This window comes from Rhinopithecus roxellana, chromosome 6 (assembly GCF_007565055.1).
Source record: "Rhinopithecus roxellana isolate Shanxi Qingling chromosome 6, ASM756505v1, whole genome shotgun sequence".
Taxonomy (NCBI): Eukaryota; Metazoa; Chordata; class Mammalia; order Primates; family Cercopithecidae; genus Rhinopithecus; species Rhinopithecus roxellana.
Window position 1 is genome coordinate 61,481,908 of NC_044554.1, and position 72,089 is coordinate 61,553,996.

The window sequence follows — 72,089 nt, forward strand, 5'->3', positions numbered from 1 at the left end:
AACTTCTTCCCCAGGTGACCACAAAAATATTTTGAGACCCAATGCATGTTTGTGCAATTCTTCTAGCTCCCACCTAAATGTTCTCTATTTATTCTCAGGATTTCAAAGGACAAAATAACCAAGGCATATTTTCAGGCAATATGTTTCTAGCGTTCCCCAAGTCCTTTGACCTGCTGACTCCAATTGCCACCATCAATAGACACCCATAATAAAGTGACTGCTCAAGAATCTACACCACATTAACCATAGCTGTGTTCATCTAATAAGATTCTGTGCCAGCACACTGTGATTTATATGGGTGTTTAACTTCCATATTTTGTTGTCTTTCTTCTGAGTTATCTTCTCATATCTCTTATTCTACCTTTGATTTTTTTTTCCTTGGATTTTTCTGCTCTCTTCTAATTAAATATGTGTATAAGCATATGTGCAATAACTGTGATAGATATAGATTGGACTCCACCTCTGCTGCCAAAAGGCATAAAGGCATAAAACTACATCTTGAATGTATAGCCCGGGGGCACACAGCTGTTTAGCTTGTCTCTTTTTGTTTTACCACTCTCCAGTTACATTCCCTCCTGCCTAAAGTGATACCATCCTGCCTAAAGGTGAAGAGCCAGTCACCGTTCTTCATTCCTTTTCACATCTTGAATCCGTCATTACAAATGGACTCACTGCAGAGGCTTCTGCATAGTCCCCACAGCCATTTTTCTTGGTTGTTTTTGTTTTTGATTTGAGACAGTTTCACTCTTGTTGCCCCGGCTGGAGTGCAGTGGCACGATCTCGGCTCACCGCAACCTCCACCCCCTGGGTTCAAGCGATTCTCTTGCCTCAGCCTCCCAAGTAGCTAGGATTACAGGCATGCACTACCACGCCTGGCTAATTTTGTATTTTTTAGTAAGGATAGGGTGTCTCCATGTTGGTCAGGCTGGTCTCGAACTCCCAACCTCTGGTGATAGGCCCTTCCTCGGCCTCCCAAAGTGCTGGGATTACAGATAGGAGCCACTGCACCCGGCCGATTCTTCCTGTTTTACACAGCAATAGGAGCCCATGATAGCCCAAGTGAAACCCATATTTTCCAGCATTTTTGAGACAGGGTCTTGCTCTGTCACCCAAGCTGGAGTGCAGTAGTACAATCACAGCTCACTGCAGCCTCAATCTCCAGGCTCAATTGATCCTCCCACCTCAACCTCCCTACAGGCGTGTGCCACCACGCCCAGCTAATTTTTGTATTTTTTGTAGAGACAGGGTTTTGCCATATTGCCCAGGCTGCTCTCAAACTCTTAAGCTCAAGCAATCTGCCTACCTCGGCCTCCCAAAGTGCTAGGATTACAGGTGTGAGCCACCGCACCCAGCTTATATTTCTCAGCTTTCTTGCAGATAGGTCTTGCCTTAGATGAAGGCATCTATGTAGCCATTCTTCCTTCTTCCAACCCTCACTGGCTGGAAATAAAATGTGATTATGAGAGCTAAAGCACCACCTCAGATCATGAGATGGACAGTGAGGGCGTTGTAAGGATGACAGAGGACATACAGGAAGGATCCTGGGTCTCTGCTGATAGTTGAACTACCGCAGAAGACCTGGACTGCTTACCTGGCTTTTTTTTTTTTTTTTTTTTTTTTTTTTTTTTTTTTTGAGACGGAGTCTCACTCAGTTGCCCAGGCTGGAGTGCAGTGGTGCAATCTCAGCTCACTGCAAGCTCCACCTCCCAGGCTCACGCTATTCTCCTGCCTCAGCCTCCCCAGCAGCTGAGACTACAGGCGCCCGCCACCATGCCCGGCTAATTTTTTTGTATTTTTAGTAGAGATGGGGTTTCACCGTGTTAGCCAGGATGGTCTCGATCTCCTGACCTCATGATCTGCCCACCTCAGCCTCCCAAAGTGCTGGGATTACAGGTGTGAGCCACCGCGCCCAGCCTTACCTAGCATTTCAAATGGCAAAAATAAGCTTCTCCTTCTGTATGCCATTAATGTTATATATTAGCCTAGCCAGTACATATATGTTCCAGGGGCCAGCAAACATTTTCTGTAGGAAATATTTTAGGCTTTTCAAGCCAAGATATTTCTGTTGCAGCTATTCACCTCTGCCCTCCTAGCACAAAGGTAGCCATAGACAATATGTAAACAAATGAGTGTGGCTGTATTAAAACTGTATGTACAAAAAGAGACATTTGTTGGGTTGGATTTGGCCCATAGCATACAGTTTGCCACCCCTCATACAGAGGATATGGGGTTTGTTTTTGTTTGTTTGTTTTTTGGTGGTGGTGTTTGAGATGCAGTCTCGCTCAATCGCTAGGCTGGAGTGCAATGGCACGATCTCGGCTCACTGCAAACTCCACCCCCAGGTTCAAGCGATTCTCCTCCCTCAGCCTCCTGAGTAGCTGGGACTACAAGTGCGCACCACGCCCAGCTAATTTTTGTATTTTTAGTAGAGATGGGGTTTCACCATGTTGGCCAGGATGGTCTTGATCTCTTGACCTCGTGATCCACCTACTTCAGCCTCCCAAAGTGCTGGGATTACAAGTTTAAGCCACCGTGCCCAGCCAGGATATGTTTTTAAACTTTATGTCAATCCTATCATCACATTGTATGTATCCTTCTGCTACTTGCTTTCTTCATTCAGCATTGTGGGTTGGTTTTTTTCATTTTGTTTTGTTTTTGCTCTTCTCTATTTATGCATAATAGATGTACATAGTTTCAGGGTGCATCTGATAATTTGATACATTCATATAATTTGTAAAGATCAAATCGTGGTGTACTTGAGAGATCACCTTAATCAATATCATGTTCTTGAGATCTATCCATGTTACACATGCCAATTTTATTCAATCATTTCAGTTACTAGAAACTATAGTATTTGAATAAATGCTTCACTATTTATTCATTCATTCTCTGGTCGATGATCTTTCAGGTAGAAATAATTAGGTTTGTGGTCTTTCAGATTGTTTCTAATTATTCATTTTCACAAACAGTGTTACAGCCCACACTCACAGGAATGCCTCCCAAGGCCTGTGTGACTTTCTGTAGAATTCACTCCTGGGAATGAAATTACTTATTCACACAGTATGTGCATTTCCAGCTTACTAGCAATTTCCAAACTTTCTCTCCACGACGGTACCAATTAAACCCTCCATCAGTATATGATGGCTCCCCTGGCTCCACGTTGTTACCCATACTTGCTATTTTCAGACTTCCTAAATTGTGTCAATCTGATCGGTCAGAAAACTATCTCACTGTGATTTTAATTTGCATTGCCTGTTTACTAAGGAGGTTGAGCACTTTCTCATGTATTCACGGGTCATTTAGGTTCCTCTTTATAAAATTCATTGGTAGGCTGGGCACAGTGGCTCACACCTGTAATCCCAGTACTTCGAGAGGCCAAGGCGGGCAGATCACCTGAGGTCGGGAGTTCGAGACTAGCCTGACCAACATGGAGAAACTCCATCTCTACTAAAAATACAAAATTAACCGGGCATGGTGGTGCATGCCTGTAATTCCAGCTACTTAGGAGGCTGAGGCAGGAGAATCGCTTGAACCCGGGAGGCAGAGGTTGCAGTGAGCCAAGATCGTGCCATTGCACTCCAGCCTGGGCAACAAGAGTGAAACTCCGTCTCAAAAAAAAAAAAAAACCAAAAGAAAAGAAAAAGAAAAAAAAAACCTCACTGGTAGTATCTTTTAGATTATTTGTAGTTTTCATGTTGATTTGTAAGTGATTGTCTTGTATTCTGGATACTAATTATTTATCTTTTGTAAGCTTTACAAATATCTTTATCAACTCTGTAACTTGATTCTTAATTCATACTTCAATTGATGAATTTTTTAATTTTAATATAGTCAAACCTATCTAATTTCTCGTTTTAGTTACTGCTTCTGACATCTTAATAAGCCTCTCCTATTTCTAAGGTTATGAAGACATTCTCTTAGACTTTCCTCCAATGCTTTGAAGTTTTCCTTTGCACATTTAGGTCGTTTAATGTCCTAAAATCGATCTTAGTATAGGTTTCAAATAGAATTTTTTCCATTATAGATTACCAAGTTTTCCAGTGATGTTTGTTAAATAGCCCATGCATTCCTAACAGATTTGCAATGTACCTTGTCACATATCAAATGCCCATATATTCATGGTTTTATATCTGATACTGCTTTTCTATTCTTTTGATCTCTTTTTCATTTCCTGTGCCAATACCACACTGTCCTAATCATGATAGCTTTATAATAAGCCTTGATTTCTGGTAGATCAATTCCCTTGATTTTTGTTATTTTTCTTCAAAATTGACGACTTGGATATTCCTGTTCCTTTCTTTGCTCTCCGTAAAATATTTTAGAATCTGCCCACCAGGTTCTATGAAAAAAGTTGTTAGGATTTTGCCTGTCATTGCATTCAATTTACATATTCATCTAGAGATAATGACACCTTTGCAGTACTGACTCTTCCTAATCACTCTGTCTCTTGCACTTCCACGGCATCAGAGGACAATAATTTGAGGCAAATTTATGGCCAGTTGAACTGCTGTAATCAAAGGTTGTTAATGGTTCTGTGTCAATTCAGAGAAAAGTTCCCACTGCCTGGCTACAGGATTCTGCCCTTGACCTTGTCCTTTTGAAAATACCTGTCAATCAATCAGTCAGATTACAGCAACCTGATAGGGAGAGCACGTGCCACAGATGACATAATCAAAATTCACAATGATCTCAATAGTCTAGGCTGCTTGGCTGAAGCCCAGAAAATAACATTTAACAAGTATAAATGCAGAGCCCAGCAGCAATTTCTGAAATTCACTTGCACAAATGCCAAGAGGTTGCAGAGGGAGTACTGATTTGGCAGCAATTTATGTGAAAAGGATTTTGTGGCACAAGGGAGGTAGGTAGGTAGTCATTGATCACAAACCTAATATGAGGCAATAATATGATTTGGCCATTTAAAGAGCTAAGGCAAACTTATTAAAGTCAATATCCAGTTCGTGTGAATTACAGGCTCCCTGTACTCTGGTGTTATCTGATCATATCCACAGCACATGCTTCATCTTTGGATGCCACACCAACATATCTCAGAGCATCTAAAGAAGGGTGGACAACGTGGTGAGAGATTGTGAAAAGCTTTCAATCTAAGGTCCGGATAAAGAGGCATCCATGTTGTTATTGCTTCCATGGCAAAGCAACAAAGTAAACCACTGTCCAGTCTGTATAAGGGAATATTCTCTAACTTACGTTGAAGATGTCTCCAACAATGGAATGGTCAGGTGCATAGTAGTTAGTGAATTTCTGCTGTTAGAACCATTCCAGCAGGGGCTAAGAGAACATGTCCCAAATGTGTGGCATGAATAGGATGCCTGCTTTGGGTGGACTCCTTGGTAAGTGACCGTGGCTTTAAGATCATACATTTTTTTCTGCCTGGTCCAGCACAAACTTCTTCAACCATAAATATAAAGAAATAATACACAGGTAGGCAAAGGCAGGAACACACAGTGAATACAAAACGAGGAAGGATTTTGTCCAGATTAGGCCAGATTAGGAAGGATTTTGTCACCTTTTTTATTTTTAAAAAAATGCATTTGTGAAATATTTCAAATATACAAAAAGCACAGAGAAAAACAAATATCTATGTCTCCATCAACAAGATTTAACCATTGCTATATTGTGCCATATTTGTTTAAGATTTTTTAAAAGAAATAAAACATTACAGGTATGGTTAAAGTTACAGTACCTAGTCTAACCCATTTCCCATGAGAGACGATTCTCCTGAAGTTGGTATATATCCTTCTTACCCGCGTATTTGAGTCTTACTACACATTTCTGTTAAAGTATATAGTATTAAGTGTTTTTAAATTTTATAGGAATGGTTTTAGGCTATTTATAATATTCTACAACTTGCTTTCTTAGAAGACCATTATAAATAAGGCTGCAACAATCATCTTTGTACACATCTCCTTGTTTATACATGACTGTCTCAGAGTATATATACCTAGAAGTGAAATTGCTGAGTCAGAGTCACAGGTCTGAAATGTTACTAAATACTGCCTAATTGGTTGTACCCAGGAGTACTATAAAACAGTTTCCATTATCTCATATTCTAGCTGATACAGCAAACTTTCAAATTTTTGATAAACTGATTGGCATGAAATGGCATTTCATTGTGATTTGAGAGTTTCTAGCATTTCTGAATGCTAGGAAGATTGAATATTTTTCATATACTTATGGATTTGTGGAATTGTTCATATATTCTGGACATTTATCCTTGATTGATTATATACAGGTCAATATCTTTTTTTTTTTTTTTTTTTTTTTTTTTTTTGAGATGGAGTCTTGTTCTGTTGCCCAGGCTGAGTGCAGTGGCGTGATCTCAGCTCAGTGCAACCTCCACCTCCCAGGTTCAAGCAATTCTCCTGTCTCAGCTTCCCGAGTAGCTGGGACTACAGGTGCACACCATCATGTCTGGCTAGTTTTTGTATTTCTTTAGTAGAGACGAGGTTTCATCATATTGGTCAAGCTCATCTCAACTCCTGACCTCAGGTGATCCACCCGTCTCAGCCTCCCAAAGTGCTGGATTACAGGCATGAGCCACCATGCTCGGCCCAGGTTCTTCTACCTGTGACTTCGTTTTCTTACTGGCTCCACTCTGATTCTCTTCTTATTCCCCACTGAGCACAAGTCACCTGCAATCTAGTATCTGCTGTCACTTATAAGGCATGATTTCACCAAGTAAGTCTTCGGGTGGTTGGTTGCTTGTTTTCATCTTTGGCATGAAACTTGCAGTTCCAGGAACTTCCATGGGCAGTGCTTTTGTTTTTGGTGTGGGAGTTAGTTAGATGAAGTTGAGTTTATAATTGGGTCAGTTTTCACCTATTTAGTTGTTTAGATAAAACATTACATTACTTGTTTCATAATAAAGAATAGTTATCTAACAAATTAGAAGCAAAGTTTAAAGAAATGGGACACCAAGCACAAGTCATAGGCATTAATGACAACCCTGAGAAAAGCTATCGTTTATTCTACCTCTGGTTCTATTTTGTATGGGGATTAACCTTGAGTCATGCCAGCCTTCCCTGTTCAGCTTGATCACCAGAATTCTGACCTAAGGCTGCAGTCAGCACTGGCTGCACTAAGATTTCAGGTCAGCTGGGCTTACGGCAGGAAGGGCGAAAGGAGTCAAAGCCAAGAATTATTAGCTTCTTTCAATCGTCTTAGAACTTCTCTCCGTTCTTGCTTGGGGATCACTCTCCATTCCTTTTTTGCCCATCAGAGAGAGGTTACTACTGGCAACCAAGCTGCAAACTCATTCACTCATCCTGGTTCTAGGTAGCCTTCAATACGTGGGTTTGTTTTCTAACTTCTACAACCAAGCATTTGAACACCTGGTTCAGACTTCAAACACCACTTTTATCACACATTTTTCTTAAAGTAAATGTTTCTTAAGCATTCACTCTCTGAACATTTAAACTTACAATGTGAATGCAAAAATATATATATTATTTTATGGCCAAGAAGAATGATATCCCTTCTGCTCCCTGTCCCTATTCACAGATCAGAGTTGGCCACTAAGCAACACAGAGTCCTGCAAAGAAGCTGTCGCCTGATCTCAGCTCCCACCAGACCAGTTCTCCTCTTAATTTCTCCTTTCACCTTCCATCTTAACGCTTAGCTTCCTTGTTGATTTCATAGTCCCGAAGACCCAGAGAAGGAGGGAGTCAAAGTAATACTTATATCTGATAACAAATTACAATGGATTAGGGACATTGCATGATAAATACCAAATAGATACAATCAACTGGGGCCACACAATGGGTCACCTGATTTTAACTATAACAAACAAAGCACTAAACACTTAGATCTACCCCAGCTGCAGATGAATTCTGAATGTCTGTCTCAAAGGTGTGCTGTAATCTTGAGAAATGAGCAAGAACATGGGACAAATTTCCATCACTGGGCATACAACCCAAAGAATCAACCCAATTCACGCAGTAGGGAAACACAGTAGGTGTTGACTAAACACTTGGAATTTGGGGCCACTGTGCCCCTCTCTTTGGATTTCTCCATTGGGCCAAATGAGAGAGGCCTTCTGCCTCCACCCACAGAAGAGGGTGCTAATCTGCTGGGTCAGAGTCTGGGATCACCATCGAGCCATGTTCCCTGGAGGCCGGGTGACCTAACTGAAAGGTAATGGGAATGTACAGATATGCCCTCCTCTCCACCCAGACCAGATAAAGCTGGGTGGGCCAACCTTATCCATACAACTGCTTGGCTAAGCCCATGAAGCTCTAAGTGTTTTACAGGCGTTACTTTCACCTGCAAAACAGAAATAAACCATTGTTTCTCAAATGCAGGATGGTCCAGGAAACTATACCACCAGCCTCTGCTCTCCAGCTCCTGAGCCCTCCTCAGCCACTGCAGTGTCTGCTCCCTTGTCCCTCTCTTCTCAACTCCTACTGCTCCTCCCTCCTGGAGACCCAAGAACAAGTTCAAATTGTCCACCATTCTGGTACAATTTGTTTGGGAATTGCTGTCCTAAACGACAGGGTTCTGATGAACAGAACTATTTAGCCTGACCCAGAAGCCATTGCTTAGGAACGAATGTTGAGTCCTAAGATAGCAGAGCAAGCCCCAGGGTGAGCAGGGGACCTCCTGAAAACCAGCAGAGCAGGGAGATCTTCTTCTCTCTTCTACTGTATTGATTTGCATTGGGTGCATTGTGTCACAGGCTACTTTGTAATGTATCATGTGCTATTTTTTATGTTATCCGACATTTTTTAAAGTCCATGTCCTTGGACTATATCCTTGTGATATTATTCAGCCTTAAATGGGAAGGAAATTCTGACATATGCTACAACCTGGATGAACTTTAAGGACATTATGTTGGGGAAATAGGGAAATAGTCGAAAGGTACAAAGGTTCAGTTACACAGGATAAATAAGTTCTAGAGCATCAAATCCATGGAAACAGAGAGTGAAATGGTGGTTGCCAGGGGATGGGGGAGAAGGAAGTGAGGAGCTATTGGATGGGTACAGAGTTTCAGTTTTGCAAGATGAAAAAGTTCTGGAGATTGGTTACACAACAATGTGAATATACTTAACACTACAGAATTATACACATAAAATTAAATTTTCTTATATGTGTTTCACCATAATTTTTAAAAAGAAAGTCCATGTCTTCTCTTTCCTTTGTAGATTCCCTAGTAATGCCTTCCACCATGCATACAAATGCACTGTCTTCATCAAAACATTTTTATCAGTCATTACAGGCATTTCCACCCCATTATCTTATTTAATGTAATGTAATCGTTACAGTAACCTTGATAGAGAAATATTGTAGCCCAATTAATAGATAAGGAAACTGAGGCTTGGTAACATTTATGTGACTTGCCCTCAGCTAATTGGAAACAAAACTGGGGGAACACGGCTCTGCAGTTCCAGATAAGCATGATTCCCAGTTGTTTTATTAACCTGGAGATCTGGAATTGAATTCTTTGGGGTTAGACTCAGAGGAAGTGTTTCAAAAGCTTCTCCAACATCAACAGCTGAGAATACAGATTCATATGTGACCAGGGTTCAAGAAGTGTGTGTGCATGCATGTGTGTGTGTGTGTGTGACTATTGCCAGAAAAAAAATTACCACTGTATGTATAGGGAGGAAAAACCCACAAACTCTGAAGTCCCAAAGAAAGTACAATAGTTTTTCCTCGTACTTTGTTGGTGGGAATGTGAATTGATACGACCATTATGGAAAACAGCACAGAGGTTCCTCAAAAAACTAAAAATGGAATTACCATAAGAGCCAGCAACCCTACCTCTAGTCATATACTCAAAAGAAATAAAATAATTTCAAAGATAAATCTGCACTCCCCTGTTCATTTTTCAGCATCACTCACAATGGCCAAGATATAAAAACAACCTAAGTGTCCGTCAAAGGATGTGTGGATAAAGAAAATGGGGTGATAGTCACAATGGAATATTATTATTCAGCCTTAAAATGGAAGAAGGCTGGGCACAGTGGCTCCCACCTGTAATCCCAGCACTTTGGGAGGCCAAGGTGGGCGACTACTTGAGGTCAGGAGTTTGAGACCAGCCTGGCCAACATGGTGAAACTCCATCTCTATTAAAAATAAAAATTAGCAGGGCGTGGTGGCACACACCTGTCATCCCAGCTACTCAGGAGGCTGAGGCAGGAAAATTGCTTGAACCTGGAAGGCAGAGGTTTCAATGAGCCAAGATCATGCCATTGCACTCCAGCCTGGGAGACCGGCTAATCTCAATCAGCCTGGGAGACAAGCTGGTCTCAAAAAAAAAGGAAAAAAAAAAAAAAAAAGAAGGAAACCCTGCCATTTATGACAACATAGATGAACCTGGAAGACATTATACCAAGTGAAATAAGACAGGCACAGGAAGACAAACACTGCATGATCTCACATACGTGTGTGTGGAATCTTAAACAGTCAAACTCCTAGAAGCAAAGGGTAGAGTAGTGGTTGCTAGGGGCCAGGTGGTTGGAGAAATGGGGAAATAGTCAAAGGGCACAAAGGTTCAGTTACACAGGATGAATAAGTTCTGGAGATCTGGTGGACAGCATGGTGACTGTAGTTAACAATATTCCATCGTATACTTAAAATTCGCTATGACGGTAGATTTTAAGTGTTCTCACCACACGCACACAAAAGTGGTAATGATGTGAAGTGATAGCTACGTAATTATCTTGATTGTGGTAATTATTTAAGAATATATACAGATATTAAAACATCACAACATATGCCTTAAGTATATACAATCTTTGTCTGTCAAGGATACTTCAATAAAGCAGAAAACAAAAGAACAAAAAAATATAGTAGTTCTCAAACACAGACAAGCCAGAGGCAGAACCAGCCTCAGAATTGGTTGTCATGGGCAACATAACACCATTTAGTCTCCACATCCTTGACTTGCATGTGGCTTGCTGTCCTCGGGCCTCGCAGCTGGAGGTATCTGAGCAAGGACCATGGCCAGAGAGGAGAGTCTGTCCTCAGGAAACGCATCCACCCCGAGGATAGAGACAACTCTGATGAGAAAGATCTGGGGCAGAGCTCCTCTCTGAAAAAAGCAAAGGGCAGAGAAGGGAAGGCGAAGGGAAGTGGTGTGTGCGGGCCAGCAGATCATACTAGAAAGGACAGGAGTGTGTGTGGCTTTGAAACCTGTATTCTTCTGAGGCCAACAGTTCTGACAAAAAACGTGAGGCCACTGTTGCTGACAAGAGAGAGAAGGCAGCCCAGTCATGTCTCAGGGTCTCTGCTCATGTCATCACCCTGCATCCTTCCTCTACTATTTAAAGACAGGTGGTAGCATACAGGAAATTCTTTTTTTTTTTTTTTCATTAATGGTCTTTCCTTTAATATCTTAGTTTTCTCTAAACAAACAACATAACCCTCTGGCCCTCCTCTTTCTCCTGGGGTCTTTTCTCCCCACTTTCCCTTACTCTTATCCCTATTTTTGGTCTGCTCTCCTGATCTCCTGGACCCTGGGAGGAAACCATGTGGTTGGGCTGGAGAGGAGCAAGGAGATGGACGTCCCCACAGAATGAGAGAGGAATGGGGTTCAAGCTGTGCTGCATCCCTCCAGATCTTCTCCAGAGCCTTCCTGAGATGGGAAGAGGGAAAGCTTTTCCACTTCCAGCTAAACCCATTGCCTTCACATCCCAAAAGATGTCTTCTTGTCTCTCACTCAACAGCTAAACATACAAAATTCGGAAAAGTTGAGAGAATAGTAAAGCTGGAACATTTCAATCAACAAGCAAATATCTTTGCAATCCCTACCAAACCCATCCATAAGTCCTCACACTCAGCTTGGGTAGGTAAGACTGATGCACAGGAAATATATATTGTTCTGCTAAACATATTATCAATAAGTCGTATTAGCTAGGATCCAACTGGTGACCTTAGGCAAGTCACTAAACCTCTCTGATCCTCAGTTTCCCCATATGTGAAATTAGAGAAAGGGATGGAAGAGAAGGAGAATACCTCTCCTACCTTCCAGGGTCACATGAGATCACAGGTCTCTACAAAAGCTGTTGGAAAGGCCAAGTGAGAAACCCATCTCTTGCTTCTGAGCCACATTTCACCTCCATCCCACCATCAACCACCTCTTGAGCATATGTAAGTAACATTTCCCAGAGCCCTGTTTGTATGGGTAAGGGTTAGACACAGGGTAGAGGGGAGATAGGTTAGAAGGAGCCAAACACAAATCATTTCTGCAAATGTATGAGCATATTCAGCGTTTATAATGAATGCCTGGGAGGTGTGATGCGTGTGCCTGTGCACTGCTGCTGGATCTCAGCTCTCCTCTTCCTGCCTGCATTCAGTGCCTGTCCCCTTCACTTCCTGTCATGCTCAGCTGACAGTAATAACCACCTTTCAAGAAGGTTAGAAGAGGCCTGAGTGGGCAGCTTTGAAGCCAGGGCACCAAGACAGGTGGCTCTGACAAGGGCGAGCAGAAGCCTGGCTGGGGAGACCCTGGAGGCCAGGAGCCCTCTGAAACCCCATCTGCAATCCTTTGTGTTTCAGGTAGGAGCAGTGTAGGAAGCCCTGCCCCATGGCAGGTCACATGGCAGCTATAACTTGTCCTTCTGTTTCTTTGCACTTTATGAAGGAGACCTCAACTGAACCCACAAAAATGACTTTTTCACAGCTATTGTTCCAACCAGCAGCCCTAGGGGGCTGATGCGGTGGGCAGAGGTCTTGTGCTGCCTCATAAAAAACCACCTCAAGCCATAACAGGATGCCTGCAACCCATGTTGGAGGCTGGTCAACCAAGGGATCATTGTCATTCAGGTCAACCAGTTGGTCATTCTGTTTACCTGTCAAATAAGGTTCCTAAACAAGTTCAGTTACAGTGTTAGACCCTTTTTTGCAAACTAAGAAGTATCAGGATCCCTCATCCCCACCCCCAGGAAGGAGGATATCCCTGTGTTGTTGAACCACCCTTACTCCTCTATGATTAGAATGGTTGGAGAACTGTAGGCCTCAGCTATGTACTTGATGGCATATTTGGCAGGGACCTAAAAGAAAAACAGGAATACCCCTGTATTCGTTTGTTCTCACACTGCTATAAAGAACTACCTGAGACTGGATAACTTATGAAGAGGTTTAATTGACTCACAGGTCCGCAGGCTGTACAGGAAACATGGCTGGGAGTCCTCAGGAAACTTACAATCACGGCAGAAGGCGAAAGGGAAGCAAGTCACATGTCACATGTCAGAGCAGGAGAGAGCGAGGGGGAAGTGCCACACACTTTTAAATCATCAGATCTCCTGAAAGCTCACTCTCACAAGGACAGCAAGGGGGAAATCTGCCCCCATGATCTGATCAGCTCCCACCAGGTCCCTCCCCCAACAATGGGAATTACAATTTGACATGAGATTTGGGTGTGGACACGGAGCCAAATCATATCAACCCCTCCCCGAGAAAAGATACTAGCTTTTTACTTTACCTGGTATTTAATTTACTTTAAATGCAGCATTTACTTTGTGCCTTGCTTTCTTGAGTGCTTTGCTTTTCATATATTAAGTACTTAATCCCCACTTAAGACCTCACCTCATCTTAGAGGTATCATATGAGTAGGAAGATCATGAGACATAGAGAAATGGCATCCCAAGCTTCTCGCCCAGTGGCAAGGCTGATGTATCTGAGGAGTGATGGATGAGAATGCCTGGATGAGACTATCCCTGAGCCCCCATGGATGATGCGTTGGCAGGAGCTGGCTCTGCCAATCTTGCCCACCCTTGGGGTACTATGATGGCAGTAGTTACAGGTTTGAGGACATGGATTTAGGGACATGTTGTGCCTTGTGGTGGATACAGCCTACATTGCCCCAGACTAAAGGCTGACTACCTATGAAGAACCTGCTCCTAGCTCTGCACAAGATCCACGGGAGCCTAATTCTTCCTCAAGTTGAACTGAAACTCAACTCCTTAGGTGTCTATTGTTTTATGCTCCATTGGATTCCCATCTGCGGCAGGCAGCATATTGCACACTCGCGGAGGAGCATGCCTGTGCCTGACCTGCTGGGTCAGCCCTAAGCACCCTGAGCCAGGCGGTGTGGTGGCTGTGGAGGACTGGCAGTTGCTGCAAATCCAAAGCGTGGAAGAAGAGTTATACTTCTAGTCTCAGGGTTCAAGATGTATGGACAGGTCCATGTCAAGGACAAGGTGATTAATAGAGCCCTGCTCTCGGCAGCCTGTGGGCACAGCAGGAGGGTCGGCTGACAGCAGCCCGAGGTTTTCTGCTACTGGTTTCTTTGTTTGAAGCTACAGCATCAAAGGTCTGCTGCCCAGACTCTGTCTGCCTGGCCAGCTGGTTGGCTGGTCCTGTGGATTGAGAGATCCTTACTGGAATAAGACCAGGTGCCATCATGATCAAATCCCTTGAGAACACAGGTTCTTAAACTTGCAGGACATTACAAAATCGCTCCTGGGGTTTGTTTAAATGTGCACTGCCCAGCTCCATCCTCGGTGATTTGAATTCAGTGAGTCTGGAGCAGTGCCCAGGAATTTGCGTCTTAATAGACATCCCAGGTAGTTGCGATGCAGGACCGTATTTTGAGAATGAAGCTGAGTTCCTTTGCTCTTCCAAATAGTCTGTGCACAAGCAACATCTGCAACATTAACTCAAAAGCTCAGGCCTCAGCCCTGATCTACTGAATCCCTACCAACAGTTTAGCAAGAGCCCCAGGTGACTGATTCCTATGCACACTGCAATTTGAGAAGCACAGCTCTGGAGTAGGTTCTCAAACCAGCATGAATCTGTATCACCTGAAGGTCCTGTTAAAACCACAGATTGCTGGACCCCACTCCCAAAACTTCTGCTTCAGAAGGTCTGGTGTGGGGCAGATGCATTTATATCTCTAACGAGTTCCCAGGGTACACTGATGCTGCTGGTTCTGAGACCACACTTTGAGAACTACTGCTCTAGTCTAGCAGATTTTTTTTCCAGCCCTGCTTCATCGTGTCATCACCTGGGGAACTTTAAAAACAACTGCTCCCTGAGTCGTACATCCCAGAGGCTCTAATTTTATTAGTTTCCAGGCCCAGCCTGGACATCTGGATTTAGCAGTTCCCCCGGGTGATCTTATTGTGTAGATAAGATTGAGAACCATTGTTCTGGAGTCAGACAGCCTGGAGACAAATGCCAGCTGGTGGCCTGAGAAAAGTTACTTAACCTCCTTGAGCTTCAATTCCTTCCAGTAAAATATGGATGATAATTCTTACCTTTCAGAATTCATATGGAAATTCATGATATAATGAAAGTAAAGTATCAGGCATATAATAGGTGTTCGATTCATGTAACTTTATCCTCCCGTGACACTGTCTTCAGTGGGAGCCCCCATATCTCAGCACCTGACCCCCAAATTCCCTCTATTCAGCATACATTTACTGAGTTGTGCCTGCTGTGTAACAAACACTCTTCCAGGTGCTAGGGATACAAAGGTGAAAAGACAGTCCTTATTCAGGACCTTAAATTAAGTGATGAGCTTAAACTCAGGTGGGGGAGATAGGAAAAAAAATTTTTTTAAATTAAACTTTAAAATGTGAAAGTTTATATGAACAAACAAGAGGCCAGAATCTGAGGAGAAAAAAAAAAAGCATCTGGTTATGTAGGCAGTCACGGGTCAGGGAAAGCCTCTCTGAGAAGGTGCCATTTTTGCTGACCCCCAAGGGAAATAAAAGAGTCCTATCACAGTAGACCCCTCTGATTCTGGCATGAGAGTTGTCTGAACCAGCAATCCTGACATTGCTAGTGAAAGACACAGGTCTTACCCCAGACTCTGTCTCCTCTCAGCTGGCTGCAGCCAATGTCCCCTGATGGTGGCCATGGAAGAGGCCAATGCCAGTAGCACACATAAGTCCAGGCATTCTGACCCTTTCTAAGGCTGCCAAGCAGAACCAGACCAGAAGGACCATGGCTCCGTGGCCAGAGTCACCAAAGCCAGGGTCTTGTGGTTCTTCAACTACCACCTCAGTGCAACCCGTTACAATACAGGGATAAAAGTATGGCCAGGATGTGCATGAAGTGCAAGGCCCACTTGAAGCAGTAGGATGGGTAGGTGGCTGAGAAGATGGGAGGGCAACGGAAAGGCAGGTGTGTTCATCCATTTTGTGTTGCTATAACAGAAGAACACAGACTGAATAATTTACAAAGAAAATAAATGTATTTCTCACATTTCTGGAGGCTGGGAAGTCCAAGGTCACATTGCCTGCATCTGTCAAGAGCCTTCTTCTTGTATCTTCCATGGCAGGAGGCAAAAGAGCAAGACAGGGCTGAACTCACTTTCTAGTAAACTTGCTCCCACAATGACACTAACCCATTCATGAGAGCAGAACCCTCACAACCCAATCACCTAAGAGTCTCACCTCCTAATACTGTCACAATGGCAATTAAATTTTATCACGAGTTTTGGAGAGGCCATTTGGACCACAGCAGCAGGCCAAAGCCTGCTCCTCCAACATGACAGCCAACCACCCCACGGCCAGCTCAATCCTGACATTTGGATTCAGCCTTCAGTTTGTCCACTCAAGATCATTTATCCAAAGCCTCAAGCCCAGTCATGGTCTTGGCAGGTACTGAGAAGCAAAGAAGCCCTAGCACTCATTCAGAAGGCATGGATACAATCTACAGAGATGCTTAGAAACACAAGAGCTCAGACTAATGGCAAAGATAGATAGCAACATCTGGCAATAAACCAAGAAAACAGAGCATGAAAAAACGTTGCATCCTGCCCACCCTGAAACCTCCACATACCTGGATGGCATCAAATATGTCTTTTCACCTTGTAGTCTACAGTCTTCCATGGGGGAAGACCCATTTAAAATGGGTCATTCAAATCCAGGTTGCAGTTGGTGCTCATTTTCCTATTAGCTCTGGAAGGTTTCCAGTACCTACACACCCCATTCACTGTCTGCCTGGAGAAGGACCTCATTCACCTGTCCATAAACCTAGCAGATGGAGATAGCATGGAAACTTAATTTATATACTTTATGGCGCCTCAAATATGTCAGCAAGCAATTCTTTCTCTATGTCTGTGGTTCACAAATATCTGTTGCTATCTCCCAAGTGCCTTAAGTACATCATCTCATTTAATTTAGTGTTTACAACAACTCTATATGATCGATATAATGATGTTCATTTTCCTGGTGAGTAAATTGAGACTCAGAGAGGTCAAGTGACTTGCCCAAGCTAACACATCTAGAGGTGGAAAGTCAGAAATTGAATTTTGTATGGTCAGACAACCATACTCTTGCGCTGTATGGTCAGAATTTGAATTTTGAAAAGAGTATCGTCAGACAACCATACTCTTGCACTGTCTCCATTGACCGACATGCCACATTGCCTCGCCTTCCCAGTGGGACTGCCTCTCCTCCACCTGGTATCTTCTGCAACATAGAGGGTTTAGGGAGGCAGAGGTCACCCCAAGAGCATATCCTCCACTCCAATGTAAACCTGATCTTTGAGCACCCTCGATCCTGCTTGAGACATGAGTTGGTTCATCCTCATCACCAACCTAGGGATATAGCCACAGATGCAAATAAAGTTACATTTTCCGACAGATACAAATGGATTTGTGTAAAGGCATCAGAACAAAGCTGCTCTGCTAAGCCCTCCACGAAGGTGCAAATTGCTAATCTGATTTAAATGTATCACTGGTTTGCTTAGGTCCCATCAAAAGGTTTGGATACAAGAGTCAAGGAATAATAAAAGTTTCTCATATGAGCTCTACTCATATTTGAGCTTGAAATGAATTCTTAGTTGTTTGTTGTGGGAGCCAATTTCTGTATTTTAAAATGGGGTTGGCAAGCAAGACAAGGACAGGATAGAAAGGAACCAATAAAATCAAGAGCAGGGATTAATTAAAGTCCTGGAGATGGCAACAAAGGAAGGAGGGTAATCACGCTTCTTCTAAGAAAGACAAGTTGGGGGGTTTTATGTGTATATATATATATATATATATATATATATACACACACACACACACACACACACATAAGTTTCTGGAAAAATAATTTAATTTTAACACCATCTCCACAAATCGACTGAGCTTATCTGTCTCCCATGGAAAGTAAAGATTGCCCTTTTTCTGGCCGGGGGGAATCTCATTTCCCCTCTCCTTATCATTTATTAGAAATCAAAATATTGTTTCAAATAGATGTGTTTAATATTTCAGACTACATAATGTGACCAGCACAAAAGGGCAGCATCAGTAGGCAGGCTACAGAAGTTAGAGAGGAGATGAAAAATGACCCTGAATCACATGACCAAAGATTTCTCTCCGATCTATCCTTCCTCGTTCTGGGAGACTTGGCTTGTTGGCCATCGTTCATTCTTGAACTTCCTCCACTCTGAAAACGGGGAAAGTAACTTGAAGATTTCCCTCCCCTACCCTGTGGTATAGAGGTATTCCAACAACATTGATTGCAATAGCCACTGTCTAAAGCAAATTTCCCTTTCCAAATGATTTTGGTCATAGAGAAACTAAGATGTTTTCCCACTAAAAACACCACTCTATATAAGGCTGAAAATTCTGGCAAGAAAAAAACCTTAAGACTTAGGTCATATCTATTAGCCATGTGGTCCAAATTAGTGGCTTATTTTTCCTTTGTGGCATTTTTTATATCTTAGTCATTGGCAGCCACCTTCTCTCAACTCCTCTCACATCTAAAGATCTGGTGTCACATCACATCCTAGACTTCCACTACCTCCCGTTTTCTTTATATTTAAAATGCCTGATGGAAGCTGGGTGTGGTGGTACACACCTGTATTCCCAGCACTTTGGGAGGCCAAGGTGGGAGGATCGTTTGAGGCCAGGAGTTCAAGACCAGCCTGGGCAACGTGGCAAAATCCCATCTCTACAAAAAATGTAAAAATTAACCAAGCATGGTGGTGCACATCTGTAATCCCAGCTACTTTTGACGCTGAGGTGAGAGGATCACCTGAGCCCGGGGAAGTCGAGGCCTCAGGAGCCACGATTGCATGACTGTCCTCCAACCTGGGTGACAGAGTGAGACCTTGTATCAAAAATTAATAATAAAAATAAAAATAAAAGGTCTGATGGAGCTAATTCATAGTATTGTGCATCACACGTGGCTATCTCCATTGAATACCTGATGAACCCCAGTCTCCAAACACCTTACATTCTAGACTCTCAAACAGGCAAAATGCAATCCCTCCACTTTATCAATTTGGCAGGTTTGAAATTCAGTGTGTCAGGTTTACCCATAATGAGGAACACCTCAACTCACCCAGATGATGGCATCAGTGTGAGGGATAGTGGCGATGCAGCTAACCCAATTACCAATTGTTCTGGATGTGCGAAGCGCCGTGCGAATGCTAAGTCATAATGTTATGGCTTCATCTGAAAGATGTGCATATCACCCAGGAGCATCAGTAAGTCAGTAACATAATTTGCAATAAGTCATCATTAATTAACGCTAAATTACCAGGTCCTTCCTCGGGAAGCAGCATATTAAACTGACATTGGTATGTGAAGAGTTCATTATGGTTAATGCTATGAGAACACAAACTGAAGGACTTAATAGTGGATTAGAAGGTGTTTATGTCCAAACACCTCATGTAGGCCCGCAGCTGCCACACTCCAGCAAAGACATTAGCTCGTTGCTAAGGACAAACATGGGAGATGGGGAAATTTACATGAAGAGGTTCTCCCAGCATGGAGTAATGAGGTATTTGGAAGCGTTGAGAAAATATGAAAGAGCATGCTCACCCAGCCCTTCCCCTCATCCTTTCCCTCTTTCACACCATTTCCATGAGACAGAAGCAAGGAGCAAAGAGATATCAGCAGCAATGGGCCCCTAGGGCAGAGGGAGGGATCAGATTCACCTGGGGAATGGGAAGGCATGGATGTGGGGGAGGGTGGAATAGGATGGTGGGAAAACTCCTCTGGTGATTTCGTTGACCACCCCACATCCCCCTTCCCCACCTCACCAACTGTTATGGAGTGATTTTTGCCACGTTTAATGTTATTGCTTCAAATTGTAATGTGAAATGATCCTAAACAACATAAATTTGTGAGGCACATGGTTGTAAATCAACATTGCCATAGCTAATATAATCGCTAACCTATGTAGACATTATCATAAAAACAAAATGAAAGGGTGCACAGGGTACAATGCTGATGGTCCAACACCAGCACTTCTGTGGCTGTTAAACTCATTGCAAGAAAGGGATGCGAATCCCTGAACCACAGGAATTGGAATGCAGTGGCTACAGCCTTGGTGCACCTCCTTCATTCCCCAGAGCGAAGGCACCTAGTGGCAAGCACACTTTAGTACAAGTTTCCGTACTCAGTTGTAATAAGTCCTCATTCAAAAAGAGGCCCATAGTCCCAGCTACTCAGGAGGCTGAGGTGGGAGGATCAATTGAGCCCAGGAGTTCGAAGCTGCAGTGAGTTATGATTGCACCACTGCACTCCAGCCTTGGCTACAGAATGAGACTCTATCTCTTAGAAAAAAAAAAAAAAAAGACAGAAAAGAAAAGAAAGAAAATAATAAAAATAAAAAGGAGGACATTTCTTCTGCTACTAACAAAATATTAGCATAAAAACAAAGAAGTGTGAAGTCTTTGGAGAGATATATTGTTTTTCATGCATTCGTTCACTCAACAAATATTTACTGAGCATTCTGATAACATTCAAGATACAAAAAAAGAGAGAGACCAAAAGGCTTATCCTCAAGGCACTCTCCTGCTAGCATGAAAGGGAATACAGTGCACAAATAGGCAATTAGTTATGAAATGGTGGAGGAGTAGAACGATTCACAAGTTGTGCAGAGCAGATGGGGGTGGGGGAAGGAAAGTGACAGGGATGCCTCTCAGAAAAAAATATATATGGGCTGAGGATAATCTGGGAGGGGAGGCTAGGGCCATTCAAGGCAAAAGGAACCGTCTAAGCCCAGTCACAATCCTAGAGAAGAAAGCCCTTCCTACCACCAGCCCCATCCCTCCCAGCTAGAACAGACTGGACTATGATAGACACCAGATCCACACACTAAGCCAATTGGTTTCCTCTTATAGGATGACCAGACTAAATGAGTTACCTGCCCTGAAACTTAAAACTCAAGTGTCCAGCCTGCCATTTGGAGACCACGTATTCAGAGGACAGCAGAGAAGGGGGTCTCTAAAGAGATGCAGGGGAGGGAAGTAAGCACACAGAGAAGGGCAGATCCAAGAAACCATGTGACCCCAATGCAGAAGGGAGGAGAATGAAGGTTTTCAGGCACAGGTTTAGACCTTCATGAGGCTCGGCTATTTTCATGGGCCATGACTTCCGTGAAATACTCTCAATTCTTTTGAATAAAGTCCCCTTAATTTAAGACAGCTGGGCCAGCATTCTGGCTGGGGGGCACTGGCAAACAAGAGACACTGAAGGATCCTGGGTGGAAATGGGCTCTGCTGTACCCTGGCATATAGCAGTCACTGCAAGGGTGATCTCAGACCCACCCAAGTTAATCATCATCACCAGAAGTGAGAGGACTGCAAACAAACTGATTGGATCAAGGACAGCGGGGCTGGATTCACCAGGAGGTCTTCACACCTACTCATCAGCTTTTTATAAAGATAAAATCTCTGAAGCACTTGCAGCTTCTCTGGAGAAAGACGAGAGATAAATGCATGGTGTTGTTAACAAAAGGGTCTTTCTCCTTTATTATAAAGCAATTGGAAAGGAATTGCTTTTCCAGGCCATAAGGGAGCTGCAGCCCAATCTCAACAGGTAACCTTGAAAATCAGACACAATAGCTGTCCCTTTTCTCAATTCTCTTTCTTCCCTTCTCACCATCCCTCCAAAAACACACTTATCCATTCACAGTCTTTTTCATGTAATGAGACTACCACCTCGCCCTCTGCATACTGAACAACCATGACTGTGGCTGGGCCAGACCCTGCCCTGTCTCATCAGTTCAGCATCCATCATGCTTGGCCTATGATGCCACTGAATTCGGGTGGGAGGATGTGTGGCCAGGAAAGGCAGATGTCTTTCATGGCTCATAAGGAAGAGCCTTCCCGGTTAAAGGTTATGTATAGCACCCTGAGGAGTTCTGCTTTTGAAAGATCAAAGAAAAAGTCCCTCCTGGTACAGTACGTATAATTTCTTCACAATTCTTTCTGTGGCAACGGGATGTTTGTGTCAATAAAACTGTGTTCAAGTATTTTGCATATGTATGGTCACTGGAATGCAACCCAAAGATCTAAGGAAGGGCACAGATGAAGAAAAGGGAAACCACTGACATGAGGCAGATGAGGGTGCAAAAGAGGAAGGCATTAGATACATTCGCTTTGTAAAAATGGAGGCCAAAAACCAGGAGTGGGAATTGAGAAACAAGCATTTTCTTGGTATTCAAGGATGCTTAGGGAAATCCCTGCCCTGGGGACAGAAGCAGCGGGAAACTATGCTCTCTGACTGTTTCCCCAACAAAAGAACTTCCTAATTCATCTGTGGAACCTGCTGTAGGACATAGGACTTCGAGGAGTCTTGGTTTCCGGAGAGCTCCTGAAATGCTTTCCCTATGAAATGGAGCTTGCAGAAGTAGCGGGACCACTGGAATGCTCTCTAGTCCTCCGAGCCCTAATAAAGTCTTCAGCGAGACTGAGACGTAACAGCATCCCATCCTAACCTTTCATCCCAGGGATGTTCCAGAAGGCCGAGGCTTCCCCTGGGGACCACATCAACTCTCTGGAACACAGGCATAGAGGCTTGGCATCTCACCAGCACATATGCAGATTCATTGTCATTTGGAGTTGAAAAGGACACTGGAATCACCAGGTATAACCCTCTCCACGTCTCAGATAATATGACACCACAGGTTGAAACATTTCACTATCCTCTGGGGTTCTCCAGGAAGAAGCCATTTCTGTTTGCATTTAATACAGCTACGCTGACATTGTTAGAACCTAACTCCTCCTGTCCACCCGGCCATACAGGAGGCACGGTTGCTGCACTTGAGCTCCCCAACTGTGCTAGAAGAGACTGGTACTTTGACGTAAACAAGTTATTCAGAATAGCTTCTTGGGTGACATGACCTCTTACAAGTTGTTTTGAAGGGAACCTGGGCTTCAAAAACAGCATTATATAGTCCCAGCTACTCAGTGAACCCACGAGGTCAAGGCTGCAGTGAGCCATGATCATGCCACTGCACTCCAGCCTAGGTGAGAGAGTGGGACCCTGTTTCAAAAAATAGTAATAATAAATAATAATAATACAGTATTATCTGGGGAGACCACGTATTTGTTATCTATTGCCATGCAACAAATTACCTCCAAAACTTAGTGGCATAAAAAAACAAACTTTTAACATCTCACATTATCTGTGGGTCAGGAATTTGGGCATAGCTTAGCTGGGTATCTTACCTCAGGGGGTGTCTGACAAGCTACCGTCTGGTGTCACCAGGGCTGCAGTCATCTCAAAGCTCAACTGGGGAACACTGCCTGCTAAGTTGACTCATGTGGTTACAGGTAGAATTGATTATCTTGCAGATGTTGGACCAAGGCTTCTGTTCCATGCTGGCTGTTGGCCAGAGGCCTCCCCTAGTTCCTGCCACATGGACCTCTCCATAGGGCAACTCACAACATGGCATTTGTTCCATCTGAGCAAGCAAGAGAGTAAGAGAGGGCACAGAAGATGGAAGCCACAGTCTTTTGGGAGCCTAACTCAGAAGTGACATCTAATTACTTTTCTCATAGTCTGCTTAGGAGAAGTGAACCACTAGGTCCAGCCCACACTCTGGGAGAGGGGATTACACAACGACATGAACCCCAGGAGATGGGGATCATTGTGCGGCCATTTTGGAGACTGCCTACCACACACTACATATTACCTTCTCATATTACCTTTACATACTACCTTCTCATTTACATGTCTCTATCGTGGGGATTGGCAAGAAGGGAAGGAAAACAGCAACCATGCTGCCCAGATTCCCTCTGTCTTTGCAGTAGTCAGCCATTACCATTAAGCCTGTGCTGAAAGGTAAGCCCACATGATCATATTTTGGTATAGGACCTCCCTTCACACCATATCTGCTAGGAACACTGGTCAAAGCTGAGCCAGAGTCCTCTCCCAGGAATGAGTAGTTAAGGTACACAAAGTTAAACTGAATGATCAGCTAGAAGTGAGGCCAGAGCCAATACAGTGTCTTGAGCGAAGCCATGCTCAAGCTGAAGTTAGGACAGCAGAGACTAGGTATAAGCAGAGGTAGCCAATCAGCAAAGAAGAATCTAGAAGAGCAAAGACAGAGAGATACCAGGACCGTTATGACATAAGGACTGAGACAAAGACACAGAAACACAGAGAAACTGCTTCAAGGCTTGCCTCTTTTTGTTTTTTTCTGTTTGTTCAGTCTTGACCACATTCCCTGTATCTGAGCTAGCCGACATTGGGTTTTGTTTCTTTACCTTTAATCCTGACTAAGACAGGTTTTCCCAGTCTGTTTCTTCTCCTAGAAAATGATTAATATCAGTTCAATTTCACTCCAGAAAATGACCTTTCAGATGTGAAATAATGTGCAGATTCCAAGTGAAGCATATTTTTGTTCAAAGCACAGATGCAATGCAATTCATTTCCACAGGTCTTTATTGAGATGGAGGTTATTGTTCTCTCTGTGAATCAAGGGGAAAATGTAATTAAAGCAAAGAGAATTTGACTTATCCTAAATCAAACTAGTCATTAAACTAGAGCTTGAGGGCCTATATACTTAGCCTTCTGTATTAGTCCATTCTCACACTGATAATAAAGACATACCTGAGACTGGGTAATTCATAAAGGAAAGTGGTTTAATTGACTCACAGTTCTGCATGGCTAGGGTGGCCTCAGGAAACTTACAATCATGGCAATAGAGGAAGCAAACATGTCCTTCTTCACATGGTGGCAGCAAGAGAGAAGTACAAAGAAAAAGGGGGAAAAGCCTCGTATAAAACCATCAGATCTTGTGAGAACTCACCCACTATCATGAGAACAGCATGGAGGTAAGTGCCCCCATGATTCAATTACCTCCCACTTGGTCTCTCCTATGACATGTAGGGATTACGGAAACTACAATTCAAGATGAGATTTGGGTGGGGACACGGCCAAACCATATTACCTTCTAAACCCACAGTAACTTACAAAGTGAAAATATATGTTACAAATTCATACAAATGTGCATACACATATGCACATACCTGCATGGCAACAGACACACTTCACAAACTAGGAAAATGAAGTCTCAGCAAAGAGCAACCTCTCTTCACTCGCATTGATGTATCACAAGACAATATGCACCCCTTGAGTCAACTCCCACATGGATTTGCTTTCAGAGCACATTTTCTAAGTATTCAACAGTCTGTCAATAGAGAAACCAACTCTAGAGTGGTTTACAGGACTCCCCCAGGCAGTTCACGTAAATATTGCAAACTGCAAGTTTATACTGCCAACTCACTGCAGATACCCAGAAGAATAAGATTTTACAAGCTCTCTTTCCACAGGAAATCAGGCTCCAAATACTGAGCGATCATAGCTTGGATAACGCTGCCCCCTTTGATAGATGTAGCCTGAAGAAATGTCTTTCTTAATATATAAACGATTTTTTAATCATAAAGGTAATATGTGCTTATTATGGGGAATTCTGAAATTTCAAAAAATAAAGAGGAGAAAACAAAGTCATGTGTAAATACTACCACAAAGAGACAACTGAGGTTTGTGTTGGTATATTTCCTTCTAATCTTTCTTCCATATCATATTATATATGTACATATAGAATATGTACATATGTGTATATATTACATATGAGTATGTATATCCATATACATATATGTATACACACATATATATTTGCATCTTTTACAAAATTGAAATAATACTTTTTGTTATGCTTTTTTCACTTATTATTTGCAAGGGAGACATGGGGAAAGACTGCTAATGGGTACCCAATTTCTCTTTGGTGAGATAAAAATATATTAAAATTAGATTATGTTGCTAATTGTGCAACTCTGAAAATATACTAAAAACATTGAACTATACACTTTGAACAGGTGAACTTTATGGTATGCAAATTACTTGTCAATAAAAGTTGTTTAAGAAAAAACCTTAGATCCCAGCACTTTGGGAGGCCGAGACAGGCGGATCACGAGGTCAGGAGATCAAGACCATCCTGGCTAACCCAGTGAAACCCCTTCTCTAGTAAAAAATACAAAAAACTAGCCGGGCGAGGTGGCGGGCGCCTGTAGTCCCAGCTACTTGGGAGGCTGAGGCAGGAGAATGGCGTAAACTCGGGAGGCGGAGCTTGCAGTGACCTGAGACCCGGCCACTGCACTCCAGCCTGGGCGACAGAGTGAGACTCCGTCTCAAAAAAAAAAAAAAAAAAAAAAAAAAAACCTTAGTGAGATACTGTCACATACCTATCAGGATGGCTAATATTAGAATATTACTACATGGCTGATATTACTATATAGCCAACATTAGAATATTAGAATACTACTACATAACTATTAGAATGGCTGATATTAGAATGGCTGATAGGTGTAAAAACAAAAACAACTGATTTTCAAAACTTCAATTCCAAATACTAGTTAGGATATAAAGTAACTGGAACGCTGACAAAAATATAAAATGGTGCAGCCACTTTGGAAAACACTTTGACAGTTTCTCCCAAAGTTAAACATGCACTTACCATACTATCCTATTCCTAGGAATTTACCCAAGAGAAATGCATGCATATGTCCACACAAAAACCTATCCCTTGTGCAAATATTCATGGTAGCTTTAGTTAAGTTAACCCCAAACTAGTAACAACAAAAATGTCCATCAATAGGAGAATGGACAGACAGAAACTCCCTCAAGCTTTGCCTCTTTTTATTTTTTCCTGTTTATTCAGCCTTTACAACATATCTGTATATCATATATTAAATTAAAAGGAATTACCATTGCAGGCAACAACACAGATGAATCTCAAAACCATTATGTTGAGTAAAAGAAGCTCTGCAGAAAAGACAAAATACCAGATTTTTCCATTGATATGAAACTCTAGAAGAGGGAACTCTAATCTGTCACAACAGAAAATGGATCAGTGGTTGCCGGGGTCTGAGAATGGGAAAAAGCAATTGAGTACAAAGGAGCATGAGGGAATTTTGGAGAACGATGATAAAACTTTGTGTCATGATTGTGGTGGTGGTTATATGGCTGTGAGCATCTTTCTAAACTCATCAAATTGTATACCAAAAATTCTTAAATTTTATTGTATGTAAATTATACCTCAATAAAGTTTTTTTCTAAAAATAACTCATCAAACTGTAAATTTGTAGGTGCATTTTTTGGTATATAAATTGTATCTCAATAAATTTGAGTTTTTAAAATGCACAAAATATATATTATATTGTGTTTATTTTCACAGGTCGTTAAATATTTTTCAAAAACACCCTAAATTGAACATTACACAGCTATTCTATTCAATGTTATAGATGTGCCACAACTTCATTAGCCATTATTGCTGAATACTTAGCAATGTTCTTTTTTTTCTTTTGCACTTAAAAAGCATTGTAATCAACATCTGCCTATATAAAACTTTGTCTAAGTTTCAGATTCATGAAAAGGGGACAATTGGGTCAAACAGCAAAAATATTTTCAAGGCTCTCAATACATGTGGAGCAATATTTTCTCAAAGTTGATTGCTTTTAACTGTGTGGGTAGGAAGAGAAAGAGGCTTGTTGCTGTTTCTCCAACTCCTCTGCTAGAAGAGAAGCCCTTTATGTGGATTCCCATGAAAGAAGCCTGGGGCTACAGAGGCCACCGGTTCTTGTTCCAGCACTATCAACTGCTTTGTAACTTTGAGTCATTTCCTCCTCTTTAAATACTGTCTTTTCTGGTCTGTATGGTGGCTCATGCCTATAATACCAGCACTTTGGGAAGCCAAAGCAGGAGGATTGCTTGAATCCAGGAGTTCAAGGCCAGCCAGGGCAACATAGTGAGATCCTGTCTCTATAAAAAATAAGTAATAAATAAATACTGTGTTTTTAATCTCCAAAATGAGAATACTAACTTATGGTAGCCAAATATTTTTTGACAGGACATAAAAAAGCACTAACCATAAAATAAACAATAGATAATTGAACCTAAAAGCTTGCATTTATTCAAAGACATTATCAAGAAAAAAGGCAAACCACAGACTGGAAGAAGTTATTTTATAAAACATATATTGAACTCACGATTTATATAAAGAACCCTAAAAATAATCAGGAAAAAGGTGGGCAAAAGAACATGCAATTAAGCATGCACTTCACGCACACACACAAAGATTCATGTGGGTAACATGCAGATGAAAATGTGCTCAGTATCATTAGTTATATGGAAATGCAGATTAAAACCACTTGAGGTACCACTATATGTCCAACAGAATGGCTAACATTTAAAAGACTGACGACACCAATGTTTAGTGTGGAGACAGAGTAATTAGAATTCTTTCATTGTTGACAGGAGTGTGAAATGGTATAATCGCTTTGGAAAACTGGAAGTACCTACTAAGATTAAACATATATACCCTTGTGAGGTAGGAGATTCACAGGATTTGCTTTCTGAGCATCAATCAAGACCCTCCTGATAAAAATGGGTTGCAGTAAAGAAACAAAATGAAATCAGCAGATGGCAAGGGAAGTGACCTCTAGTTGCCCTCACTGCTCATTAGCATAAAGAAACTCCCACCAACACCATCACAGTTTAAGGTAACCCGGAAGTTACCTTATATAGTTCCAGTAACTTCCCCTACCCCTTTTCTAAAATATTCTGAACAATCTGTTCCTTAATTAACATATAATTAAAATAGATACAAATATAGTCAGCCAGCAATCCACAGGGGCTGCTGCTCTGCACTGCTACTGTTGCTGCTCACTGCTGCTGCTGCTCTTCCTCCTAGGGGCTGTCTGCTTATGAGATAGCTCTGCCCTATGGATGAAACAGTCACTTTGCTGTATGCTGATACTCTGGGCCACTCTGCCCTCCTCTGTCTATGAAGCAGCCACTCTACTGTACACTGTTGCTCTGAGAATCTTACTTTCTTTCACTGTCTGCTCACTATTGAATTCTTTCCTGAGCAAAGCCAAGAACCCTCCTGGGCTAAACCCCAATTTGGGGGTTCATCTGTATCACTTGGACTCAGCAATTTCACTCCTAGGTATACGCCCTAGGGATATAAATTAGTGCACAGGTGCACCAAGGCACATGCAAGAAATTTGATAGCAGTTTTATTTTTAATAGCCAAAGAGTTGAAAAACCCAAATGTTCATGAACATAATAATAGATACTTGGTGGCATATCTACATAATGGAATGCTACTCAATAAGAAAAAACTAACTTCTGCTTTACGCAACAACCTGGATAAATATCTCCGACATAATGTTGAACAAAAGAGCTCAGATTCAAAAGAATACAGATTAAATGATAAAATTTATATAAAGTTCAAGAACAAGCGTCCATCTGTTCTTGGTGGTAGTAGAAGTCAGAATAACAATTACTTCTGGTATGGATGGCAGAGGTATTGACCAAGAAGAGGCACAATGGAACCTTCTGGAGGCATGGAATTGTTCTGCATCCTGCCCTTGATGGTTATTACAAAGGTGTGTATATATGTAAAACTTCATTCGTCTGTCTCCTTAAGATGTGTGCACTTTCCTATGTATATGCTATGCCTCAATAAAAATAAATGAACATTAAATAAAATTAAAATATTGGACTAGATGATAACTAGAGTATTTCCAACCTTTTACAGTCTCTTCACATTCTATCCTCTTTCCCTCTTTTCCTCTATTTCCCTTTTTCCCAAGCTCTCCCACTCTAAAAGCTTTAGTTAACACTGCGCTTGGAGAGTTCACACATCTGCATGTCTCCAGCCCCAAACCCATCAAAGAACATCTCATCTGGATTTGCCACCTCCTGCACCTCACCGACACCACAACTTGTCCAAAACAAAACTCATCTTCTTCTGCCTCCTTACCCTCACCCAGAGCAGGTACCAATCAGTGTGGCTCCCCAGCTGACAACAGTTTCCCCTTTTCCAGGATCAGTCCTAGTATGTGGGTGTGGGCTACCACAAAGCAAGCCTGTACACCATGCATATAACTCCAGGCCAGAGTTGACTGAACCAGAAAGAGACATCTCCACCAAGCTGGACTAGACTCCCTGTCCTGTGAATTTAAAGAACACACAATGAGGAAAGGACAGTCTCTTCAATAAATGATGTTGGGAAAACTGGATATTCACACGCAGAAGAATAAAATTAGGCTTTTTATTTTACACCATATACTAAAATCAACTCAAAATGGACTAACGGCTTAAATATAAGACCTTAAACTGTAAAACTACTAGAAGAAAACACAAGGGAAAAGCTACACAACACTGATCTGGGCAATGATTTTTTGCATATAACCCCAACAAAGGCAAAAATAGACAAATGGGATGGCATCAAACTGAAAAGCTTCTGCACAGCAAAGGAAACAATTAATAAAGTGAAGAGACAACCCACAGAATGGGAAGAAATGTTTGCAAACTGTACATCTAACAAGGTGTTATCAAAATATAGAAGGAACTCAAACAACTCAATGGCAAGAAAACAAATAACCCAATTAAAAATGAGCAAAGGACCTAAATAGACATTTCTCAAAAGAAGACATACAAATGGCCAATAGATACATGAAAACATGCTCAGTATCACTAATCATTAGGGAAACACAAAATAAAAACACAATGACTTACCACCTTTCACCTGTTAGAATAGCTATTACCAAAAAGACGAAAGGTAACTGTTAGGGAAGATATGGGAAAATGGCAATTCTTTTTTTCTTTTTTTTTTTTTTTTGAGACGGAGTCTCGCTCTGCCACCCAGGCTGGAGTGCAGTGGCCAGATCTCAGCTCACTGCAAGCTCCACCTCCCGGGTTTACGCCATTCTCCTGCCTCAGCCTCCCGAGTAGCTGGGACTACAGGCGCCCGCCACCTCGCCCGGCTAGTTTTTTGTATTTTTTAGTAGAGACAGGTTTTCACCGTGTTAGCCAGGATGGTCTCGATCTCCTGACCTCGTGATCCACCCGCCTCGGCCTCCCAAAGGGCTGGGATTACAGGCTTGAGCCACCGCGCCCGGCCAGCAATTCTTATACATTGTGAGAATGTAAATTAGTTACAGCCATTATGGAAAATGGTTTGGAGGTTCCTCAAAAACACTAAAACTAGAATCACCATACAACCCAGTAATCCCACTTCTGGATATATAGTCAAAGGAACCGAAATCAATATGTTGAGGGGAATATCTGCACTTTCATGCTCACTGCAGCCTTATTCACAGTAGCCAAGACAGGAAACAGCCTAAGTGTCACCACACGATCACATAAGTATACTACACGATCTCACTTACATGTGGAATCTAAGAAAGCATAACTCGTAGAAGTAAAGAGTAGAACAGTGGTTACCAGAAATAGGATATTGTTCATCAAAGGATATAAAGTTTCAGATGGACAGGAGAAATAGGTTTCATGATTTATTGCACACCGGGGTGACTACACTCAATAATTATGTATTATATATGTCAAAATAACTAAGAGCATAAATTTCAAATGTCTCACCGTAAGAAAATGATGGGCAAGTAAGGTGATGGATATGTTAATTGGCTTGATTTAATTATGTCACATTGTACACATATATCAAAACAGCCCACTCTACCCCATAAATGTATACAATTATAGTTTGTCCAGCTCACACCTGTAATCCCAGCACTTTGGGAGGCTGAGGCAGGCGGATCACAAGGTCAGGAGTTCAAGACCAGCCTGGCCAACATGGTGAAACCCCATCTCTACTAAAAATACAAAAATTAGCTGGCCGTGGTGGCACATGCATGTAATCCCAGCTACTCAGAAGGCTGAGGCAGGAGAATTGCTTGAACCCGGGAGGCAGAGGTTGGAGTGAGCTGAGATCATGCCATTGCGCTCCAGCCTGGGCAACAGAGCAAGACTCCATCTCAGGAAAAAAAAAAAAAAAAAAAAAAGTTGCACTAAGAGCCACTGAAACAGACTCCTGTTTGATCTCTCTCTCCCTGCAGTCTCCTAATTCTCTAATTCATCCTTCACAGTTCTGTGAAAGGGGGCTTCCTAAAGCCCACTTCAAACCAGGCCATTGTACCATTCATGGACCTTTGCCAGCTCCCCATTAACTACTGGAGTATGAGTGAGGCTCCTTAGTGTGGCAGTCAAGGCCCTCCACAATGGCCCAACTTCCCTTTACAGTTTCTGCTCTGATGCTCTCCTTCCTGCTTCTCCTAAGACCCATGCCTTGCCCCCTCCACTTGCACTAGACAACACACATGCTCCCCATAGATAGGTTCACATCTCTTGGCCTTTGCTAATGTTGTTCCCTTAGCTTAAATGTCGCACCCCACTCTTCCTGCCATCACTTCCTCTGTGGCCATGGAGACCTCACCCCTTTTTGGAGGCCCAGATAAAACACTAATGTGTGTAGGAAGCTTGTCCTCATTAGAATTCATCATCAGAGTATTTTGTTCATTCTTCTGGTGTGGGTGTGTCGTACCTGACCTTCAGGGACTATGATTTGCACCTGAATATGCTTATCTGGGAGCTAAAACTAGACTCTCTTTTCTACTCTATCCCTCCTTTCCACCATCAACCCTACCATAGAATCAATGCTCAATAGTTGCATGAGGAATTTACATTTTCTGAAACTACCATGAAAAAAATGAAAATATAAAAGGAGGGATGACAGAGGCCAGTAGGGTGGGGTGAGGGGCAGGGGAAGTGGGAATGGATGGGGTGGAGAAAGTGAGGGGAACGTGGGAAGTGGTGGGGAGGGCACAGCAACCTAAGAGAAGGAAAGAACAAGGAGCAGAGGAACAAAATCCTGAGCAAATGGAACTCTCTTCCCTGACAATTTTTTTTTTTTTTTTTTTTTTTTTTTTTTTTTTTTTTTTGAGACAGAGTCTCCCTTTGTCACCCAGGCGGGAGTGCAGTGGCACAATCTCGGCTCACTGCAACCTCCGCCTTTCTGGGTCCAGGCAATTCTTCTGCCTCAGCCTCCTGAGAAGCTGGGACTACAGGTGCGTGCCACCATGCCTGGCTAATTTTTGCATTTTTAGTAGAGACAGGGTTTCACCATATTGGCCAGGCTGGTCTTAAACTCTGGACCTCAGGTGATCTGCCTGCCTCGGCCTCCTAAAGTGCTGGGATTACAGGCATGAGCCACCGCGCTCGGCCCCATGATAATTTTTAAATCAAAAGGGATAAATGCTGACCAAGTTATCCCTATCAAGGGTGCTTCTGGGTATGGAGATGAGACAAGGGGCAGATCCAAGGCTAAGAACAAGAGCATGGAAGACAGGCAAGAAGCTCCCATTTCCCTAAGCCTGGCTCAGAAGCAGAGGGCACTTTAGCAGGGAACCTGCTACCTGTCCTGATGGACTGGTTTGCTTCCTACACCCAAGGGCATAGCAACTGGCTCTTTTAAACATCAGAAATGAAGCAAAAAGACAAATCTTTCCATGGTGTTGCCTCCCCTGGCAGAGAAATGACGGAGGTAAAAAGAAGAAGAATGGAAAGGTAAAGACAATCTGAATCTCTACAAAATGCCCACGAGGCCAAAAACTTCCAAGTGATGGACTGTCAGCAGCCTCAGCACCAATCTCCCTGGGAAGGGGGTTAAAAAGTGAGAGTGAGAAGGGGAAAGAATCGAAGGGCTTTTTATAGCCCCTAATATCTCCTCTGACAGCAGCCTGCACAGCTTTCCTGTGCCAGGATGCCAGGAAGACGAATGGATTTGTCTTTCCGTTAAATACCATTACCCAGAGTACTGGGGAGAATGAAGAATGGGTTGCAAACTCACACCCAAGGTTCCATCTCTTTTCTCATAATTAACAAAAAGCCTACAGAAACAACTCTCATGCGTCCTCCTCAACCCATCCCCACCAACAACAACACACGTAACCTCAGAAAACAGGTAGCCCACTGAACTTCAGCAATCACCACCTAGCACCAGTGCCCAGCACACGGCGGGCCCTGAGGAGCTGAAGTTCAGCTCTATCAGCATGGTCAGGTCCACACGAGGTCAATAACCTACTCTAAGATCCATTAAGCCACTTGTAGGAGCCCATCATCTTAGGTGGGAAAACCCAGTAGCGTTTTCCATTAAGAAAAATAGCAAGGGTTTGCTCTTTGCTGTAGGTGCAAATGATTCTGCTTATTGATGGAACTCTCAGTTGCTTTAGTGATGTGAGCCATTCACAAGCATCAAAACAAAGGGAGAAAAACAAAAATCAGTAGTGGTCCCACCTCCAGTTTAAGGATACATTTAACAAAATATGGGCAAGATCTGTACATCGTAAATAACAAATACTGCTGTGAGAAATGTAGAAATGTCTTATGTCAAGTACTAGAACTAATACATGAATTTAGCAAGGTCATAAAATACAAAGTTAATATACAAAAATCAATTGTATTCTTCTATATTAGCAGCAACAATCAGAAAATGACATTTGAAAATAATTCTATTTACAGTAGTGCCATAAATACATAAAAACATAAAATACCAGGAATAAACCTAGTAAAAGTCATTTCAGACCCCCACACTGAAAACTACAAAACATTGTTGAAATAAATTAAATAAGACCTAAATAAATAGAGATATCGCACATTTGGTTTGGAACACTCAATCCTGTCAAGATATCAATTTTCCCCCAAACTAGTATACAGCATCAGTGCAATCCCAATTAAAATTCCAGCAGGCTTCTTTTGTGGAAATTGACAAACTGATTCTAAAATTCATATGGCAAGTCAAAGGATCTAAAACAGTCAAAACAATTTAGAAAAACAAGAATAAACTTAGGGAATTTACGCTGACTGATTTCAAGGCTACAATAATCGAGGCAGTGTATATTAGTAAGGATGAACTTACAGAACTTATAGACCATGGACCGTAAGAGCAAGTCCAGGAATAGACCCATATATATATGGTTAATTGATTTTTTACAAGCTGACAACATAATTTTGTAGAGAAAGGATAATCTTTTTATAAATGGTCTGGGACAAATGGATACATATATGGAAAAAAATGAATGTTGACCTATCTCTTACATCATACAAACATTGACTTGAAATTGGTTGTAGACCTAAACATAAAACCTTAACTATAAAAATTTTAGAAGAAAATATAGGACAAAACTTTGCAACTTGGGATAGGCAAGTATTTCTTAGGATGCAAAAAGTATGAATATCAAAAGAAAAAAATCACAAATTTTAAACTTTGAAAGACATTATTAAGAAAATAAAAAGGCAAGCCACAGACTGGGAGAAACATTTGCTATATGTGTGTGTGTGTGTGTGTGTGTGTGTGTGTGTGTGTGTGTGTGTGTGTATCATATGTATAAATATAAATTTAAATTTAAATATACCCCAGAGGAACTTATTCAGAATCAAGAATCTTATTAATAAGAATAAGACAATTCAAGGCAAAAAAAAAAAAAAAGATACGCTACAAAAGAAAATATATGGATAGGCAATAAACAAATTAAAAGATGCTAGATAACATTAGTCATCAAAGAAATGCAAATTAAAATTAAATAGCACTACACACCCATAAGAATGGCTAAAATTTAAAAGCCTGAAAGTATCAACTATTGGCAAGAATATGGTACAATTGGTACTCTCAGACATTGCTGGTAAGACTATAAAATGGATTAACCACTTTGGAAAATAATTAGGCATTTCTTGTAAATACACACTTTACCATAGGACCCATCAGTTTCATTCCTACATGTTTACCCAAGAGAACTGAAGATCTATATTCCCACAAAGTCTGCATGAGTATTTGTATTAATGGCAGCATATTCATAATGGCTAAAAACTGGAAATAACCCAAATGTCAACAACAGGTAACTAGCAAACACATTGTTGTATTTATTCCATACAATGAACACTACTCAGCAACAAGAAGGAATGTATACTGATCACACACCACCACAGATGATTCTCAAAAACATTTTGCTGCACAAAAGACAGCAAAGTAAGATTACATTCACATGGAATTCTAGTAAAAGCAAAACCCATCTAAGTGACGGAAGGCAGATCAGTGGTTTCCTGGGCGAGGGAGAAGGGAATTGGCTGCAAAGAGGCATGAGGGAATTTTCTGGGTGATAAAAATGTCCTGTCTTGATTGCCCTGGTGATGGTTACACAAGTGTATACATTTGTCAAAACTCATCAGATCATACACTTAAAAGTGTTCATTACATTATATGCAAATTACACCTCAATGAATTCAATTAAAAAACACTGATGTGTGTTCCAGCCCCATAGATATTATTTAATTGGTCTGAGATGTATCCTGGGCATCAGAATTTTTTAAAATTCCTCCAAAGATCTCAACATCTGGCCAAAGTTGAGAACCACTACTCTAGGCGCTAAGCAACAAACTAAGTGGCCTAGTGTCCTGGGACACCAACAAAGGGCTGCTGGCTCTCTTGGTGTGAGCACAAGCCAATACTGGAAGTCACAGACTACCACCCACCAAGTCACAGGCCACAGTACCTGAGGCTCCCTTTGGTTTACCACCGATTCACATGACACTCTCCACAGAGCCAGGTCATGCTGTAGCATGGTGGTCATCACACAAGCACGTCTGCACTCCTGACACCAGGATCCAGGGCAGAGAGTGCCTTGAAAGACCCCTTATCTTGTTCAACAAGGCACCCAGGCAAGAGTCCCTCTAGTATGCGGCTGGGGACTTGCATGCCAGCATTGGCACTGGGGCCCAGATATGGTTCTAAATACACAGGATGGCCAGAGGGCCTAGGGTTTGGGAGGGGGCTCCCAAGTTGGGTACATGGTGGCTCTCTCCCCTGTAACCCGGTAGCAGACAAAGGAAAAGTGCCCACCAGGAGAAACCAGCTGTTAGAGGGTCATATTTGGGTCAACAGTCAGAAATCAAGTGGGCATCTTACAGCTAGAGTCCCAGGAGTCACTTTTCCATGCCTCCCTTTGCCATCTCTGAAGTGAATAGAAATGATTGTATTAGGTCTTGAATATTCATTTGTCAATGGTCACTGGCCTCTCCAAGGAGGAAGACTCTGTTTTCCTGGTGCTGATCAAATAGAGACCTCCTCAGAGCACAGCCATGAAACTCAGTAAAAATCCTTTTTCTCCTTGCTTTTGCCAGCGTTATAAGTTACCTGCCTGTTGACACCGCCAGAGCTGCTTCTCCACCCACCCTCTCTTGGGAGCCAGTCAAGGTGGCAGTAGGCCATGTGACATGGTTCAGCCCAACGTCACACCCCATACTCTCAAAGTGGGACAACTGCTACCCCAGATGCCCGGGTTAGAAGGCGCTTTCTGACTCCTACTAAATAAAGTCACCAACTTGGTGACACTAGATGCTGAGCCTCAATTACCAGGTATGGAGTGAGCATAATGACAACACAAAAAGGAATACAGTAGGGTGTCTGCCCTCAAGGAGCTCCTAGTCTGTAAGTGAACTGTGAGAAATAGACACATCTCATGATGTCCAACGGATCAAGGTCAGCACTAGGGAGACAGAATACAGACTGTGGGGTGCCCAGGGAAGAGCATGTAGCTCTGTAGTTGGGAGCCTCAATCTACATAGGGGCTTCCCTGTCTCTCATAGGATGAAATTCTTGAGCACGGAACCCACGGTACTCCATGGCCCCAAGTTGGCTGCCCCGCCCCTCCAGATATGCTACCTTAGGCCACCCTAAACCACTCCCAGGCACCTGACCATGATACTCCCTTCCCTCCATGACTTCCCCCATGCTCCTCCCTCTCCACAGGACATGAACACCTTTCTTCTCGTCTCTTCTGTGTCACTCTGAGATGTAGCATAGGGGGCCCCTCCTTTGTGAAGTCTTCCCCAATCCTCCTCACACAGAGGCAGCAGAATCAGACTTCCCTTCTCTCTGTCTCATAACCCGCATACCTTCTTCTATTAGGGCAAGTGACTTTGGGCCTCTTTACACGTTGCCCCCACCCCCAGCCTGCCACCTCCCTAGAAGTAGTAACTGTATTAATTTGCTTGCTTACTTTTCAACAAATGTTTAATGAAGACCTGCTCTGTGTCATGCACTGTTCTAAAGTCTCAAGAAAGAGGTCGGCAAGGTCCTTATTTCTCTGGAGCTTCTGTTTAGTGGAGGATGGGGAGATGGGAGACTTCCTAACATAACTTGAATTTTTAAAAGCATAAGAGCGATGAGTACTCCATAGAAAAGTATTTACAAACAAGGTAACCTCATAGAGGGTGACTGTATGACTACTTTAGAGTGGATGGTTACAGAAGGCCTCTCAGAGCAGGTGACATCTTAACAAAGGTGTGAATGACAGAGTTACCCACCCATTAAGAAAACTGGGGGGAGAGCTTTCCAGGTACAGAGAACAGCTAGAGCAAAGGCCCTGCGATGGACAGAATTGTGTCCCCCCAAAATTTGTATGTTGAAACCCAACCCTTAGTGTTACTATATTTGGAGTAAGGAAATAATACGGTAATCATGCTTAATTAAGCTTAAATGAGGTCATAGGGCAGAGTCCTAATTTGATACGGGTACTGTCCTTATATGAGAAGATGCCAAAGAGTTGAGTGCTCGCTCGCTAGCTCTCTCTCTCTCTCTCTCTCTCTCCTCCTCTACCCCAACGCCCCCCCCCCCCACTCCATCATGTGAGGGCACATTGGTGACCCACTATTTTAGTAGGTGCTCAATTAGAAAACCATTGAATACATAGGGAATACAAGTAAAACTTTTCCTTTCAGAGAAATCATTAACCCAATGTCCTCAATGAGCCAAACCTAAGTGGCATGTCAGCCTTTGAGTTTTAAATATTGTTTACTCTCTGGGTGAATGGTGGGTAGTTTTAGTCCCCTCATCTTTTATTATCAGATAGAAATGTGTGTATAAGGTGAAATCCAAGTTCTTTTTTAAACCTTTCATTCTAAGGATCATTATAATCAAGGAGACAGGAAATCTCCAGATAAGAGGCAGTAGAAGGATGAATTGATAAGAAACTGCAACATTAAGGCATAGAGCTCCTGCATTTCCTCAGCAAAGAGAGACTGTGGAAACTGTAGCCCCCTCTTCCACTTCCCAGGATGACAGGAGGTAAGCCTGGGCTAGTCCTCCCTGCCCTGAAGGGTTGGTGCTGACCCTGCCACCACCAAACACATTGCTTGTGGCCCTGAGCAAACTCTCTTCCTAACTCTATTTTCCCCCAAGGATTAGCTGATGCAAGGCTTTTGATAAACATTGGCTGATTTCAGTCACTTATATTCATTGCTCAATAAATAAAAGGGCAAGGATCAGCCTGAGATTTGGATAGTGGAGAAAAGTGTTCCTTTTACTTATTTAGACATAAAAGGGCCAAGAAGAGGAGTCATTGGCCACAGGCTCCCAGAAGGAGGCAGGAGGGAGCTGGGAGGAGTGGGCAAGACTTTCAGTTATCAGGGCCCTAATGCGAAACAAGGGCAGCCCAGGAAAGGGTTGAAGAAGATGGTGTCAAGAGTGGGCAGAGCACAGGTCGGGTCCCCCACGGGTGACGACTGTCAACGAAAAGAGTCAAACTCTGTAAAACATTTGAAGAGATTTATTCTGAGCTAAATATGAGTGACCATGGCCTGTGACACAGCTCTCAGGAGGTCCTGAGAACACATGCCCAGAGTGGTCTGGGCAAGCTTGGTTTTATACATTTTAGAGAGGCATGAGACATCAATCAAATACACTTTAAGAAATGCATTGGTTTGGTACAGCAAGGTGGGACAACTCAAAGCAGGGGCTTCCAGGCTACAGGTGAGTTTAAACATTTTCTGGTTGACAACTGGTTGAGTTTGTCTAAAGACCTGGGATTAATAGAAAGGGAATGTTCTGGTTAAGCTAAAAGATTGTGGAGACCAAAGTTCTTTTGAAGCCTTATAGTGGCTGCCCTTAGAGACAATAGATGACAAATGTTTCCTATTCAGATCTTAGTTAATCTCTTCAGAATTGGGAGGATCTAAAAAAAAAAGAGAGAGAGAGAGAGAGATCTAGCTATGTTAATAGAGATTCTTTACAGATGCACATTTTCCCCTACAAAGGACAGCTTGGCAGGGCCAGTTTTAAACACGGCAAAGAAACATGATTCCAGGCAAAATATTTTTCTTTCTTATCTCATAATTTTATGCCAGAGTCAGGTTGGAAAGTCTCAATATATAGGGTTAAATAAAACCCATCTGATGAGAATTTATGATTTGTAGGGCCCAACTCCCCTGACCCCTTAGATAGGAATTAGAGCAAGATAGAAAAAAAATCCGAGTTTAGTCCTCATGGCAAAATGGAACAAGCCATTTGCTCACATGCTCTTTCCCATCTTTGGGATAATGGCATCAGGGATCAGATTACCTGGGCACAAACCGCACCTTTGCCATCTGAAAGCTGTGTGAACTTAGGAAAGTCACTTAACCTCTCTGTTGTCCGGTCACCTCATCTGTAAAATGGAGATAAAGTAATGTTACCTGATAGAATTATCATGAGGATAAATAAGTCAGTACATGCAAAGCACTTGGGTTACTGCCCGTCATAAAGGAAGCACTCAATAACCATTAGTTCTTCTTATCTTTGACATGCTGATAAAGGTATTTTCCCACACACCTAGCAGAGTGGTTTTTAAAATATTTTTTAAATAATAATAAGGTCATCATATATTTTGTTTTCTAAAATATTTTCATCTTATGATCTCATTTGAACTTTCCAGCAAATATATGATATTGAAACTTTAGATGCAAAAGTACTTTGGAATTGTAGGAGACTTGGTGAGTCACTTTTATTTTTTATTTTTTATTTATTTATTTTTTTTGAGACAGGATCTTACTCTGTCACTCAGGCTGGAGTATAGTTGTGCAATCATTGCTCACTATAATCTCCAGTTCCTAGGCTCAAGTGATCCTTCCACCTCACCGTCCCCAGTAACTGGGACTACAGGCATGCACCACCATACTCGGCTAATTTTATTTTCATTTTTAGTAGATATAGGGTCTCTCCATGTTGCCCAGGCTGGTCTTGAACTCCTGGCCTTGTTGAGCCACTTCTAAGGAAAATTGGCTCAGACGTGCTTGTGGCAGCCTTAGTCAATGAGTTTCTTACCACCTGACTCCCCCTCTCCTGCCACTAGGAATTAGATCAGGGTGGGCACCTGATCCAGTGACAGCCAATCCCTGGGCTGCACAGTAGTCTATATGGCAGCCTGGAGAAAAAAATCTGTTCAACAGAGTGATGCTAGGTTTACCAAAATCTCAAGTCTTAGAAATTTGAATTGAAACATAAAAGTTCTGGGAACATAAATCAGCACAATTACTTTGGGAGCAATATAGCAGTGTCTATTCAAATTTTAAAACGTCATAATCTCTGACTCAACAATATTATTTTTGATATGTACCCTAAAGAAATATGTATCACATAAGCCGGGCGCAGTGACTCACGCCTGTAATCCCAGCACTTTGGGAGGCCGAGGTGGGCAGATCACGAGGTCAGGAGATCGAGACCATCCTGGCTAACATGGTGAAACCCTGTCTCTACTAAAAATACAAAAACTAAATTAGCCAGGCGTGGTAGCGGACGCCTGTAATCCCAGCTACTCGAGAGGCTGAGCTGAGGCAGGAGAATAGCGTGAACCCAGGAGGCGGAGCTTGCAGTGAGCCTAGATCACACCACTGTACTCCAGCCTGGGCGACAGAGCAAGAGTCCATCTCAAAAAAAAAAAGAAATATGTATCACAAAAAGACACATCCAAGGATGTTTTGCACCATTGCTTATTGACAAAGCTTAGAAATTTGGAAACAACCTAAATATCCACTGGAAATGACCAAATAAATTGTGATGTATCATTCAATAGAATGCAGAAGGATCACTTCAACCCAGAAGTTCAAGACCAGCGTGGGCAACATAGCAAGACCCTGTCTCTATAAAAAATAAATAATAAATAAACAAATAAATACTGTCTTTAAATTTCCAAAATGAGACTAGTAACTTACAGTAGCCAAATATTTTTTGACAGGACATAAAAAGCACTAACCATAAAATAAATAACTGGTAATTAGACATAAACGCTCATGTTTACTCAAAGACATTATTAAGAGAAAAGGTAAACCACAGACTGGAAGAACTTATTTTACAAAATATATATTGAACTAAGGTTTTTTTGTTTGTTTGTTTGTTTGTTTGTTTGTTTGTTTAGACAGAATCTCACTCTGTCACCCAGGCCGGAGTGCAGTGGCACTATCTCGGCTCACTACAACCTCCACCTCCGGGGTTCAACCGATTCTCCTGCCTCAGCCTCCCAAGTAGCTGAGACTATACAGGCGTGTGCCACCATGCCCAGCTAAATTTTGTATTTTCAGTATTTTTAGTAGAGACAGTGTTTTGCCATGTTGGCCAGGCTGGTCTTGAACTCCTGACTTCAGGTGATCTACCCACCTTGGCCTCCCAAAGTGCTGGGATTACAGGCATGCACCACCACACCTGGCTAAATTTTGTATTTTTAGTAGAGACAGGGTTTTGCCACATTGGCCAGGCTGGTCTTGAACTCCTGACCTCGTGATCCACCTGCCTCAGCCTCCCAAAGTGCTGGGCTTACAGGCATGAGCCACCGTGCCCAGCCAGAAGTAAAGATTTATATCAAGAATTCCTAAAAATAATTAGGGGAAAAAGTGGGCAAAAGAACATGCAATTGAACATGTACTTCACACACACACACAAAGGTTCATGTGGATAACATGCAGATGAAAATGTGCTCAATATTGTCAGTGTCTGGCTTATTCTGTACTAGTTGCCATAAGCCAAGGCAAAGGATGTAGGAAGTAGAGCTAATGGAAAGGAAAGATGGCGAATCTGACTTTGGACATTCAGTGTCTGTGGAATATGCAGGGAAAGATGTACAACAGGCAAGTAGATGTGTGGATCCAGAGGCAAAGAAAGAGGTTTGGGTTTAAAAAGAGATATAACAGTAAAAGATATGGGAGAGGATGAGCTCACTTGAGGACACTGCCTTACGTGAGAAGGAAGGAAAGCTTAGGAAATAATCTACTTTTTTTTTTTTTTTTTTTTTTTTTTTTTTTGGAGGGACGGAGTTTCACTGTTGTTGCCCAGGCTGGAGTGCAATGGCGTGATCTTGGCTCACTGCAACCTCCACCTTCCAGGTTCAAGCAATTCTCCTGCCTCAGCCTCCCTAGTAGCTGGGATTACAGGCACATGCCACCACACCTGGCTAATTTTTGTATTTTTAGTAGAGACGGGGTTTTGCCATGTTGGTCAGGCTGGTCTTGAACTCCTGAACTCAAGTGATCCACCCGCCTCGGCCTCGCAAAGTGCTGGGATTATAGGTGCGAGTCACCACACCCAGCCAAGAACCTGCATTTTCAAAAAGGACAGCAGGGAAGAGGCCTCAATAAGAGAGACTTTGAATTTTGAATGGCCAGAGGTTTACCCTGGGATGCCAACATTTAGTCAAAACAATCAGACAGTTGAGTAACAGAACCCTTGGGGTCTAAGCCTTTCAGGAGAACACTGAACTAGAAGTTCCTCTTTGGTTTCTAAAAGCCAGAAGATTCAGAAGTTCCAAATTTTCAGCTCCTGAAGATTTTGTGAACATGAATCCGGTCTCATGAAGCTTCTTAGAGAAGGATCAATATGCAATGAATACAGGTGATCTCAAGAGGCACAAGCCCAGAGGACTCCAACTGTCTAGCTTTGAGTACAAGATGCAGGAGACTTCTTAAACACAAAAGTGTTTCCCCTTCAACTCAGGATCAATACTACTCACTTTTACCCCATGGGCCAAATTTCTATGTATTTTTATTAAAAGGGAAGAAAATTCAGGCTTCGGAGTTGCAATTCACCTAAGTATAAGCCCTGAAGCTTCAGAACCACGACTAGGAAATTACCACCTCACCTGTCTTTAGCCTTGATTACTGGGGTCTTGACAGAATGTAGGAAGTAGAGCTGATGTGAAGGGAAGACAGAAACTCTGATTTTAGACATTTAGAGTCTAAGGTGCCTGTAGGACACACAGGGGGTAGTTATACAACAGGATCCAGAGTTAAGAAAAGAGATCAGGATTAAACAGAAGACATATGATAGTAAAAGATAGGGGAAAGGATACTGGTTATTCCTGGAGATAATCGACAACAACTAATAGCCTCTAAAGTGTTATATGATTCAAAGTACATTCCACAATCTGTTCTTTTATCTTCTGAATCAGGAAGCAACCCGGTTAAAGTTTTTAGAAAGGGACAAGCAGGCTATTTTTCAAAAGAATGACAGGGCCTCTCTTCTGAACAGCTCAATTAAGAGGGTCAGGAAAAGGGAACGAGAAGGACGATGAACATGAAACCCTCATTGGTCTGGATCTAGGTCTCTGATATTGAAAACTGCACCCCATGCACATATCACCAACAATGGATCTGTCAGAATCCCCAGTAGCTGAAATGAGGCAGAACAGATGTGTGCCCTGGGCTTCCAAAAAGAAAAAAATAATAATAATAACCCATGCATTAGATTTGGAATATGCTTTCAATGAATAAATATATGGAGATGATTAAAAGATGTACATGGCAAATAGCTGGCCAGACAGGCACTGACATGGATGTGCCATAGGCTTATATATTTATTTACAAAACACAATGTAATAGAAATGGACATCATACTTTGCATTTATATAGCAAGTATTTCTCCAAGGACCTCAAAGGATTCTACAGCCATTACTTGATTCATCCTTGTTACATGCTTGTAAAATGAAGGCGAGGCAAGGATTACTCATCCCATTTTATTAAAGAGGAAGCAGAAGCCCCAAGAGGATCCATGGGTTGGCCAAGGGCATATTGTGAGTCATTTATTTGCTCAAAATCATGTAGGGGCTGAAATTAGTCCCAAATTATCCTTACACCTGCTGATTTTTACCTGCAGACTTCTGTTTCTCAAGCTTGTGTTTGTGATTCAGGCTATCAAATGGGCAGTGTTAAAGGAAGGTTATAAACTGGGGAAGCGAAGAGGTTAGCAAGCATTTGGCATTTCACTTTTCCTTCAGTAGACAAATGCTTCTGCATTCTTATGGACAGGCACAGCAGTCTTTACAACCACGTGGAGACAATGTTCCTATCATTGTTGCACTGGAACCAAGAGACATGGCTCCATGTTAATACTTGCCAGTTAATGACTGCCCACAATGCATGTATGTTTTGTTTTCATTTGTCTTTTCCACATGCACATTTTTAATATGCACTTTATATTCATTATGTCATTTATCTTGCAACTACTATATGAGCTAGATATTTCCTTGCAAAATTAAGAGACAGGCTTAAAGAGATTAGATGTCTTGTCCATGGTCAAATAACAAACAAGGTTAGACTTGGGATTTGAGTGAATTTTTGCGGATTTGAATAGATGTGCACTTCTACCATGTTTTACCAATAGAACTTCACTTCCACACCCAACAGGGGTCCTAAAGTCAGGCATAGCCTAGAGATGTATAAGAAAGCTGGGGCCAGCCTGGGTGCCTACCTCACGCACATGTTCTGAATGACAGCCCAGGGTAAATGCAGAGATTATTCCATTCTCCCCAGACAAATACATGGGATACGGCCCCACCTCAGCCACTCTGATTGCCAGCATAGTTTGGGCCTTCCTGGTCCCAGATTCACACCTTGCATCTGACCCAAGCCCAAGCTAGTGGCAGTGCCAGCTGAGCTTCATAAACAGGGGATGGAAAGGAAGAACAGTAACCTGGAAGCTACTCCAGGGTGCTCTTCTCCCACTTGCCCTGACCACTACTAATTGGCATCTGAGTTCCAACCATCGCTGGGCAGTAAGGGCAGGGTCTGTCTCCTGGGGACGCCCATTCTTCACAGAGTGGAAAACTGAGGCTCACACATGTTCATAGTTACCAAGGAAATCAGAAAGGTGGAGACTAACCAGGGAATCAGACACCTCCTGCCCAGAGAGGCTGGCAGAGACGAGTGCATCTCAAACTCATCTCCAGGGATCTCTCCAATTCACTCAGAAGTTGGAGTCTCTGCTACTTCTTGGAGGTCAGGGGTCTGCAGACTGATGTTTCTTCATGCCAGGAATTCTTCCTCCCCATTTTACTGAACAGAGGGATGGCAGGGCTGCTCTTCTCAAAAGAGAAGAACAAAACCATGGCCCCTCCTGCCAAGCAGCGGTTTCCTCCCAGCTGTTCATGTAGATTTGCTGAGAGCTACATTCTCCCATATCAGCAAGCCCTTAATCAAGAGCCCACCCTGAAAAGAGAGATGCCAAAGAATTGGAAGTCACACAGACCTACCCATGAGAAAGGACTCCAGACCAATCACTGGTCAACAGTGAAACCAAACACCATCTTGGTCCTGATGGAGGAAGGAATAAAACACAGAGACTCTTACACTCAGCCATCATTGGCTATTAGGAGAACCAGACCCTGACTCCTCTTCCTTCTCTAGGCTGAACTAAAGAGCTATTTTCCATCTCCCAGACGCAGTTACTGAATCTGAAATATTTCAATATTCTGGCCTGGCTGAATGTCTATTATGGACTGAATGTTTGTGCCCCTGCAAAGTTCATATGTGGAAACCCTACCCATCCCCTTGATGTGATGCTATTAAGAGCAGGAGCCTTTGGGAGGTGATTAGGATTAGAAGAGGTCATGAGTTTGGTGCCCTTGGAGTCACAAGAGAGCCTCAGCTCCCCACTCTGTCCTGGGGAGGATACAATAAAAGAAGCTGGCAATCTGCCCAGAAGAGAGCCCTCACCAGAACCCTGCCCTGCTGGCACCCTGATCTCAGACTTCCAGCCTCCAGAACTATGAAAAATGTTACAAATATCTGTTCTTCCTAAGTGACCCAGTTCGTGATGTTCTGTTGCAGCAGCCGGAATGGACTAAGACAGTGCTCCTCGACTGCTGAGGGGCCGCGTTCTCCCTTTGTGGCCTGCGTGGCCGAGCTGCACACATAAAAAGCTCCTGAATGCCATTATTTTCATCAAAAGGGCAGGTGGTGCACTAATCACGTGGAGGTGCCACCATGGGTGCCTCTGTCGGCACCACCATCCCATACCCATCAACTTCACCACACCCTCAGCCCCCGTCGAGCTGGGGTGACAGAATGCTGAGATGGGAGAGGTCTTCCTCATGCAACAGCCAAACAACATCACCCCAACCCAGGCAAGTCCCAAAGGGAGTGTCCTGTCTGCCCCCATGAAGGGAAATGAGGGCCCTGCTTGTCCTGGACCACGGGGAACTGGAATGTGGAGAGGCAGAGAGAGCTGGATATTTCTGCATGGCAAGAGCAGGAGTTTTTCACTCTGAAGCCACCTGTGGTCCCCGGTCTCAGAGCCTCTCCAGGCCTGTTCCTTCTGCTCATTAGGTAAATGTGCCAACACAAGGAAAGAAATCAAGATCTATTTAGCTTTCCCCACCGGCCCTGTCAATCGTTCCGAGGAAGACAGTTCCTGCCACACAGCTCGGGAAATAGGCCCCAGAGGGCCAAGAAACAGTTCCATCCCGTAAATGTATTTACACAGCACAGTGCTTGTTCTTCACGTTTCGCCGGCAGCCCACCTCTCCCGAGTGCCCGGGGAAGTTTTATCACCTGGGAGGGCATGCGCCGCTGCTCCACCAAGACCCTCCTTGATCATCAGAACAGACAGATTGTGCAGAGACGCGGCCTCCCTTGGCGAGGTGAGGAAAGGCAGCACCGGGGCTGACAGAAGGTTCTCCAGCCAACAGGAGCGGGCTGGGCCCGTGGCACCCACAGAACATTTCTGAACACCCACTGTGCTCCCTGGCTGGGGCTGCCTCCTCTGACAGCTCTTCTCAAAATCAAGGGAGAGATGTGGGTTCTGGTTACAGCATCTTTGAAAAGGGTACCACTTGGAAATTTCAGGAACAGGCAGAAGTATGGGGGATCAAGATCAAGGTCGGACGGGCAAGACTGCATTAAAAAGGCTAGGCATTCCAGAGTTTTCAGAGCTGCAAGGGGAGTTCAAACACTATCCAGTCCTCTTGCCCATTGTACAGAGGAGAAAACTGAGCTTCAGAGAAAATAAGAGTATATTCCACAGTAGTTAATAAGACCGAGGGCTTTGGAGGCAGTCTGAACTTGGTTGTAACCCCAGCTCTACAACTTGCTTACTCTATAACCTTGAATTTGATCTCCATAAGTCTCCATTTTCTCATTTGTAAAATGTATATGAGAAAATTTCCCTCATAGGTTTTGTAAGGTTCACATGAGATAAGGAAGTAAATAAAGCACTTAGCGTAGGAATTGAACAATTTGTGGTAAACGTTATCATTATAATTATGTAATCTGGCCAAAGTCATCCATAGAATTCATATCCGAGGCAGAACTCAAATTCAGTTCTTTCAACTCCTAGAGCAGTGTTCACTTTCCAGTGATCAAAAAGACCTTCAAAGTGAAGTCACTTTCTTTATCATTTAGGAATTTCATTCATCTACTAATACCAGTGGCTTAGAGAAATTAGGGTTGTATACTCTTGTCAATCTAAATAACAAAAAGAAGTTCTCTAAAAGAAAAGGTGTTTGTTTGGGAATAGGCATTGCAATGGAAATACACATGCCATAGTAAACTATGTGTGTATTCAGGGAAGACAAAGGTTTTTAAAGGAGAAAATGAGGAGAATTGCATAACTGTTTTGAAATAATTATCCTTGGCTACAAAGACCAATGACAAGGATGATGCCTGTCCGAGGTTAAACAGGCAGTTGCTGGGCAGATGTCCTTGCAGAAGGATTTTTTTGTGTAAAGCTGCAATGCCCTTTGCACAAGGTTGTGGTTTTTACAGTCTTCTGTGATACCTTTTGTTACCAGGCATATAAGCATGAGAAACCTCTCTACATAGCCTCTCTGGCCCTATTTGTTAGATTTTTCTTGATACTAATGACTCCATTTTCATCTTAACACCTTTCACACCCCCACATAAAGTAAAACCAAAGGTAAGTAGTAGAGGATTGGTAAGGAAGCACCGTGAATCCAGACTTCTCTATTTTTCTATCAACCTGAGCTCTTTGTTTTTTATCTTCAAGGTTGCAAGATAGTTGCTGTGGCTCCAGCCATCGGGAGGAAATGGAGTGGAAGAGGGCAATGGGGCATTCCTTTGAGTATAGTTATAGTTAGCCCCCTTTAAAAAGATTTCCTGGAAGCCCCATTCTGTGGTTTTTGCTTCTAATTGAAAGCCCTGGATGCAAGGAAAGTTGGACAATGCCTGATAAAGCTAGGGAATTATTTACAAAGAAGGGGAGAGTGAATACTGTAACAGCAATGAACAATCTTAGTCTTTCAGCCACACACTCTGAGATAATGGGGTGTCACCCTTCACATCTGCCTCCCACCCAGGACCTCTGGAGGAGTCTCTGAGTGTTCCCCATTTATGCTTGTGGCTGCCCAGTGTCCCAGCCTGGTCCAGGATCAGTGTCTTACTGCCCCACAGCACCTGGCCCATGCTTTGGCCCATGCCACTCACTGACAAGGACTTTGTGCAAAGGCAAAAGTGCACAAAGGAGGGGCTGCTGGAGGAGAGCCCTACCTTGCCCACAGCTTCCCTTGGTGCCTATGAGTTCAGAGGATGAGTTCTTTTTTCTTCTGTGTAATTAGAGCCAATCTGAATAACACAGAGCAAATACCTTTGTGAGTCATTTTGTAAGGAAAATTTTGCCTCTTCTGCCCCAAACCCTCCAAAGGTACTCTGTTTCTCTCACAGTAAGAGCCAGAGTTCTTGTGCTGACCTGCCAGGCCATAGGAAATCTCCCCTAGGCACCTCTTTAGCTTCTGCCCTTTACTCTGCTCCTGACACCACAGGCTCCTTGCTGTTTCTCAAACACACCAGGACACTCCACGCTCCCAGGGCCTTAGCACTTGCTATTCTCTTGCCTGGAATGCTCTGTCCTTCGGCATCCAGATGGTTCCTCCTTCACCTCCCGTAAGGCTTTGTTTAAAGGTCATCTTCTTTTTTTTTTTTTTTTTTTTTGAAATGGAGTCTTGCTCTGTTTCCCAGGCTTGGCGTGATCTCAGCTGACTACAACCTCCGCCTCCCAGGTTCAAGTGATTCTCCCACCTCCACCTCCCAAGTAGCTGGGATTACAAGCATCTGCCATCATGCCCAGCTAATTTTTGTATTTTTGTAGAGACGAGGTTGTACCATGTTGGCCAGGCTGGTCTTGAACTCCTGACCTCAGGTGATCCACCTGCCTTGGCCTCCCAAAGTACTGGGATTACAGGTGAGAGCCACTGCACCTGGCCAAATGTCACCTTCTCAATGAGGTTGCACTGACCACTCTTTAAAACCATAATTCCCTAGGCACGCCCAAACTCTCCTCTCACTTCCCATAGCACTCATCACCTCCTAACTTTCCATGCACTTCATTTATTTATGTTTGTCATATTGCTGTGTAAGGTGTTTCTTATGCCTATTTATTTATATATTATGAGAGAAGAAAGTTCTGTCTGTTTGGTTTACAGTTGCACCCTCAGCATGTAAATAAAAGCCTGACGCACGAAGCAAATTTTTAAGTATCTGTTGAATAAGTGCACACATAAGCGTAGCTCGGTCTTGGGACAAATTAGAATCTCCAATCAAAGAAGGAAATTGACAAAAAAGGAATAGATAAGTGTCTGAAGTAACCAGCAATAAAAAAAGAGCATCCATATAAAGTCAGATCAAGAAAATGGCCATCTTAGAGAAGACACAGAAAATTAATGATCTGGATTTATGGTACTGCTTTCTCACCCAGATGAGTAAACACATTAGCTATCCACTCTCTAGGTAATTGTTATCACACCCATTCAGAGGAAGGGGATGCTAAGACCCAGGAATGGCCAGTCCAGTATCTCCTATGGTCCTACTAAATGACCCAGCATCTTAGATCCTGACTCAAGAGACGACAGCCTAAAAGAAAATGGGCTTCTGTCCCAAACTGGCTGCCACCAGGACAATTGTTCATTTTCTTTCACCTTCAACTTTCTGTTGACTGTGTCCCCACTCCTAAGCTGCTCATTTACTCTGTGGCTTCCCCAGGCATCCCTTTACCTATGTGTGGGCACTTTTCAAAATAAGACTACCTTGTGACTGAAAGCAGTCAAAAGGACTTAATCAGAAAATGAACAGCCATGCCCCCTCCCATTCATATGCCTCAATACTCATATTTGAGGGGTGCCCAGGTGATGAGAGAATTAAATCTCTGTCCCTAAGTCAGCTAGAAATCGGTTTTTTCTTCTCTTGCTGAAAAATTAGAAAGTGATTTTAAAAATGCAATGCAGAGAAAGTAGTCTTTCTTTTCCTCTCTCCTCTAACCATGGAAATATCCACTACCAGAGCTTGATTAATGTTAAATATGACCTTTCGCAAAGTTTCTTGGCAGTTAATTTATGATACTTCCAGATTCTAATGTATCAGGCAGTGGCTGTTTATGCGTTTGATGAAGTAGTCTTTGTCCAGAGTTGATACGTTTTACCAGAACTTCTGTAGCTCGCTTTTCCTTTCTCTCTCTTGCTGTTTCAATCTCTCTTTCAGTCTAACTTTGTGCTTGGGTATTTAATCAATTTGACTGGGAAGAAAACATGAATATATTTATGAATTCTCAGTCCCTAAGTTGTCATTCACGCTGTATTAGCTTATTACTGTATCTCCAAGATAATTCTTTCCTCTCATCTCCCTACACCTGTGCTTTTGAGTTCAGGGAGATCTCAGCTCAACCAAAATTACTTTTAATGTTTGGTTTGCTACAAGAGCTGCTTTGAGGGTTTCTGTCTTGAACAGGTGTATCTTCTCTTTGCATCCTTATTGCTTTTGCCTTTATTCTTCACTGTCTCTGAAAAAAAGAAAAATCCAGTGAACTAGATGTGAGCCCCAAGAGGTTGTTTCAGCCCAAGAATGTAACTAAGCTTAATGAGTGGAGGAGAAGCCAACAAATGGGTGCCTGGATGCAAGGAACTCAGGATGCTTCACCTTAGAAAGTACGTGATGATAGTCAATTACTACATGAAAGTTTCAGGATATCAGAGATTTTAGCCTGTCTTTTCCAGAACCTAGAATGGTGCTTGGCACAGAGTAGTTGTACAATTTTTGTGGAAAGAAAGAAGGAAATGAGATATCAAGCAAGGGAAGGAAGACCACAGTCTCTAATACAATGACTCTTAAATCTTTTACTAGAGTTTGGTAAATGGCCCATGAGGCCATTTTTGGATTTTTATAATAAAAGCCCAGGGAACTGCCAGAATCTTCTTACCTTTCTTTTCTTTGCCACTACCTGAGAAACTGTTATAGGTGTTATAGGTGCTGAGAACACCTTTCCCTGAGTCCTGGAGCTCCCTCTATGCTGTCAAACCAGGTGTCTGCACTTGGACCAGCATCTTTAAATCTTTAAATGCATCACGAATGGCTTTACCTACAACAGTGAGGACAGGAAGAGGCCAGCAACCAGAGTACAGTGAAAGCTCCACTAAGTTGCATCAAAGGCCCAGGTGAAGCAGGAGAACATAGATTAATGAGAACTATGTGGTTACTCCAAAAATATTCTGCAACCTAGAGAAAGAGCAGGGGAAAGGGACAATTAAGTTTGCCCAAGGTTAGGAATCAGCCAAGTAGATGCAACATGAGCTCAAGAGGAAAAAGGAATGGGTGGGACCAGAAAAAAATGTGGGATTCAGGCTGTAAACAGAGGTGGAAGAAACCAAGGGCTGCATGGGCTCTGTTAGCATTTGGCCTACAAGTTTTATTTTACATTTGGAAATACATAAATCATTGATGAGATGTTTTCTTTTCTAGCCATTTGGGCATAAATTACACACATCCCAATTTTCTTTGTCCTCCCAAGGAGAAAACTGAATGGAGTCAGGCAGAGCTGCCATTCGCATCACACACCTTTGGAGGCTACTCACACAGTGTGACAGTTGCATCCCAGGACTCCAAAGCAGTAAGCCTCACTTGTAGAGACAAAGAGACAGATGTCACTTCTACAGTGTGATTTGAAGGGCAACAGGAAACCTGTGTAGCCTCCCTACCCCATGCCTTCTGTCAACCTTCCATTGTGCCTGAAATTTCCCTATTATTCACTGCTTAGATTTACTGTACAGAAATGCTAATAAAGCACAAATGTTACCTGGAGGTGTCACGCAGCTGAAGCAGTCCAAAAAGCTTGAAAGTCGGACCAAGCTAGGGTCAGATCCCAGCTCTCACTCTATAGCAGTGGGATACCTGGCAAATTACTTAGCATCACAAAGACTCTCTATACTTATTTATAAAAATCTGGACTCTACCTACATTATAGGGTCATCATAAGGATAATTTGACTAACATGTATAGAGCAACCACCACAGAAACTGATACCTACTGGGGGCCCAAGAGATGTTCCTTCTTTTTATCTTTATCTATGAAAACTAGCATGGTGGGAAAAGCACGAGACAAGAGTCAAGGACCATGGGTTCTAGTCCATGCTGTTCCACTAAGGAGCTGTGTGACCTTCTTAAAGTCACTTTATTTCTCTGGGCTTGAGTTTCCCAGGGGTCTGAATTGGATTTATTCATTCAAAAAATGTTATTGAGCTCCCAATATGTGCCCAGGAGCTGTTAATCTGCTTGCATGATGAATAAATGAACAAATGTGTGTGAAATCGTGGTAAGCAATAGACAGATAATTAAAATGTAGTCTTATGATGGAGAGGTCCTGGGTAGCTACTTCAGATGGAGCACTCAGGGAAGACCTGTGTAAGGGGGTGAATTTTATACTGAGGTCTCCAATGACAAGAAGGAGATAGCCATCAAAAGATCAAGGGGAGATGCTGTCCTGGCAGAGGAAACAGCAAATGCAGAGGCTCCCTCAAAAGAAGCAAGGTTGGATGACTTCCAAAGTCCTTTCTAGGACCAATAGCCCTTATCTTGTGTTTTCTGTGGTCAGGATATGACTTTTGGATATGACACTAGGATAAGTCAATTGGCAGTCCTTTTATGGGCTGATCACTGTCAGTAAGAGGTAGATAGTGATACAGTTAGACTAGTTATGCTAGGGGCCAGCTGAGCAAGGGAAAATCATAATCCAGACTGGAAAGAGAAAAGTACAGCTAAAAAAGCAAAGACATCATTGGGCTATAAAGAATATTTAGAGACTGGGGCCAATTTCCTTTCAAAGCACCAAGCAGGCCCTTATCATAAGACAGTGACAGAGAAACAATGACAGAAGTTTGCTGCTTGGACAATTGGACACTTTTTTGAAGCTCCTTTACAGCAGCTGAAGAAGGGCAGAACTAAGTCAGGAAGAACATTCCTAGAAGAACTTAGAAATAAGGGTCTGGGCTAGGAATATTTTGGTCTCAGATGACAGAATAGATATTCATTCATTTACCTCATTCATTCACTCATTCAACAAATATTTATTGAGGACCCACTCTTCTAGGCCCTGCTCTTATAGCTGGAGCCATGGTATTAAAGAAAGCAGATAAAAATCCCTAGAAAAAGGCTGGGCGCAGTGGCTCATGCCTGTAATCCCAGCACTTTGGGAGGCCAAGATGGGTGGATCACCTGAGGTCGGGAGTTCGAGACCAGCCTGACCCACATGGAGAAATTCCATCTCTACTTAAAAAAATACAAAATTAGCCGGGCTTGGTGGTGCATGCCTATAATCCCAGCTACTTGGGAAGGCTGAGGCAGGTGAATCAGTTGAACCTGGGAGGTGGAGGTTGCAGTAAGCCGAAATCGCACCATTGCCCTCCAGCCTGAGCAACAAGAGCAAAACCTCTGTCTAAAAAAAAAAAAAAAAAAAAAATTCCCTAGAAAAGTCCTTACATTCTAGCAGGGAAGATAGATCTTGAGAGGTCAAGATCTTTAACCTGAACAAGCTTAGACCTTTTATTTGCTCTAAATATTGAGTGCCCAGTCTGTGCCTAGTGGTGGGTTAGTTGCTGGGTACTGTGCTGACCACACCTGGTCATGCAAACACGTAATAACGTATATTGATAGAGAGTTTTACTGCCCTCAAACCACTGATCTCCTTTCATCCTCATGCCACCCTACAAGCTCTCAAAGGCAAAGGGGTTTGCTCAGGCTCACCATGCTGAGCATCTGGACTGCATCCCAGGTCATCTTGCAGTCTAGAGCTCTTTCAGTTATATCACTTTGTTGCTTACTACAGCAGATGTTTTCATTCTGTTGAACTAATCTATATGCACCTTCCCAGACATTATATTGGAAGCAAGAACTGTGAAGAGGCAGGAGCTGAGAGAATTCACTGTGTTGATGTGTGGCAGCAGCTACTCCCAGGTTCCCAGGGCAGCATCCAGTGTTGGTGGTGTCTGCAAGGCAATCGCAGCATCAGTGTTGGGCTGCAGCAACAATGGTGTCTTCACTGCCTTAGTTTTGTTGCATGATTAGGAACATTGCTTCCAGGTGTATAGCCTACAATCCAGATACTCTAGGCTTCCTGAAGATATTCTGAACTACCAATATTCATTTTAGTAAATTCTTTTCTGTGTGTTCTTAAATCAACCAGATTTGGTTTATGTTGCCTGAAACTACACACTGTGACTGCTATGCTTACAAAATCCTTTGTCCTCATTTACTAGCAGGATAGGCAAAGTTTTCTTTCTTTTTTTTTTTTTTTTTTTTTTTTGAGACGGAGTCTCGCTCTGTTGCCCGGGCTGGAGTGCAGTGGCCAGATCCCAGCTCACTGCAAGCTCCGCCTCCCGGGTTTACGCCATTCTCCAGCCTCAGCCTCCCGAGTAGCTGGGACTACAGACGCCCGCCACCTCGCCCAGCTAGTTTTTGTATTTTTTAGTAGAGACGGGGTTTCACCGTGTTAGCCAGGATGGTCTCGATCTCCTGACCTCGTGATCCGCCCGTCTCGGCCTCCCAAAGTGCTGGGATTACAGGCTTGAGCCACCGCGCCCGGCCAGGATAGGCAGTTTTCTACAGTTTAAAAAAAAATCCCTAGTGGTTTAAAACAATATGGCTCCTCTCTTGCTCATAGTCCTTGTGCATCCCAGGTTGACTGGATTTTTCCAAATAAATGTTTAAATATTTTGAACTAAATGAAAATGAAAATACAACTGATCAAAATTTGTGGTATGCAGCAAAAATGGGGTTTTTAAGAAATTTTCTAACATTGAGTGCACACATTAAAAAAGAAAAAATATCTAAAATCAATCATTTAAGCTTCTACCTTAGGAAATTAAGGAGAAAATAGAAACGTAAACCCAAAGAAGCGTAATACAAAATAATAAAATTAGAGCAGAAATCAATGGAAGTCGAAACGAGAAATTAATAGAGAAAAATCAACAAAATCAAAAGCTAGTTTTTTCACAAGATCAGTAAAATTGATAAACCTCTAGTCAAGTTACAAATTACTAATATTGGAAATAAAAGAGGAGCTACTTCTACTGATCTCATGATCATTAAAAGCATAATAAAGCATAGTTTAAAAACATAAGAGCATAATCAAAAGCTAATTATTTTCAAAAGATGAGTAAAATTGATAAACCTCTAGTTAAACTGCAAATTACTAATATTAGAAATTAAAGAGGAGCTATTTCTACTGATCCCGTGAACATTAAAGGTATAATAAAGGAATATAAACAATTCTACATCTACAAATTTGATAAAATATATGAAATAGACCAATCCCTTGATGGATATAAATTACTAATACTCACACAAGAAGAAACAGAATATGAATAACCTGTATCTATTGAAGAAACTGACTCAATAATTAATAACCTTCTAAAAACAGAAAATACCAAGTCCAGATGGTTTTACTAGTGAATTCTACCAAACATTTAAGGGAGAAATTATACCGATTCTCTATGATCTCTTTCAGAAAATAGAAGCACACGGAATATTTTCTAACTCATCCTATGAGGTCAGCACTGGCCTAATACCAAAACAAACCAGAGAAAGACATTATAAGAAAGAAAAATTACAGGCCAATTTTTTCATGAACACTGATGTAAAAAATCTCAACCAAATATTGGCAAATCAAATCCAACAATGTAGAAAAAGAATTATACACCATGACAAATGAGATTTATTCCAGGTATGCAAGGCTGGCTCAACATTCAAAAATTACTTCAGGCCGGGCGTGGTAGGTCATGCCTATAATCCCAGCACTTTGGGAGGCTGAGGCGGGCAGATTGCTTGAGGTCAGGAGTTCAAGACCAGCCTGGCCAACATGGTGAAACTCCGTCTCTACTAAAATACAAAAACTAGCCAGGCGTGGTGGTGTGTGCCTTTAATCCCAGCTATTTGGGAGGCTAAGGCAGGAGAACTGCTTGAACCTTGGGGGCGGAGGTTGCTGTGAGCCGAGATTGCGCCACTGCACTCCAGCCTGGGCGACACAGTGAGACTCAGTCTCAAAAAATAAATAAATAAACAAAAATCACTTCATGTAATCCATTACCTCAACAGGCTAAAGAAGAAAAATATACAATCATATCAATAGATGCAGAAAAAACATTTGACAAAGTCAAACACCCATTCATTATTTAAGGAAAAAAATCAGTGGACTTGGAGTGGAAGAAAACTTCCTTACCTTAATAAAGAAAGTCGCCCGGCTATCCCCGAGGCCATTGAAGGTCAGCACAGTCGTGGCGTTCCCTGCACCGGCAGCCTACCTGACCCATCAGCAGAAGGTGTTGAGGCTTTAAAAGCGGACACTGCCACTATCATACTGAATGGGCAAAAACTGGAAGCATTCCCTTTGAAACCTGGCACAAGACAGGAATGCCCTCTCTCACCACTCCTATTCAACATAGTGTTGGAAGTTCTGGCCAGGGCAATCAGGCAAGAGAAAGAAATAAAGGGTATTCAATTAGGAAAAGAGGAAGTCAAATTGTCCTGTTTGCAGATGACATGATTGTATATTTAGAAAACCCCATCGTCTCAGCCCAAAATCTCCTTAAGCTGATAAGCAACTTCAGCAAAGTCTCAGGATACAAAATCAACATGCAAAAATCACAAACATTCTTATACACCAATAACAGACAAACAGAGAGCCAAATCATGAGTGAACTCCCATTCACAATTGCTTCAAATAGAATAAAATACCTAGGAATCAAACTTACAAGGGATGTAAAGGACCTCTTCAAGGAGAACTACAAACCACTGCTCAATGAAATAAAAGAGGACACAAACAAATGGAAGAACATTCCATACTCATGGATAGGAAGAATCAATATCGTGAAAATGGCCGCACTGCCCAAGGTTATTTATAGATTCAATGCCATCCCCATCAAGCTACCAATGACTTTCTTCACAGAATTGGAAAAAACTGCTTTAAAGTTCATATGGAACCAAAAAAGAGCCCACATTGCCAAGACAATGATAAGCCAAAAGAACAAAGCTGGAGGCATCACGCTACCTGACTTCAAACTATACTACACGGCTACAGTAACCAAAACAGCATGGTACTGGTACCAAAACAGAGATATACACCAGTGGAACAGAACAGAGCCCTCAGAAATAATACCACACATCTACAATCATCTGATCTTTGACAAACCTGACCAAAACAAGAATTCTGTGTTTAGTAAATGGTGCTGGGAAAACTGGCTAGCCATAAGTAGAAAGCTGAAACTGGATCCCTTCCTTACACCTTATACAAAAATTAATTCAAGATGGATTAGAGACTTAAATGTTAGACCTAAAACCGTAAAAACCCTAGAAGAAAACCTAGGCAATACCATTCAGAACATAGGCATGGGCAAGGAATTCATGTCTAAAACACCAAAAGCAATGGCAACAAAAGCCAGAATTGACAAATGGGATCTAATTAAACTAAAGAGCTTCTACACAGCAAAAGAAACTGCCATCAGAGTGAACAGGCAACCTACAGAATGGGAGAAAAATTTTTGCAGTCTGCTCATCTGACAAAGGGCTAATACCCAGAACCTACAAAGAACTCATACAAATTTACAAGAAAAAAAACAAACAACCCCATCAGAAAGTAGGCAAAGGATATGAACAGACACTTCTCAAAAGAAGACATTTATGCAGCCAACAGACACATGAAAAAATGCTCATCATCACTGGCCATCAGAGAAATACAAATCAAAACCACAATGTGATACCATTTCACACCAGTTAGAATGGAGATCATTAAAAAGTCAGGAAACAACAGGTGCTGGAGAGCATGTGGAGAAATAGGAACACTTTCACACTGTTGGTGGGACTGTAAACTAGTTCAACCATTGTGGAAGACAGTGTGGAGATTCCTCAAGGATCTAGAACTAGAGATACCATTTGACCCAGTCATCCCATTACTGGGTATATACCCAAAGGATTATAAATCATGCTGCTATAAAGACACACGCACACGTATGTTTACTATGGCACTGTTCACAATAGCAAAGACTTGGAACCAACCCAAATGTCCATCAATGACAGACTGGATTAAGAAAATGTAGCACATATACACCATGGAATACTATGCAGCCATAACAAAGGATGAGTTCACGTCCTTTGTAGGGATATTGATGCAGCTGGAAACCATCATTCTCAGCAAACTATCGCAAGAATAGAAAACCAAACACTGCATGTTCTCACTCATAGGTGGGAATTGAACAATGAGAACACTTGGACACAGGAAGGGGAACATCACACACCAGGGCCTGTTGTGGGGTGGGAGGAAGCGGGAGGGATAGCATTAGGAGATAAACCTAATTTAATTGACAAGTTAATGGGTGCAGCACACCAACATGGCACATGTATACATATGTAACAAACCTGCACATTGTGCACATGTACCCTAGAACATACAGTATAATAAAAAAAATTTAAAAAAAAAAAAGCAGGCGCTGCACCACCTCCAGTTGTGGTGCATCCAAAGTGACAAATACCAATACTTTGCTTATCTGATGAGAGCCTGGTTTGAAGAACGTAAGAATGAAAAAGATATGATGAAGGCCACCCAGCTGCTGAAGGAGGCTGAGGAAGAATTCTGGTACTGTCAGCATCCACAGCCATACATCTTCCCTGACTCTCCTAGGGGTGCCTCTTATGTGACATATGAGTGCTACAAGGTACCAGAATGGTGCTTAGAAGACTGGCATCCTTCTGAGAAGGCAGTGTATCCTGATTACTTTGCCAAGAGAAAATGGTGGAAGAAACTGCGGAGGGAAAGCTGGAAATGAGAGGTTAAGCAGCTGCAGAAGCAAATGCCACCTGCCCAAAAGGAAGGTGATTTGCCCCCACTGTGGTGGCATATTGTGACCAGACCCCGGGAGCAGCCCATGTAGAGAGAGAGAGAGAGAGACCTCATCTTTCATGCTTACGCGTGAAATACATTACAGAACATACACTTGCTCTAATAAAAAATCTGTGAAATGGGGGGAAAAAAAAGAAAGCTTGCCAACCCCTACAGCTAGTATTATGTTCAATGATGAAACTAGATTGTTTCCCCTGAAAATCAGAAACCAGGAAAGGAGGTCTCCTCTCACCACCCTATTCAGCATCATACTAGAAGTCCTAGCTAAGATGATAAGATAAGAATAAAAAAATTAAACAGATAAGGAAGGAAGAAATAAAACTGTCTTTGTTTGCAAATGTGATGCTTGTCCATGTTGAAAATCCCAAAGAACTGACCAAAAACAAAAAACAAAAACAAAAAAAGTCTTGAAATGAACAAGCAATTATAGCAAGATTGCAGGATACAAGGTTAATACAAAAAATTTAATTGCTTTCTTATATACCCACAAGGAAAAAAATGGATTATAAAATTAAAAATACATCATCTATGTCAGCACCAAAAAATTGAAATACTTAGGTTCTAATCTAATAAATAAAATAAATACAGAATCTATTTAGGGAAAACAAGCCTGATTAAAAAATCAAATATCTAAATAAATGGAAATGTATTCCATGTTCACGGATAGGAAGACCCAATATTGTGAAGATGTCAATTATTTCCAACTGATCTATAGATTGAATGTAATCTTGATCAAAATCCTAACAAGTTATTTTGTGAATATCAAAAAAAGATTTAAAGTTTATATGGAAAGGCAAAAGACAAGATAATCAACACGATACTGAAAAAGAAGCACAAAGTCAAAAGGCTGATATTACCTGACTTTAACACTGCTAATAAAGGTACAGTAATCAAGACAACACGATATTGGAGGAAGAATAGACAAATAAATCAGTGGAACATAAAAGAGTTCAAAACAGACCCATGCAAGACAGACCACCTATCTTTGACAAAGGAGCAAAGGAGATTCAATGAGGAAATAGTAGATTTTTAGGCAAAGCATGGTGGCTCACACCTGTAATCCCAGCACTTTGGGAGGCTGAGATAGGAGGGTGGCTTGAGCCCAGGAGTTTGAGACCAGCCTGGGCAATATAGTAAGACTGTGTATCTACAAAGTTTTTTAATTAGCCAGGCATGGTAGTACACACCTGTAGTCCCAGCTACTCAGGAGGTTGATGTGAGAGAATCACTTGAGCCTGGGAGGCAGAGGCTGCAGTGAGCTGACACCACACCACTGCACCCAGCCTGGGCAACAGTCTAAGAATCTGTCTCAAAAAAAAAAAAAAAAAAAGATACTGTAGATTTTTAAATAAATGGTACTAAAACATTGGACATCCTTAGGAAAAGATTAATCTAGATACAGACCTTCCTTCTACTTTTCACAAAATATTACCTCAAAATGGATCATAGACCTGAATGTAAAACTATAAAACTTCTAGAAGATAATGTAGAAGAAAATCTAGGTGACCTTGAGTTTGGAGATGAGTTTTCAGATTTAAAAAAAAAGAGCAATACATGAAAGAAAAATATTGGCAACTTAGATTTTATTCAAATTTAAAACTTCTGCTCTGCAAAAGATAGTTTTAAGAGAATGAAAAAATGAGCCAAAGACTGGAAGGATATATTCACAAAGCACATGTCTGATAAAGGCCTTGTAGCCAAAAGGGGAAAAAAAAAACTCTCAAAACTCAATAATAAGAAAATAAACAACCCACTTTAAAAGCTGGCAAAAGACCTGAACAGATACCCCACCAAAAAAAGATACACAGATGACAAACAAGTATATGAATATATGCTCAACATCATATGTCATTAGAGAAGCGCAAGTTAAAACAACAATGAGATACCACTAAATACCTATTCTAATGGCAAAAAAACCCTAATAATACCAAATATTGGCAAGAATATGATTCAGTGGCAATGCAAAATGGTGTGGCCACTTTGAAAGATAATCTGGTGGTTTCTTACAAGGCTTAAACACAGTATTGCCATACAATCCAACAATCGCACTCCTAGGTATTTATCCAACTGACTTGAAAACTTATGCCCACATAAAACCTACAAATGAATGTTTATAGCAGCTTTATTCATAATTGCCAAAAACTGGAAGCAACCAAGATGTAACTCAATAGGTGATTGGATAAGCAAACCATATTCTATACAACAAATATTATTCAGTGACAGGAAGAAAGTCCTATCAATCCATGAAAATATTTGAAAGAAATTTAAATGTGTATTGCTAAGTGAAGCCAGTCTGAAAGGGATACATACTGTATGATTCCAACTATATGACATTCTGGAAAATGAAATACTATATAGACATTAAAAAGGTCAGTGGTTGCCAGGGATTCTGGGTAGGGGAGGGATTAGCAGGTGAAGCACAGGAGATTTTTAGAGCAGCAATAGGATTCTGTATACTATAATTATGGATATATGACATGCATTTGTTGGGACTCACAGAATTGCATAATGCAAATAGTGAACCTCTATGTAAACTATGAACTCTAGTTAATAATAATATATCAGTATTGGTTTATTAATTGTGACAAATATACTATACTAATGTATGATGTTAATAATAAGGTATATGTCAGTAGGGGAGATACAAGGAAATGCTGAACTATCTGCTCAATTCTTCTGTAAACCTTTTTTTTTTTAAGACAAAATCATGCTGTTATGCATGTTAGAGTGCAAATGCAGCAGCATGATCATAACTCACTAAAACTCCTGGTCTCAAGCAATCTTCCTGCCTCACCCTCCTGAATACCTAGGGCTACAGGCACATGCCACCACACCCAGCTAATTTTCTTTCTGTATTTTGTAGAGATGGGTCTTGCTGTTTTGCCCAGACTGGTCTTAATCTCCTGGCCTCAAGGGATCCTCCCACCTCAGCTTCCCAAGGCACTGGAATTATAGGCATGAGCCAGTGTGTCTGGCCCTTCTGTAAATCTAAAACTGTGCTAAAAAATAAACTTCATTAATTTAAAAAAAAAAAAAACTTGATGGTTTAAAATAACAATGGTTTCTTTCTTGATCACACTTCATGTTCACGCCGGAATTGGCTGCTTTTTCCTTATTCAGAAAACTGGTACAGACTTATTCAGGGGCAGTCTGGTTGATGAAAATCTCATCTTGAATATCACCAGTCTTCATGAAAGAGTGGAGAAATCATTCAATTGTTCTTAAATATGATGTACCAGAGGAGGCACATTGCTTCTGCTCACATTTCGTTACGAGTAAGTCATCCAGCCACACCTAGCTTTAAGAGTGGTGGGAATGCAATTTTATCATGTCCCTAGAAAAAGAAAAATCCAAATTCTAGTCATTAGTCCTAATGACTACCACCCCTTTTTTCCTAGTTCCTTCTCCTGATCCAACGTTATCACCAGGACACTTGTGCACAGGACACTTTTGTGCCAGCACACAGAAAAACATTCTGGCTGCTCAGAGGCAGAGGCTCTCCAAGCCCACTGATCCCTGCTAGGGTCATTGATACATCTCAAGCAAGCTCCACCTGCTTAATTGCTTCTTCACTTTGAAAAACCTAGTGGTTTTATGAAGTTCTTCCTTGGCTTCATACCCTCAGTATTAATTTACAAGAGGGAAAAAGTCCAAAGAGAAACAGAAGAAACATTGGGAAAAGTATGCTTCAAAAATCCTTTGTAGGTAAGAAGATCAAGGACCTCCGTACCAGCTTTCACTCCATTGAGTGTTGCTCAGCAAGGGGCTTGACCTATCTCTTCACCTACCACCACAAAGGCCGATGGCAGGCTACAAAGGACACATCCATTGTAAAGAATTATAAAGTCTTGTTCTGTTCACAGTGGCCAAGAATACCTTGAGCATTCTAAAGCTGAGATGAGTGGAAGCAAAGTGTTAATAGGACTACTTGATTTGCATGTGACAAATTTAACTCAAACCAGCTTAAGCACAAAGACAACGATCTGGTCTGTGTAACCAAGAATTCCTGTCCAGATTCAGGAATTAATTTGAACAATATCATTAGATCTCTCTCTCTCTCTCTCTCTCTCTCTCTCTCTCTCTCTCTCTCTCTCTCTCTCTCTCTTTTGCTTTTCTGAGTTGATTTTATTCTCAGGCAATTTTCTCCCACATGCTAAAAAATTGGCTTAGGGAGCAATATGGTTTGGCTGTGTCCCCACCCAAATCTCATCTTCAATTGTAGTTCCCATAATCCCCATGGGTCGTGGGAGGGACCCAGTGGAAGGTAATTGAATCATGCCGGCAGGTTTTTCCCATGCTGAATAAAGGGCAGTTCCCTTGCACATGCTCTCTTGCCTGCTGCCATGTAAAACGTGTTCCTGTTCTTCCTTCACCTTCCACCATGATTGGGAGGCCTTCCCAGCCATGTGAAACTGCGAGTCCACTAAACCTCTTTTTCTTTATAAATTATCCAGTCTCAGGTATTTCTTGAGAGCAGTATGAAAATGGACTAATACAGGTAGTTAAATCTATCCCAAACTTTCAGAAAGTTAGCTCTTTCAGGAAGAGACAGACAGAGACAGAAGTACAGAGAGAGAAAGAAAACCTCTGCCACTGGTCCCAGCAAAGTCCTGGAAGAATGCTGAGGATTCTAGTTGATCAATCCCAGGTTACATAGGCCTCCTTGAACCAATTGCATGATCACTGTAACTCTGTCCCATAGGATCAATATGGAATAGACTTCTTGTTGGAAAAAGATGTTTATGTTTCCAGAGAAAAAGAGGAGAGGAGAGCTACAACTACCAGAGCCAACCACAGTAAGGGGACAGAATCAAGCAAGCACACAAGCATGTGCAAGCACGTACATACCCACATTCAGGTAGCCCTTCCATCATCAGACTGCCCATCTTAGAAACAGGTTATGGTTCCAGGACTGTCTAAGGCTGAAGACGATAGAACCGCTCCTCCAGAGCTATAGCCCTGCTGCCGTCCTCCACGAAGATGGAACTTGCCTGTGCATGCTCTTCCAGGGTCTCCTTGGTTGAACATCTCCCTTAGTAATTTGCATACCCACCTTGTGCCCCACAAGAGCCTGTGGTTATCTTGAGGAAAATAATGGTTTCTGTTTTTCTTTGCATTCCATCACGTGGTCCAGGGATAGTCATTCACCCAGTATTGAATGAATGTCTGTATCTCTGGATGCATAAATGGACAGAATAAAGAGCTTCTAAGAAAGTAGAATATATAGTCCCTGACTCTGGGATCTTTTCACTTTGTCAAGGACAATCAGAATACCTCTTAACACAACAGAACAGATTTAAATAAAAGCCACAAGAATAAATTAACTACATAAGATTTGAATCAGATAATGATCAGAGGATGCCAAGTAAAAGTGTAAACAAAGTCAGGCTCCCACAGTTGTCAAGTGCACTTAGAGACAGCTTTTGCTTCTTATTATTTGTGCTCAAATCTTATTCATGTCAGTAATGTGATTCTCAAATGGGAGGGACACATGGTGAATGCAGAGAGCAGCTTAAATTGGAAGGGCCCATGGTGCTTTGATTAGTACAGAGGAACAAACCGTAGGGCTCTGATTCCTGCCCAGGCCTGGAAAAGTCTACCCCTCTTTCCTGACCACCAGTATCCCATTAATCCCAACTGTCCTCCATCTGGGAGTAGGTAATTTCTCCATTTGCAAAGAGTAAGAGTCCTTCCCATCCTTCCTCCTCTGACATATGCAGACTACACATTAGCATGGTAATGTCTCATGCCATTAGTGAGTAACGTGCTGAATAATTAGGCTATGAAAATCTAACAGCAGGGATTTTTGTTTTATTAGCAATTTTCCATCCTATTGTGTTAATTTCATCTCATGTCAGCCGGCTTTCTAAGTAAACAATGATCACAGGCAGACATCAGTTCCCAGCACATTGTGCTGCTGTGGGTGACTTCACAGACCAGAAAATGGCTTAAGTTGTCTTTTGTCTTGCAGTCTCTGCCTTCTGTTGGTGTCACAAGATCTCTAGTCCCTGGTTTCTTATGACCCTAGAATATTCATTTCCTCTTTGTGTGTGTCTTTCTCTGCTTGTCTGTTCTCAATCTATCTCAATGTCCTTCTTGCTCATCTTTGTTTTTCTTCTCCCTCTTTTATGCCTTCTCCTCTCCAATACCTCTGTGTGTCTAACTGTAATGACATTGCACTTTTCAAAACCATTTTCTTTTCAAATAATTTTCACATCCATCTTGCATCTTCTGCCCCCACTTCATTTTTCCATATACCTTCTTTAATGTCTCTCACTTTCCTCCCCAATTCAACTGCTTTTCCTTCCACTTGACTGTCTTCTCACCATTCCTTCCTTCACCTCCTGTACTCTTCATTTGGCCTAGCTCCTGGAGTGCTATCTTTCAACCCCTCACCACCCTCCATCCCCCATCCCTCCATACACACACACACAACTCATTTTCTCCTACCTGCTCACCAAGATTCCTGGCTGACAGATGATTAATATTGGGCCCAGGCATGCTGGAAAGTTTAATGCTTTTTCTGTGATATCCCCACAGTCATCAAACATCGGCAAGTTTTTCCCAGAGCTGAGAAAAAGTTCTGTTACTTAATACGTTGCTGTTGTCCAAGTTACAAAAGCACCTGCCAAGTCCCTAAGACAGATCATGGAGAAAGGTATTGGCAGCATTTACCTGGGTCACCACATGGACAGAGCTGATGAAGAAGGGTCATCCTTAATCAAAAGCTCCTCTTTCATTCTGTTCCTTTCTGTCTGACTCCAGGAGAGTAGGAACCTGGATTCCCCCAAGACAGGATCATGTTTACTGACTCTATCCAAATATCCAGGCCAAAGAACTAGAACAATGAGGTAATATCTCCTTCAAAAAAAGATATAGCTAAATGCCAATAACTCAAGCACTCAAACTATGCATCCACAGAAGACCAATGACCCAACAGGCTGCTGTCTGGGGCAGCAGTTTGGGACAAGCCAAAGCAATGTATAATATTTATAATTAACCCACAAAATGTAACATAGTTGCCCTTCCTGCTAAGGGGCATAAATATTGTCCCTTTGATTTCATTCACCCTTGCCTCCTCATCACTCAGCCACATTTCCCCACCCCTCCTCTATAATGCTCAACATGTACATGGCTATTTGATGTCTCAAAAAATCAACTGGCTTAATAAATGAGATTTTAGCCGGGCGCCGTGGCTCAAGCTTGTAATCCCAGCACTTTGGGAGGCCGAGATGGGCGGATCATGAGGTCAGGAGATCGAGACCATCCTGGCTAACACGGTGAAACCCCATCTCTACTAAAAAAATACAAAAAAAAAAAAAAAAAACTAGCCGGGCGAGGTGACAGGCGCCTGTAGTCCCAGCTACTCAGGAGGCTGAGGCAGGAGAATGGTGTAAACCCACGAGGCGGAGGTTGCAGTGAGCTGAGATCTGGCCACTGCACTCCAGCCTGGGCGACACAGCGAGACTCCGTCTCAAAAAAAAAAAAAAATTTTTTTAAAAAATGAGATTTTAGCCCTACAAAGATTGTCATGACTCAGATGAAAAAGAGGGCCAGAAGAGGATACAAGAAGCTTTTGAAAAGCACCAAGACCCAAAAGGATCTGAGATATTTGCAAATCTGTCCTGTACCCACAATTGTGCAGCAGTGAGAATTACAAAAGAAATGGAAAATAATTTCCATGATCTCAAGAAAATGTTGATTAGACAAGAAAATAGGATTAACTCTTAGATTCTGTGAAATAAGCTACACATATAGCACAGGCATTTTAAAAGAGATAGCTAATGTAGCTCCATGAAATCAAAGGTGATTTAAGACAGATTTTGAACATTCCTTTGTAGAGAAATAAAGCAATCAAAGCACAAATGTGGAAATGTGAATGGCCTGGAATCACAGAAAAGGCAGCTTTGCTGCTATGAGCAATGGAAACTACTCCACTGATGGGCACTTCCAGCTGCTGTCCCAGCACAGCGACCTCACCAGCATCACGCCAGGACTGAACCACTGAAACCATTATGTTTAGTGCACAGTGAACCAATCTTAGAATAAGAAATGGGCAAGGCAATCTCACTTCTGCCACACCTTCTTCCTCTCAGCTCTCATCGCCTGTCCATATCCCGCATCAGACATACAGACAACTCCCCATACCGACTGCTGCACTAGCGAGAATCACCTCGCACAGACGCGTTCACCCTGCATTCAGCACATCAGCATTCAGCACCACGGCCAGCACCACGGCCAGCGCCTGAGGCAGCAGAAGGGAGCGAAACCCAGAAGGGGCAGCAGAAAATATAATCACTCTCTCAGCCATTTCTTTCTCTTGTTTCTGAAGCTCCTTCCCTCTGGGTCCATGCAGGGCTACTGCATCTAGGTATCCATAAAAATTGATTGTGTTGTACTAACATATTCTCTGATTAACTGGTAGGAGAAGAAAAGGGAAAGCACCCCTCCCCTCCCCTACATATGTGCATAGATCCCTCCCTCTCTAAGAAGCTGGCTGCCTTTGACAAATACTGGAAACTCCTTCCCACCTCCTGCCTTTTAATGACTAAGAGAGCAAGACCTGTAGTCAAGCTGTCTTCTCTAAGCTCGACCACATGGTAGCTGTGTAACCTTACTTAGGCAAGTCACCTGCAAAATGAAGATAAAAATAGTACCTATCTCATTGGCTTTACTGTTATTATTGTTCATGATCAGTGCTATCATCTGGCGACACTGGTCACCTTGCTGTTGCTTGAACATACTCCTGCCTCAAAGTCTTTGCGTTCACTATTTCCTATGCTTAGAACCTTTCTCCAAAAGAGCCATGTGGCTTGCTCCCTCACTTTCTTCCAACTATCGGTGAGACTTTTCCTGGTTATACCCTATAGTACCTCTCTCTCCACCACTCCCTATGTCCCATTCCTGCTTTATTTCCATTCCTAAAATGTATTACTTTCTGATGTACTAAATATTATTTTTATGTTTGTGTTTTCTCTATCCCCTTTTAGAATGTAAGCTCCATGAAGGCATGAATTACATTATGTTCACTTGTATCCCTCATGCCATTAAACAGTACCTGGCATGTAACAGGTGTTCAAAAACACTGGGTGAATGCAGTGTTATTATTATTATCAAAATGATTATTCAAGGATGATTTTCTCTATTTTATACAGGAGCAAACTGAAACATTTTAAAAATGTGGCCCACCTATAAAGTGCAACCAGAAAATAATGAATTGAGAGCCAACCTTTCAATCTATTCCACCAGAGCAGCCCATAAGCTAATGAAGTATTCAAGATGCAGTTTGAGAGAAGTTCCCCATACCTTGAAGAGAGCCCTTGGGTAACCATTTTCAATCTCCTCCATCCCTCCCCAGAGCCCAGCCCAGGACCCTGTGGAGACTGCTGAAGGTTGGCAAAGCTCTAAGTCTTCCCTGGTCCAATGTACATCCCAGAAGGATCCAACTCCCATGGGTCTACCTGGCTTCAGGCCTCTGACATGGGGACTTGGTGAAAGCTAGGCAGCACTCAGCACTGAGAAGGCCATGCCACCAGTGTTCTGATACATCAGGGTTCATCTCAGCTTCTTCTCCTCCCAATAGAGTCTCATGCTCAGGCTCATGCTCTTCCATCAGCCAGGAGGTTAGCAAGGTGAAGGGCACAGGGCAGGGATCATTCTGAATCTCTTGCAAAAAGAGTTTGCTTCCAAAGTGGCCAAAGTCCCCAGTGGAATTTGCTGATGAAGTCCTTGCCTTAGAGTCAGGATTGAGGGAGGAGATGACCCCGATCCCAGGATGAGGTCGCATGAAAACCTCCTGCACCACGACTGTGCTAATGAAGAAGGGCCCCACTGGGGGACAGGAAATTCCAGATTTGTGCTGGTAAAGCCCACCTGAACAGTTATTTTTTTTCCCAACACTGAGGCTTGCGGGTGAAATAAGAACACCCGAGACAAGACAGGTAAAGGAATAAATGAGAGATAGGAAACTCTGGTTCTGCTACAAGAAGGCTATTGAAACCAAGCTCAATTCCATAAAAGTGAGTCCTGTGAGAAACAGGAAGACAGAGTCACAAACCAAGTCACTATGCGTTAATGAAGAAGTCAAAGGAGAACTTCTACAACTCAAAAGTCACAGGCTCCACATCACACAAAAGAATGGCACACTGCAATTTGTACAGCACCAACCAGACAGCTTGTTAAAAATGCAGAATCCCTGAGCTCCACCCCATACCTGCTGAATCAGGATCTCTGGGGCTAGGCCCAGGAATAGGCATTTTAACATCCTGCCCAAACAAGTTTTGTACACGCTGAGTTTTGTTTGTTTGTGGTGGTGGTGGTGGTGGTGGTGGTGGTGGTGGTGGTGGTGGTGGTGGTGGTGGTGGTGGTGGTTTGAAAGAGAGTTTCACTCTGTCACCCAGGCTAGAGTGCAGTGGCACAATCTTGGCTCACCACAACCTCTGCCCCACCAAGTTCAAGCCATTCTCCTGCCTCAGCCTCCCGAGTAGCTGGGATTACAGGAACACACCACCACACCTGGCTAATTTTTTATATTTTTGGTAGAGATGGGGTTTCACCATGTTGGCCAGGCTGATCTCAAACTCCTGACCTCAAGTGATCCACTCGCCTCAGCCTCCCAAAGTGCTGGGATTACAGGAATGAGCCACCACACCCAGCCCATGCTGAGTTTTGGAAGCATAAATGCATTGCCCTGTTGAGGCACAGCAATTCAAATCACTCCAGCAAACCTTTGTGAGACCTTCCATGTTCTGGACTATCTGATAGTGGCTGGACTTCCTGGCAGTTTGGTTGGGAAGAGGGGGTGACTTGGGTATCCTCTTATCCATACAATGGTCAAACAACAACAAAAACCTTTGGGAAGGCTGCAAAGAGCAGCCGAAAAGCTTCATGGACTGGGGCAAAAGAAGACAGGAGCTGCTGCTTGGTGTAGCAGAGAGGCCTGCAGAGTTAGAAATTGGCAAATTATCTGGCGTTGGCCCTTAGGTCAGACTTGGATCTCATCCTCAGAGAACTAGGGTACACTCAATGTGGCTGATAGGTAGGTGGGAGGGAGAGGCCAGGTCACTCTGGGAGGTTGGTACCAACCTTGTCCCACATCTCAACACATACATCGCTTTCAAATGTATCTCTTTCTTCTTTCCTACTCAGCTATGTAGAGAAGCACAGATGCACAGAAACTCGTGTGTGAAAGGAACTTAAAGGTCAGCCAGCTCAGGCCCCATCCAATATAGTCCTGATGTTTGTCTCTGTTGTCCTTTTCTTTCCTGCTAAGTGTGGGGTCTACCCAGGTCATCCAAATAAGATACACACTTGTTTGCATTACTCAGCAGCAAAAAGGTTGTTGATCCATATTCTAGAGGCAGTAAAATCTGCAGTGAGGACCTGAATCTATCCAATGTCTGGCACCTAAATGGCTGACAGAGCTCCCCCACTTCCCCAGGAAGGACTAAAAGGACTCTGTGGAAGTACAGCTTCCCCCGAAGTTCCTGGGGACACACTGTGTTTCTTTGGATTATTTTGATGTCCTTTAAGTGTGCTTTTAAACTTTGCTTCCCAAAAGGTACTAATACTACAAGTGGAGTCATTTCTGATTTTAGCTCATCACCTTTAGCCACTGTCATGAACCCAAGAGGCCTAAATTCAAGATCCTGTATTGTTAAAAAATTTCAATGAAGAAGCAATGGCTTGAGATTAAGAAACCTGCTTTAGCCATTGTCACTGCCATCTCCCCAGCCTCTGTATGTGAATCTGGAAAATGGGGCAGGTATGGCAGCTCCAAGTTTGTCAATGACAGTACATGAAACCATGCCTTCTCTACCATCAGAGCTCCCAGAAGAGAGTGCAATATGCA

General features: G+C 42.4%; 1 pseudogene across 1 annotated transcript; it reads left to right on the plus strand.

Annotated features, from left to right (window-relative positions):
- The first annotated feature begins 19,278 nt into the window (after positions 1-19,278).
- LOC104666281 lies at positions 19,279-60,360 on the plus strand (annotated as a pseudogene). The gene is made up of 6 exons (XR_004057878.1): positions 19,279-19,389; positions 44,986-45,037; positions 47,402-47,540; positions 47,845-47,953; positions 57,576-57,685; positions 59,825-60,360. The product of XR_004057878.1 is annotated as an NADH dehydrogenase [ubiquinone] 1 beta subcomplex subunit 9-like (transcript).
- The last annotated feature ends 11,729 nt before the right edge of the window (positions 60,361-72,089 follow it).